Here is a 70720-nt window from a genome sequence, read left to right as displayed (position 1 = left end):
GTGATATCACATGTAATGAGTGAGCACGGTCAGAAACCCCTCAACAGCAGCTATTCCACACTTCTGGCAGATTTGACTGACTGGAAGTTAATTCATTGCATTGGCTTTTAAGATTAGTTGGATCGTAAATTACAAGTTGAGCCCTGATCTCTTTTATTGTGATCATTTCAAAACCCTGATTTTTTCAGGTGATGGCTCAGCCTTAGTCATCCAAAAACATTTGAAGATTTCTGGTAGCGTACAAAGAGCAGTAAAAAAAACCTGATCAGTGATATCTTGAAATCAGTTCTAATAACAGTCAGCAGTAAGGGACTTCAGTTATTCAGAGAGATGTGTTCTCCATTAAAACACAGCACCCAGACATACAGAACCTCCATAAGATGAGAAAAAACACCTTAAAATTTTAATGCATCTTATAATTCACTCGATAAATCGTGTTTCTAAAACAACTCTTCTCTGTTGATAGATATTTTCAGGTTGTGTCCATGGTTCTTAATCGTTCCATCCTTTACTTTCCCTCTACTCTTTTTGTAGCTTCTGTATAGAAATTGCAATATAAATTAAGTCTACTACAATGCCTTGTATGGAAAATCTGTGGCTGCTTCATTTTTAACAAGAGACATTTGACATTTGGACTTTCTGCAAATCCCAGTGTGAAACTTTAATCATGCATTGATCATACCCTGTGGGGACTGGTTATATGATTTCTTTGGTTTCCTAAAAGTGGAAAAGAAGAGGGATTCTTGTTTATTGGAACTCTTTGTGTGTTTTGTTGTTGCTTTGAGTCATTGATATATTAGTTGTGAATCTGCATTGTCGAATATTGTTGGATTCATTTTAGTTTTTAACTGTGGATCAATTCACTTTAAGATGATACATTTTGAATGAATCCTGCAGCTATAACAAACAGTTTTATTATTACTGCATCAACACAGAGAGATAAAGATTTAATCATGATGAAACATTTCTTACCTCTGGGAAATGTTTAATCACACAATTCTGTTAAATAATTCAGGGTGGTAACATTGTGATTATCATGATGTTATTTTGCAGATGCAAATTGGGAAAACTACTTTCCAAGCCAGCGGCTGTTCCCATTTCTCTTTTGACAACAACCTCACTCTCAGTGGAACCAGTTAAAAGACACTTTAGTGTGGCCTACACTCTCTGCAAAAATATCCCTGTCCAGATTTCATACTGTGTTACACGCACCTGCTTCTCTAAAGCAGCTTCACAGACTAACACTGAACAGCCTGAAGTCTTCTGTGGCCTTCGATAGTTTTCAGCTGTTTTTGGATGTCTGTCTAATCTTTAAGGTTCTGAACGGACTAGCCCCTCCACCATTACAGAATTTTATAAAGAAGAAATCCCTTCAATAAATACACGAGCACTAACTAGAGGTGACTGCGAAATACAACGCCGCAAGACCAAATTTGGTCAAATGGTGGTGTCCATCAGAGGAACACAGTCCTGGAATATATTACCAACACATGTTAGAGACTGTGCCACTTACACCACCTTTAGAAAAAACAGTGGTTAGTAGCAAGCCAGACCTGCTCTCATATGTAACCTTTGGTCATTCTAATTTTTTAACATGGACTCTTGATATGGGGACCTATTTTGTGTGTAAAAGTGTTTTTTAATCTATTTTGTATACTGGTATGTTGTTTTTATGTTCTTGACTTGCCTTAGGACAACGGATGAAAATTAGCAATTAAGCTAACTCCGGCATATTTATATTGATGCTCTGGCTGACATATTGATTAATGTGCACTGTCCTAATCAAATAAATAAAATAATAATAATAGTATGTGAAAACGCAAATGTCCACGTTCCTGACATTCTTGAGGGAAATGTTTTCAGCAATGAAAGCTCTAAAACGCTTCTAACTAGAAGTTGGTGGAGAGCAAAAAGAGTAACTATATTTTTTGATTCAGATAAGTCAGGTGGTCGGAGAAATAACTCAAAATGAATGATTATGATACTCCATATTAGCTGAATATCTAAATAGGCAGCTACCTCAATGACAATTACAACACAGTTGCATTTATTTTGAAGTTTGCTGGTCAAAGCCAAGTACGACAACAAGCTGTTTGAGAATTTAACTTTTCATTAATAAAGAGGAATCTGAGATGACTAAAGCCTACACAGCGTGTGAGTCTTACTTGGTTCTGAATCAAATTTAATATGCTTTGATAATATTTCTTGAATACTAAAATACTATATTTTCCTGAAATGGATCTGCGGTGCTGATATTTTCAGGCCGGGACCCTTTCAAAATAATTTACTTGTGTATTATACATTTGTATTATAATATACTGTATACTGTTTTAAGACTATTCAGCTCCAGCAGGGGTTGACACAGTGTGTGAAATAAAAATAATTTATATTCTTCAGGTATTAAGGGATTTCATCATTATTCTGTGTGTGTAGCTTGTTGAGCATCCCCCAGCTGCTGCTGCAGAAAACTATTTCTGCAGGTCATAGAGAGATAATGATCAGTCAGTATTTTATGAACACGTCATCTGATGTTTTTAAGCACTTTCATGTTCCCTCTGTAGTGCTTTGTTCCCGTGTGTTTTCATGTGTTTCCCTCTGCTCTGTTTTCAGTCCGGTTCACTGGCTGACGCTGAAACGTCCGGTTAGTTAAGAGGTGTTTCTTATTTTTGTTTTCATCACAGTTTGGCGGTCTCAGTGAGCAAGCTTATCCCTGACAACGGCAGATAGGGCGGTGGGGGATGATGAATGGGCCTGTTAGAGAATGCTGCTCATTCCAGCCACACACGCTCCGTCTGTCTCGCGGCAGGAGAACAGGAGAAAGGCACTAAAGCGGAGTTAACTGAGTTTCACACTCTCACTATTCCTGAGAATAATTGAATCGTCCGTCTAATAACTCATCAGAGACGGGCCAATTTAAGTTGGATTACCCTCAGAAGAACCTGCACTGCTGCTCCCAGTTGAGCCAGTTATCTTTGTTCAATACATCTCAAGGTTGGAAACAGTGAATGTGTGTTCTGGGTCCGAGCGACGCTCCAGGGAGAGAGACCTTCATCCAAAACAGAGATCAAACTGGACAGAGGCCTCTGTTATCTCACATTCAAATGGTCAACATTAAACCAAATTTTAGCAACAAACACTGTGTGATCCCGTGTTTTACACCACACTACACTCCCCTCCGTTTTCCAGTGACAACTGCAAAAAGATGAGACTCTGATGTTGCAGATGCTTCTCCATCCATCCATCGTCACGGGGGGAGCAGGAGCCAATCCCAGTTTACAGTGGGCAAGAAGCGGGGTACACACTAGCCAGGTCATCAGCATGTAACTGGGCTGAAACGCAGAGGCTGTGTCTCAATTCAGGGGCCGCATCCTTTGGAGGACCTGGTCTTCATCCCAAACCGAATTGAGATGGTCTGCTCATCCTATTGCGCAGCCGTAGCCTAGCAACAGAGCTATTGACCAAAATGTTCCTCAGTTGATTAAAATTGCTGAAACGATGTTTGTTTTTTCAACATGTTTAACAATGGCTATTTGGTTGATTACTTAGGTTTGAAAATATATGTTTTCACCTCACTTGCCACCGCCATTACCTCTTTGAATGAGATTCATTGTCACAGAGGTGCAATGAATCATGGGATATTTTGGGCTGGAAAGGATCACCAGGTGGGTGGAGCCTCCATTGCTGAGGGATCAAACTGAGACACCAAACAACGAACCTGTGTACAGATAAAGTCTCCGATTAACTAACCCAAATCTGCATGTTTTTGGACTGTGAGAGTACCTGCAGAAAACCCATATGAACACAGGGAGAACATGCAAACTCCGAACAGAAAGAAAGAACCGGGACTCGAACCGCCAACCTCCTTGCTGAGAGGCGACAGTACTCAGTTCCACAGTACTGATTCTTCTCCATCTAATCCAATTTTCAAAACTTTCACATCTTTACAAATGAAAATAATTCATCCCCATACCGATGCACGATGAAAAAAGAGGCTGCTCCGAAAGGGTGTTTTTTATTAAACAAGAGAGTGTTCAAGAGCTGAGGGCCGGCAGGGAAAGCCGAGTGAATGAGGTGCCAGTTAATGCCTTGTGAAATGTGTAGCTGGCCCGCAGGCCTCTTATCATCAGCCCGGACAGTTCGTGAATTCATTCTGCCATAGTTACCCAGAACTCAAAACAGGGGGAATATCTCTCCACCTGGGGGCTGTCACACTGAGGAAGCAAGGCCTTACGTATTCACCACTGATCACATATACCTTTACCTGCATGCAAACAAACAAACATGAGGGCATGAGCATCCACATTTGCACAAAAACACTAAACACACAGGCTCACAGACTGCGACCCAGACTCTCTCTGTCCAGTTGAGTTTGCAGTTCTAGTGGCAGAACGTAATGAGGTTTTCACACTGAGACACTTCAGTTAGAGAGTGGTGGGGGAGGACTGTGTGTGTGTGAAGATGTGTGTGTGGTTTTTTTTTGGGGGGGGGGGGGGGGTTGTGTGTTAGGTCCCCACTACAAATTAATTTTATAGTGGGGATCTAAATCTGTTTACACAATCAAATTATGTGGACTGGTTGTCATGGGGCCATAAACATCCCCATACCTTACATAATTGGATTTTAAGGTGAACACATGTTTAAGGTGAGGTTAAGGTTGTCTTTAAGCTAAGGTAAAGGTTAGAGTAAGGGTCTGGGCGCACATGCAAAAATCACAGGTCAAATTCATCAAAGCTGAAATCCATGTGAAGCCATACTGCAAATTGACAAGTCATAGGAGGTGAAGGTTTTTTTGGCCTTCTCTCTCACTCAGATTGGAAAGGAACCGGGAGGCGAAGGTTTGCCACTGATACATTTGCGTATATGTGACTAGGGCCGAAGTCTCCAGGAAATCAATGTAAGTCAATGTAATTTCCTCTGAAGTCACGGAGACACAAGTGTGTGTGTGTGTGTGTGTGTGTGTGTGTGTTCGGGGCTCATGGGAAGTGACACAGAGAAAGAAGGGGAAAGAATGAGGAAAGGCACTCAATGATAATATATGAGCTGTCTGCAGTGCTCCATGGTGGAGGGAAAGAGTGCAGTGGTGCATTTAAAAAGAAGATTATCATGTCAAGATACAGTAATACCTCGCTGATCACTGATTTTCATTGGGTGTTGATTCTGGGCTCGGTCTGTCTGGAGCAGGAGTATAAGCAGGAGAGGAGGGAGTGTGGGTCCGGGACGTGCCGGCTCCATAGGTCGTCTTATAAAGTCACAGAGCTGAGTTAAAACCAGACACAACCAGTGATCGTTTTCCTCTGTGGCTCAGGCAGCTACACTGGCTCTTCATGATTATCAATGAGCTTTGTAAAAACAGTGAGACGATATGAGGAGTGTCACTCATACTGAGAATCCGTGTTTCATGTTTTCTTTAATATTTTGACGATTCCTGAGTCGATTTTTCTGTGACTTTCCAGACACCAAAAAATGTCATTAAAAATGATTCATGTGATTGAAAAATAATGCAGGTGGTGCTACTAATTCACTAGATCTGGATATATATCTGGACCAAATTTCTAACATTCTTGAATATCAGTCCCCTTAAACATTACAGACTTCCTTAATACAGATCCACAAATTATTCTCTGAGACAGTGGCGATCTAGAATCCCCAACAAAATCAAGTTGGTTCTCTTTCTGGCCTATATCACATCCTAGTTTAATGGTATCAGTACAGCAGCTACTGCTGAATCCTACCAACAAACAGAGGGGCAAGTAAACCAATAAACATAGAAGAAAACATGAACCTTTTGGCAAAGGTAACGGAAATATACAGAAACAGAACAGCAGGACCTGATGAATGTCTCAAAGTGAAAGTAGATTTCTATTTTAAAAGCAGGCCTGTGCTAATGTCCACAGCTCTATTTGGTTTACTGTGCTTTTGTGTTATCAATATGTGCTGTATATAACTCGATTTTAGAGGCAACTTCTGTAATGCATCTCAACACTGCAAAGACATTGGCTTGTGTTTTTTTACTCATGCAGCTGAACATTTCTGATGCCATATTTTCCAGGGAGCAGAAGAAATTAATAAAAAACTGTCTACATTTGATAAAAAAAAAAAGCCTGGTCAATTATAAATGTTGCAAAATGCAACAAGAACTTTCTTTTTAATTTCCAAGGTCTAATTTAATTGAGTTCTGATCCCAGCGTGACCCCTATTACATTATATCAGCTCTTTGTTGTTTGTTGTTAATAGTAGTAGTACTTTTACCACATTGGAAACTTGAAAATCAATACTAAAGAGCTAATGGAGAATTCAGTCATGACCCGACTTTAAATTACTGCAGGAGTAGTTAGTGGTTTCATTATAAATAAGAAAAAAAAAGACATATGGTTTAAGAGTCTAGTACGGATTTCTCAAGGTCCTGTTTTTCTGTGTTGATGTTTCTGTACAGAAAAAAAGAACCAACATTTTCGGAGGGCCCATGTGCCGAAATGATGTTTTTGTTTTTAGTCATTAGAAGCTGACTGCTGAACCTCAGCAGGACTGGCTGCCTCCCTGTGAGGGTTCATCAACAGTAAAACAGCCCAGAGCCCAATGGCCTTTGAAATGTGGTCAATTTGTCAGTTGGCTAATCACAGCTTGAGGACGGTTGCTGAAACAAACCTTTTTCTGCAGCTTTACAGCCGAGGATATTACAATAAATGGCTTTATTTCAAGTTTACTTGGAAAAAAAAACAATTAGAGCCAACGGCAACAAGTAGCTATGACTCTAGGGAAATAAGGGATGCCACAAATATATTCCTTTATTTTTGTAGCACCTTCAACCTGAATGGGTTTTCATCTATTTACATGCATGCTGATAAGGTCAGAGCCTGCTTTATATAACATATAAGCTCAAGGTTTTTTCTCAAGCCCACAAGAGTTTTTCTTTTTTCATATTCCTCATTATTCCCCCTGTTCCCTGTACTTTTAAACTCATTAGAGCCATTTTCTGAGACTGCAGGCTAATTTCCTCTCTCTTTATGCTTCCACCCTCCCCCTCAGCCCTCTCTGTTTTGGTGAGTCAGTCCACTGGGCTGCATCAAGCCGAGTTCTGCTCCACCACCTCCTTCCCTCCCTACTGTCCCTGTACCAACATCCCAGCCCCCTCACCTCTCAGCTGTTTGAACTCCTCCGAAAGAACCAAATGCACCTATCTGAAAGTACATCATGAACTCAGAGCCATTAACAACTGAAACCTTACATCGACAGTAGGGAAGGTTATAAATAGTGAGTGTGTTTAGTAAGTTTCCTGTTTTCCCACACATATGTTATGTAGAGAACTACTCCTTGTTTACTCTTTGCGTCACAGAACCTCCAGGAATGAGACAGGGCGGGTTTATAAAAAATATTCACGGTCCAATCAATGGTTCATGTGATGCCTACAGGACAATCCATCCATTACCAAAACCACTTATCATTTGTGTGTCGCAGAGGGAGCTGGAACCAATCAGAGCTGACATTGGGCTGGGGGAAGAACATACAAACTAGACACACAAAAGCTGGGAATCAACCTGGGATCCTTCTTGCTGGTGACAGTGCCAACCACTGGTCCCCTGCTCCACTCAGGCTTTGCCTCTCGCATAGTACATAGCTTCATTTTTAGTTTTTCTGCTTTTAGGCTTCCAAATTATTCTTTGGTAGATTTTTCTACTATGCATATACACTGAAATGACACACATGCCAAAAGTTGCATTTATGGATTTTGTCACTGCTGCCATTCAAGGTTTTTCAATGTGTTCTACAGTGGCTGCATGAGAGAAATCTTTTCTGGATCACAGGGTATCTTTCTGAGGCTCCATTGATTGATTGATTGATTATTTATTTAAGCCTCGGAAAACACATTGAGGAATATAACCCTCATTTACAATGGTGCCGAGGGTACAATAAAGACTGAAACATTGAGAAATAATATAAATAAGAATAAAATAAATAAATATGCATATATACATACAGCAATACAAAGTAAAAAAGGTCACAAATCAACCCTGACGATTCAATAAATACTATAAAATACTATGGTTAAGCTTAACCCAACTAACAGTTACAATCACTGCAGGAGAAGCCAGCCCTACATGAAACAAGACCCAAGACCTCCTTTAATGAAATAAATGAGGCCAATTTTAACATTTTTGGACCTCATTCCAGATGTAGGGTGCCTTATAGCAGAAAGCTGTCTTCCCCAAGTTAGTGTTAACCCGAGGCAGATATAATGAGAGCCAGCTCTGGGAGCGGGTATTGAGGTTATTAGAATTCCAGGTGATGAGAGAGGAGAGATATAATGGCAGTAGCCATTATATCTCTCCATACATCCATACATCTCACTCTTCTAATCATTCAGTGGTGCGCACGAGGTGATGAACTGTAACAGGAAGGGACAGGACAGCATCAGATTGTATCCAGCTCTCACGGCAGAGCAAGGGTGGGCTTCTCTGACACCACTTCAATCATTAGCATTTATTTTAGTAAAATCATTTATTTTTATGAAGAATTTTAGCTGTTCCAACATTTTTGACTGGTAAATTGAAAATATTCACTGATATGTTTCCTAAAATTCAGAGATCAAGTTGTTTTTTACTTGTTTTATTATTATCACTGACAAAAGCTTTAGCTCGAGGGGGAGCGTTGAGTCACAAACTTTTGAGTATGAGGGGAACACCAATTATATAATATTGTATGCAATATGTAATAAAATAATGTTAAATATTATAATGGATTATTATCTATGCCATGTTTTGATTGTGCTAATACAACTTCATGTTCATCTTGGTTCAAATATTTTCACTTATGACTCACTGATGTATTAGTTTAGTTGACATGTAAACATGCAAAAAAAACTACTGCTGACTACACTTGTTTACATCAGCATTAAAACAATAAAGTTCTTAATATGTCAATCAGAAAAATTATTCTCACATATATATTCTCTGAGTCTGAGCTATTGTAATTTATAGGCTGATGGCCCAGGGCTAATTTAGCGCCTTGTCACACCACTCAGATCACAGTTGCCCAAGGGTTAACAGCTTAATAAGGCACTTGTGCCTGGGTTAAGGGTGGTGTAAAAAGAGGTAATAATCATTTTGGAGTTGGCTAAGATTAAACCTTGGCTTGCAGCCAGACCTACCCTGTGTTGGTTGTTAAAGAAGCTAATTAAACCCACATGAAAGCTTCTCCTCAGGAGCCAGAGAGATTAAACCCCCTCAGGTGTATTCTCTACTCAAACACCGCACAACAAAACTGCAACGATTAGACAGCACGCTCACTTTACAATTCCTAAAAAGTGACTCTGCTGTGTGTGTTTGCCGGGGCTGTATCAAATGTTATTATGATCAAAGTGATGGGAATGATGTGGTGACATGTGATCAAAATGATATTACTGTATATTCAGTTTTTCTTCAAGTTTGTTTACATGTAGCTCACTTATCTATAGTTCAGGATCAGTGCAGAGATTAAATCACTGTTTGTCTGAGCAATTTGTAATTACCTATTAATTTATCAAATATACTTTCTCCACATGCCATTAATCCCTTTGTTGACTGTGTTATATAATCACACTGGTGAGAAGACACTTCTTTCTTCACCCTGTGTGTATGTGTGTGTCTGACTTTGGAGTCCAGTTGATGTATCTGTTGCCTGATAATACCAACCGATATTACCAATGAGTGTTGGTGTTTATGTTGGCTGATATAAGATTTTCATTCATATTTACACTATATATTAAAATAAATACATTAATTTTCTGAAGTCAGGATATATGTTTTTGGTTGTTTTTATGACTACAGTGTTTAATAACTAAATCTTGTGGATAATTGCCAATTTTTTGGGCAAATATATGTGAATTCTTTACTCATTTATATCAATATCAAAATCAACCCCCCTCCCCCCCTAACTAGTTGGATCTTAAACTGGGTATAGAGACCAAAGTGAAGCCGTATCGACCAAGCTGGCAGATGCAACAAAAAAATAAGTACACGTTAAATGATGTGTTTGCTGTCAATTTAGGTTGTTCTTATCAAACTAATGTGTTTCCTCTTTTAAAATGTTCCAATAGGTTTGGTTTGAAGTTGTAATTTGATGCTATAAAATATAAAAACAGAACATTCACGATTGCCTTGGCTCTAAATGCGCAAGATGGTGGCCTTCGTATCCGTGACATTTGGCTTCATTTCTAGACAGTGAGAGGGAGTGGTGAGGCGTCATCCATCTTTATGTACTGTCTGTAGTTGGGCTTTTATGTTCTTACTGTGTATATTCTTCCCTTACTGCCTATATTTAATAGTATTCAATATTCAATTAATGACCCCCCCTCATCCTCCTTGTTAATGGGTGTTTATCATTTTGTTTGGCCTGCATGGTGTCCATGAAATGTGACTCAAGGTTTCTCCTCTTTTGATAAGTACATTAAGATACACACGCGCACGCGCACGCACACGCACACACACACACACACACACACACACACACACACACACACACACACACACATACTGGCAGCCTCCTCGTCGCCTGGCTGGAATGTGGGAGCCCTGAGCTGCAGCCAGGCTCCTGTTGCTGAGGGGAAACCAGCTGCACACTCATCCAATCCTCCTGCCAGCACCTCCTGCTAATGGAACAGCCCGCCGTCCACCCCTGCTACAGGAGCACACTTGGTATATCCCATTAGTGCTCCTGTGGCTGGTTTGTCCCTGACTCAATAGGATCGCATCAGTCCGTCAGTTGAGCAGCAGCCCGAACACACACAGACAAACACAGACACACACTGCACAGAGAGGACGTTAAAGGGAGACAGTTGCCAGAGAGAAGAGAAGACATCCAGCCTCTCTTCGCCCAGTCTGCTGGTTGGTCGGCTTCCCTGATATGACCCTGTTCAGCCCCAGATGTGAGTATACCAGGGTTTATCATTGTCTGTGTGTGTGCGTGTGTGCAGATGTTTGCATGCAGCCCAATGTTTCTGAGAGACAATCATTTCCAGTGTGTTTGTGTTGCTCTTCCCCTTCATCTTCATCTTCTCACATTCTGTGCTCCTCTCTGGACTTCAACCCCAGCTTCCTTTTCACTTTTGCCTCATGGCAGTTTCCTGTGGGTTTCTCTTGATGCAGCCCTGAGTGGACAGTCTGTGGAAATACAATTAAGGACTTTATTATTTAAACCCTATAATTCGTGCACAACTTCTTGACTGTGAGGTTCATGTGATGAAAGCTCGTCCTGTCTTGTCACTTTGGCAAGGTCAGCACCCTCTCTGCGGGTGTAAAGGCTTGTCAGACAGAAACAACCACTGGCTTAATTATGTTATTATCCTACTCTGCGTCGACGGAGTGAAGATACACGGTTCATATTCCTGCAGATTAAATATTCACAAAAATTAAACCAGACGTGTACTTGTCACAACTTTGATACGCAAAATAGCTTTAGAAATAGCTCTCTCCACACAAAGCTGCAGGATTGTTAAGGCAAAGTCTACAGAGACTGGACAGTTAAAGTGTTTCTCTATCTATTAGTTGTATAATTGTATTGTGGGATCTTTTAGCCTCTATATGAGACCATACATATATCACTTTATATAGTGATAGTACTACTGAATTCCCAACTGTGATGCAAGAGAGATCTTTCGTTTGCATCTTTTTCCACAGCTGCCGTGTAAAGATCACACAAGCATCACTCTGAAAGTGCCATCCATTTATGTAATCGCTCTCTTTATCCTTTGGGATTATAATCCATGTTTAACGATGACAGAGATGCCTGTTATTTTAGCCCTGAGAGTGTAAATGAATGCTTCACTGTCACCGCTTGGCTCTAATTCTGACCTGAGGTCAGTTGAGGTGCAGGAAACGGAGAGGATGCAGCATGACAGAGAGCAAAGGGGAGGCATGCATACACTAGCTTTACTTCCACATTTGACAAATCACATTCTCTTTTAAGTGAACAAAAATACAATCTGTGGCAAGTGAGGACTAAAAGGTTGTGTGCACATTAATATGGAAACCCAAGTGTTGAAGTACATGATGGAACGCAAACAGAAAGCGACAAAAGAGCATAGAGTACAGAGTACAACAAACTCATTATTTTAAGGTTAAATACATGTGAAAAATAAACAGGTTTAGAAATCCATCTTGCACCATTAACTAAACATTTAACATATTCATTATAATGTGTTTTAATTGTGGGTAAGTTTAAATTTTTCTATCAGCCATAGTTTTTTAGTCATGGGAATGTATTCTCAGTGTTGATGCATAACGAACATGATTTAACCATAGAGTTTTGTATTTATACGTAATAGATCATTTAATTTAAATTGTTTATGATGAAAATTATACAGTAAGCTTTGGCGCTGTGTCTGTTATTTAATGAGCACTGTCCTTATCAAATAAAATTAAAAAAAGAAACTAAAGACAATTGTATGTTTTAGAATTAAAAAATTAAAAATAAGGGGGGGAAAGAAAAGCTCAGAAAAATATCTAACTGAAGCCTAGTATTTCAACAATTTTGGATTTGTTTCTACAGCATTGAAATCAGATTTACAACCTCAGCTGATCTAGTTTGAATTATTCGCAGTCATTCAGACATTTTTGTGTTTTTGGATGGAACATTTCAAAAAAAGAAAGATGTCAGAGGAGGTTCACAAAACCTCATTTTTTTCCTTAGATTTAAAAAGCACAAAACTATTTTGTTGCGAGTCATCAGCCTACACATTATGTTCTGTTCTGAAAAGAGTTTTGTGATTTAAAAGTAAAATGAAAGAAAATTATGGTTTACTACCGTTATGCACAATATTTTTGAAGTCTTTATTTCTCTCTTTCCATCTTTCTTTCTTTCTTTCCTACCTCTCTGTGAAGTTTTATTGATAAGCTGTTATTAAAAAAACTGAAAATACAAACATTAAATTATATATATTAATATAATAATAACAAACCTGAAATATCTAGCTGAAGGAAAGTATACTAAACTTATGAGACAGTTCAGACAGAGCAGTGTTCCTGGAGCTGGTAAAGTTCACATGGACACATCATCAGCAGGGTGGATGCGGGGCTGCAGCGCCCTGTAGAGCTTCTCCACATTGTTACTGTGATTTTGTTTCCAGGTAGTATGGAGTACTTTGGCGTCTGTCTGGCACTCAGCCTGACAAGCATTGATAAGAAGCACGGTGACAGACTGTAAACTGTGCCTGGGACTTTAGAGCTCATTACAACTGATCGTGTATGACCTTGATGTGTCCTCTCGTGCTCTTTGCTCCTATTTTAAAACCATGCCTGACAATTGTTTGATCCATGTGTCATTTTATAGCTGGGCTTGTATCTGTTGTTCTACAATGAGAATCACACCAACGTAGATGAACATTGTTAATAAAAAAGTTTTTTTTAAAGCTTTTTACATAAACTAAACTAATTTGCCAGCAACGCCCCTATTTAAGGTTTGGATGATATATCTCAACTTCCTCCAACTATCCAGAAATGGAGCTTAAATATGTTGTATATGAACGCTGCCATCTTGCACATTGGGCCAGAATCCACAGTGAGGTTCCTTAGATACATGCGCTTGACTAATCATGAGTCAGTCTCCACTGTCAATCATGAGCTTTCACTCCTTCTTTTAATCATAATTAACTAAATAAAGCAAAACTTATCGGATAAAGATGCACTTGAAGATGCATCCGTTGGGACTACCTTTAATGAGATTAAACATCTATTTGATGTGTATTTCCACTTTTCGTTTGGTCCATGTCCCATCCAGTAACATGGAGGAGGTGGGGTTTATGACCTATAATTTTGACAAATACTGCACATCAAAAAAATCGATGCTATTATGTGTGTGTACTACTACTAAATAGTGTTTTATATAGCTTTCATAATTGTTTGTATAGTGATTATAATAGGGTAGGTTAATCTAGTTTTTCTGATATGATTAATCACAGAAGCCATGCCTTAAAAGGATTTGTGTGTGTGTTCAGATACATTTTTTATCTGTTTTTGTGTCTGTGTGTCTGTGTGAAGCTAGAGAAGATTTTGTTTACAGAATAGCAGTCTGATACCTCCTGATATTTGGCTCCTGTAGCCTGAGACTCAGCAGTGTCTTTTCCTCTCTCTGTGTCATCAGGCATCAGACGTCTTGATGCTCATTACAATACCTAATACTCAGTTTTGTGTTTTCCTGTCACACCAAGTCTGCGGACAGGAAAGAGTCCAGGATGCGTTTAACGAGTTGTTTGGGATGCACCTCATTCTATTGCTATACAATAGTTATTTCTGGGAGTCCAGATGTGCATACATTCTAGGGATGTCACGATATGACATATTGATATCACGATTATTGTCAGGGGAAATATCATGGTTTCCACGATTATCGGAAAAAGGCACACAACAAGCAATATATGGCTAATAATATAGCTAATGAACTAAAAAATGAAATATTATCAAAAACTATATCCAGTTAGTTATTTTATTGTGTAACGTTTGGGTATTCCAAAATCTTTTAGGGAAGCTGTTTTATTTAGTTGCCTTATTGTGGAAGGTTTGTCAGTGAATTCGTGTTTCCTGTCATCATAGGCATACTTTTATTCTGAAGGGTCACCAACGGAAGTAGTTCTGTATAGTGTTGATTAGTTGTGTCCTGCTTCAAGCACATTCTTCGTGTCCTTATTATACTGCTTCCTCTCAGTATAGGTGAAGTAAACTCTTGACTACATTATAATGGTTAATAGGAAGACAGAGTGTGTGCGTGTGTGTGTGTGCGTGTGGGTGTACGTGCGTAGGCGGGTCCTTCTGACCAGAAACCGAAAGTAAACAACATTGCTCCTCTCGCTGTGAACTCCTCCGATGGAGTTTTTAGTCCAGAGATGGTGGAAATAAGTCTGTTGCCTCAGTTTCCTCCTCTCAACTAACGTGTCAGTTCAGTGTTCTCACACACACACACACACACAAACACACACACAGACACACAGCGTGACTCACCATAGTTTGATGGCGCAGTTTTTTAAAATTATGACGGTATCCCGACATTCCTTAAACATTCACACACACAGCTCAAGTATAAGCTCTGTTGGCTGCAGAGACGCCATCGAGGAGTTTGACTGTAACCTGCCAGAAAGTGATCTCTGCTGTGGGAGGTACAGGTACATACACGTGTCCCAACCTCTTTTCACACATTCAGATCCATACTTAATTAATTGTAGTTTCCAGCCATTTGACAACCACGCTGTGTGAGTGCACGTGCAGCTGGCCCAGTCACGCTCCATTCACCCCCCATCTGTCCATGTCAGTCTGGCCTCCTCTCTTCTCCTCTCCTCTCCTCTCCTCTCCACTCCTCTTCACTCCTCTCCTTTCCTCTCCTCTCTTCTCCTCTCCTCTCCTCTCCACTCCTCTTCACTCCTCTCCTTTCCTCTCCTCTCATCTCCTCTCCTCTCCTCTCCTGAACAAATCCTGAATCCTTGTTTATTGTCCCACATGCATGGAGGTATTGATGGAGAATCATAAGCTGCTTTCTGACATGCACTGGACGTCATGCTGAGGCAATCCGGATATTTTTCTGGAACTTCTCCTGCCATTCCCTGAGTAAACTGTCTGGAAAATGTCTGAGTGAACCCATGTGAGAAGAATGCAGCAGGATAATTCACAGCGAGACAGTGGGATAATGATCCCAATAGAAAAAACAAACATCTCCGGATGAGAGTCATACTCGTAGAAGACACTAAGGAAGACGTCCAATCGGAACAATGAGGACAACAAGAGCTTTTATAGCACAAGGGTTAAAAGAGTGTTTGACATTTCCCGGATAATCTCCCCCTACATTCTTCATATGTAAAAGGAGAACTCCCGACCAATGTCTGAACGCAATTATCCAGATATTTTCTAGAATCCATGTCTGAAAATAGCTTAATTGTCACAGTCCATAGCTTCTGTCTATAAGGGCAGACGTCTCTGCCCATGTGCTGTAAATGAAATATGAGATTTCCCCCAACATTGTCCATTACTTGTAAACACATTTACAAACGTTGAATTTCAGCAAAATGTCCAGATAATTGGGTCTGGATATCTTCCAGAGTTCAAGGCTGTGTCTGAAATCACTCATCCACTTTTCCCTGCTTCACTAAATGGTGAGCTCATCGGGAAAATAAAAAAAATGCTTTCATACAATTGTCTGGAGCACAATGCATGATGGTAGATGCTCGGTTAGTGACCATCGATTGTATTCTACCTTTCACAATGCATTGTGGGCAACAATGAGTGCACTATAAAGGTAATACAATCTTCACGAAACATTCACACACCACTTTAAAATTGCGAACTCACTATTTAGTCCACGATATAATGATTAGTGAGTGATTTCGGACACAGCCTGAAAACAGCTATACAAAGAGAAGAAATACAAAATACAGGGAAATAAGGTTTGTCTTTGTCTCTAAAGCTGCACCAGGTTTTGTAGGCGTGCACACTGGAGACAAAAAAACGTAAGCAGCTGGTCCGGAGTGGCAGAAGCAATCAGTGGAGAGTGATCGAGGATAGACAAGAAAAACAGCCACTGTCAGTGTCAGCCAGCCTTCCACTCATTATCATGTCAAATGATGACTACAGCTCAACCAGATTAGGTTAATTTTGTTGACGTAAAGAGAGGAAGTGAGAGGAGGCTGAACGCGAGCAGACAGTGCAAAGCTTAGTTCATCATCTGAACCAGCTTCTGCGAGCCTGGGCTTTGTAGCCCTGCCGTGATGCTCTTTCCTGTATCACCACAAAGTTAATTGGTCGCTCTTCTGTGCAGACACGAGCATGAGTGGAGAGCTGAAGTCCGGCCGCTCCAGGGCGGGGAGCAAGAGAGCCAGCAACACCACTTACGGGTGAGTAGGAAACACAGACACAGTTCCACCCCTGCACACTCAGAGATAATCATGCACTCTGTTATTTGCTGGAGCCCCTTTATCTGTAACTCAATAGCTGCACCTTAGTGTTGTAATCAGTGCGGCATTATTCGTTATTAGCCTCACACGAGCTGTGAATGTAAGCTGGTATCGATTTTAGCCAGAGGGGCTGTCTCCATCACTCAATGTTTTAATCCATCTGTTAATGCAGCACACACGTATGATTGGGGTTGATGACTCTGTATTGCTGGTGGAGAGAGACAGGGTAACAGTGTGTGGACTTGTTTGAATTCATCCGTGTCTTCATTACTCTTCCCCCCACCCCCCCACCCCACCCCAACTCTCTCCTTGAAGTGTACTGCACCCTGTGCCCCAGCTGCAGCTCTGTAGGCTTGAGCTACGCTAATGAACATAAAGCACAGAAAAATACTCTGCGTCTGTATGGAGGTTTGATTCCCATTTCTCCGCTCTTGTCTGCCATACTGTACACAACACAGAAACAAAAAGAAAATGCTCTTAGGAAGCATCGCTAAATGAATAGAGGTATGCAAAAGGATGAATATAAATTGGGTTTGTGAAAACATAGATTAAAGACGCCAAAAAAATGATAATGAAAATGTCTGTGAATGGCTGCATCCATACAGGCACAATGCTTTTTGCTGACAATGAGAGGAGAGATGCTCACATAAAAGCAGCCTCGGTAAACATAATAAATTATTTTGGAATAGTTTGCAGGACATCTGCCTGAGGACACCAAAATGCAGAGTGGGGTTAGGAATATGAACAAGAGCAGAAAATAAATATGAACAGATTGTCACGAGCATAATCAGCAATGTGATTATTATTATTATGCGCTTCTGCGTAACTGGGACTCCACATATGTTTTCCAGCATAACTGACAGTTCAATTTCCTGTCCCTCTGTTGGGTTCATCGAATCCTGCAGTTGTATATAGATATACAGTTGTATACAGTTGTATACATATTTCAGTGTACGGTTTTATTTATATCATGTCCCCAGTGTGTCCTTCAGAACAGTTAATGTGGCTTTCCGCCTGTGCTCCCTCTGACCATGTCTGCCTAACCTTAAGCCCCCAAACATTATTTGCCCATTCAGCCATGTAGTTATTCAACCGTGTGCAAGCATGCATTAATGAGCTTTAGTCATACACCATGCACATGCACACACACACACACACACACACTGGCACACCAAATGACTAACCATAAATGGAGCCCACCTGAGGTATCGCCCTTGGCATAGCTTGGGCCCGTTATATTTCTCAGATGTGACACGCAGGCTCTCTTGGTTCAGTCTAATCAACTCTTATTGAGCTATTTTCGGCAACAGGCAGCTGTTTGCAGCAAAAAGGCATTAAAATGAATTAAATAATGTCTGCTCAGCACCAAAGGACGACCTAGCTGTTGGACACAGCGAAGCGTTTCGCGGCTACAAAGACGGCTCTTTCTCTCTGACACAAACAATCAGGATAAATTCCTAGAGACAGAAACTACAATATAGCGCATGTCACAAATGTAAATTGTGACAGCCACCAAAAATCTCTCTGTCCAGACTCCAATAATCCTGTTGTGTGCTGCTGCCAGCGCTGTGCCCCATCTCCTCCCTCCTCCCACTGTTCTCACCGAGCTTGCAAGCTAAACGCCGCCTGTGGCCTAGATTACTTTCTGAAAAACTTTCTAACCCATGCCGAAGAAAGTCGTGTAATCTACTGATCCAATACCATTCACGTTGCCGGCAGTTGAACTGTTATTCTTGCTTTTAAAAAAAAGATTATCAAGCAAAAAAACAACATCAATTTCAACTTCTATCTGCAGTTAAACCCAATAACAGCTTTTATGTTAAATGTATGTTCATGTATTCCCAGAAATATCTTGTCTCACGCAGGCAGGCATGTATCCATCCCCAGCTGCTCGTCCCACTGGCTCTCTCTCTCATGTGTGTTCCCCTGGCTATTTGCTTAACATCGACCCCAGACAACATGAGGGTTTTGTCATCATTTATCGTTCACGCTTCCTGACTGTCACACTTCCCCTCTAGCTTGGCGAGCCCCAGCTGTGGTAGGAGGGTTTGGGTGAAGGGAGCGGCGTTCGTTTCACAGCCCAGATGCTGCTGCAGCCACGGCCTTTACGCACTCCAGTGCACTACTACAAAAGTTCACTGTGGTGTGTGGCCTGTATAGTCAGGCTCAGGTGCTAGATGAAGAGTCCTATGTGTGTGCACAGATATCTTTGTGAGGACCAACAACCACGGCGTGAGGACAATTTGGGACCGTGGGGACATTTTGGCCTTTCAATAAGCTGTCTAAGGGTTTTATGGGTTTTTAGTGGTGAGGGTTAAGATAAGTTGAAAGGGCCAAGGGAATGCATTTTGCCAGTGAGTGCACTGCCTAAGATAGAGGGACTAGAATGTGTTTGTGTGAGTGTGTGTCTTGGTATACTTTTGTTTGCTCCCTCTTTCTGACCTTTTCCACTTTATACACTGGACCATGTCGGGACCAGTAGATCTCACAAGGACCAAAGCTTGGTCCTAATGAGACAAAACTGGAATTCTGGGGTCGAGGGGAATGTAAGGGGTAAGATGTTAAATGTGGATTGGTAAAAGTCTGGGTTAGGCTGTGCACAATGAATGGAAGTCATTCCAATGAGCCAGGAAGGATAACAGGGGCAACCCTGTGTCTGTACAAATATCGTCCCAGACATTAGATCTGAGCTACTCAAAGTCATAGCTTTCCTCAGTTTAAATGCTCAGCCCGTGTCTGGGTTATTACAGCGCTCATTTTAATAACTGCTCCACTTTGCATCTCGGCGGAGAAGAGCAGGAACAAGGCAGAGAGAGAGGGCGGAGATGGTACTGGCCTGATCACTCAGGATGTAAAGTGAGCATCTGGTCTCTGTTATTTCCGTCTGATTTCTCCATGCACTTGCTTCTTTTAATATTCTCTCATCGGTTTTAATTGTCAGTGGGGCCGGTCAGAGTCTAGTTTGAGTTAGGACATAAACATTGCAGTAGAACCATCTGTCAAATGGGCTCAGAGAGGCGGATGGGAGCAGCAGAGGTGGAGGCATCATGGTGCGAGTTGTCAGGAGCAGTGGGTGATTTGTCCTATGTGAGACACAGTGGGACACAACTTGAAGGCTAATCTGATGATGAGAGATATACAAGGATGATAGGAGGGTAATAGGAAATGGGTCACATGCGTTCATGCTAGGGCGATTAATTAAAGATAACTCCAGTTTATTATACTGTGGATCTTATTGTCTTGCTTTTGGCCGTTATTTCCATTGCTTTTAATAACTTTGTACTAATTAAGGGAATTGCTGAGATCTAGGAATGTGTCAGCATCACCACAAAGATGTGCGATGAGAGAAGAGGAATAGTAGATGATCATTCTGGGTTAGAGAATGAATTCAAATCTATTTGGAAGACTGTGATGGGCCTTAAAACTGACACCCATCACAGTTTACAGACTAACATCCTGTTTCTACTTTCTTGTCGTAGTTGTTTGCATGTTTTTTATCGGGAACTTTCATCTGAATGCGAATTTCTTACTCCATCCTGCTTTGTCTAGGTGATTTGGCCATGTGCCTCTTGCCTGCTGCACACTGGAGGATTATCAAATCTTAAATGATTTCACAAACATGATATAAAGACCACATTAAATGGTGAGAACACAATTGTGAGAAGATCCAGTCCAGAAACAGAACCACAGTTGGTGACGGAACAAAAGATTTCTGAGCGGCACTTCCTTGAAAACTCAGAGTAACTTGTGTGATCAAACGTGATTTCAGAATAAAAGTAAACATTGAGGCGGGCTGCCGGCATTTTCAGCTTTTTGCTCATGTTTGTGTAAAGTTTTTCAAATCAGACACGCCTCCGCAATTATCAAGAACTCCCTGAAATCTGCCCCATTTTCCTCTTGTCCACATCGGCATATATCTCATCTAGTTCCAAACTATCAAAAATAAATTGATAAACCAGAATGGTCCTCTTTAACAGACAATGTTCTCGCATTGTGAATAGAAAAGGTATGCTGTATATTTTCAGTCACATGTTTCTTCATCTAAATTGTTTTCCGGTGTCTCTTGCTCTGAGAGGGTATATGTGTGTGTCGCCTGAGGAATGGCCAGCTCACATCTGGGAACACCACAGGCAGTGAGAGGGCAAACAGAGGCAATCTGCTCCAAAGACAACAACATATATTTCTGGACATATTTCGCTAACATCATTCTGATCGTCTCTACACAGCTGTCTGCCTGCCAGCTGCTATGATACCCACCCACAGCTAATTCTACACACACATCATGGACTTTTTTATACAAGCTATAACCATTTTTTAAATATATGAGGTGTATGTTAAACAGGGCCATATACTGCCAGGTGCATTTAATCATTCAAGACAGTATGATTACATTCATATTCATTTATTGCTAATGTGACAACTAGTACAACACTTTCTTGCTTAGAAAAACCTAGATCTGGATTTTATTTGGATCTGCACCAAATTCCACACACTCATAAATATTAGTTTCCTAACATTTTTTTCAGGATCAATGATTTATTCGCTGGCAAATTTGTTGAAATGTAAAAGAAAACCACTTTATCTCAAATTTGGTGGATTCTTTCTTGGCCTATGTTCCATCCATTCACCAAGTTTTTTGGAAATCTGCTCAGCAGCTTTTATTTTATCCTACTGAACAACTTACTAATAAACCTATATCCCATATGAATCTATATTTAACTATTTTTTGGGGGATCTGCAACAAATGACACACTCTCATAAATATTAGTCCCATCAATATGCCCGATTTTTATCAGTAAGATCCATGAATGTTCTGTGAGAAATCCAGGAAAATGTTGAAAAAGCTTGCAATGGTGATGAAGATGGAAAAAAATCCTGTATCCGCACCAGAATAGACCGGTTCATCCTTGGGCGATGCTCCTGCATGATCCTTCACACAAACAAACACAGACAAAAACATAACTTCCTTGACAAAGATAATAACCATAATATACAGAGACGACATAGTGCTCGTTACCCTCTTTCCTGTGTGGCTGTCAGTTGATGATGTGAAGTGGTTCCTCATGATTCATGCAGGAGTGTGATGTGAGCTCATGACTGGTGCTGTGTGATTCTGTGAATGGTATAAAAAACATCCTGCAGGCCACCACTTTCAGTCATTGTAGGACATACTTGATATTTGATTGTTCTTATACATGAATCCATGAAAAAGTCAATAATAAAATAAGAAAAACCCATACAGGAGAAAAATCACCCACTGCAGCGGGATGGTGGTTTTCCTTGTTCATTGTTGTACATTGAAAAGCACTTGAGAGTACACTGCAGCTCACAGTGATGAATTTCTTGCCATTTAGTTTTTCACAAATAGCAAGAGCATTCTGCTTATGTCAGCACATTTGTAAAATGAAGTTAAATGAAGTGTGGAGAGAGTTCTGGGCCTGTGTGAATAATGTATCAGTGTTTGCCTTGGGAGCAGCAGTGTTGGTCTGGCCATGTCAGACACAACGTGACCAATCAGCTCTTATGACAAACTGTGTAACAAGACTGAAACGTTCTCTTTCCCAACACAACGAGATTTGAGTGTGACATGAAATAAATGGAGGTGTTATTGTGAGTCCTTTCCAAAGATAAGATTGTACAGATATGGAGTTTGTGATCCTGTTCAAATAAATGTATCAAGTTTGTTATTGGCCAAAATAGATTTGATTATGAGAAAGAAATAAAGATGATAGTTACACATACACCTATTTAATTATATTAAATAGTGATTTTTACTCCTGTGTGCCAGTGACAGGATTCTGTTTTCAGGTGGTCCGTCCGATCTCTTCAATATCTTAAAGGGGACATATTATGAAAATTCCACTTTTGTAGTGCTTCTACACATTAATTTGGGTATCTGGCTTGTCTACCGTCCCAAAACTCTGGAGAAAAACAACTCCCTTGATTTGTTGTGGTTCCTCTATGTCAGAAACGATACGCTAGAGTGCGTCGAATGGGATTACGAAATAAACGTCATAGTCACACCATGCCACTGTAGGGAGTCTCATTACATGGCCTTCGACAAGCGAGGTAACCGGGCCAGTGGAGCCCGGCTAGCGTAAGCTCGCGAGCTAATGCTAGCGTTAGCTCGCTGCTGCTACCCGTCAGACATTTAAGTGGCCCCATAAACAAGGGACCCCCCCGACACCTCTAAACGTTGACTCAACAGTGTGGAAGGAGGCTGCTGCAGCGCCAGCTCAAGCTACAACTGCGGGGCTGCGCTGGGGAGCTGGGGCTCTCGCAGCCAGGCTCACTGGGGCTGAGGGGGGGGGCACTCAAAACAGGTCAATCTGAGGAGGACTTTTTTAGACAGGGTAAAAAGGTGCTGTTTTAAATGATCCTTGTAGTATTTTGACCTAAAGATGCTACAGACATTTCATTAAGACCCCAAGGAACCATATCAACTGTGGTAAAAACGGCATAATATGTCCCCTTTAAGATCATCTTGAGGGAATTTCTTTAAATTCGATACAAACATTCACTTGGACATTCGAAGGTTCACAGTTATTTCATGATTCATCAGGAACATCCATCTGATACAAACTTTCATATAGAGTCAACGATGACCTGATCAGAATTTAGTGGTCGAAGCTTAAGGTCACTGTGACCTAAAAAACCTGAATTTGGCTTCTTGAACATGATAACTGAAGTTGGACTCTACGGAATTTCTTCAGATTTTGACCAGTTGTCTTTTGGAACGAAATATTAACTAAATCGATTTCAATGGTCAAAGGTCACAGTGACCTCATATGAATTTAGAAAAAATGCAGAGCAACTAAGCTGTAATGATTGTTGGTGGCATAGAAACTCGGAGCAGTAATTGAAGCTATGCAGCTCCTGTGAATAGTCGACTCTCCATGATGACAGGGTTTTCAACTTGTCTTAGAGTGTGGCAGTGTAGAACAGCTACAGTACAAACATTTGCCTTTAAATTAGTTCTGATGACACTTTGTGCGCAAGGTTTCGTTTGAAGCTCGCAGCCTCGACAGCGTCCTCACACACTATCCCTTTGTGGGTGAGCCAGGGACTCTGAATGGCAAGCATATCAATTGGGTGGCAGTTTTTGCTTGTGCCATGGCCATAAACAGCCCACTAACTATTCACCAAAGCCTGATGTACCTTCCCCTTTCACTCCAGCAGCAATTCCAGGGTGTAACTGCTGCTTTCGTTTTTTGCTGTTTTCATTTTCCTTCTGTCATTTGTCGGATTTCTCTCTGCATGGATGCACAGATGATTTGCTGTCCACGGTCCGTTCCTGTGGGAGACAACATGAGGGGCAGTACTATAGGTAAAGGTCAGTGCAGTCAGAGGTGGACATACTGCTGGGGAAAAGGTCAGGGAGGAGAGTGCACCTGCTGGTGTCGGGGGCCACAGCCAAAGCCTCCGAGACGGCAGAGAACAACTGAAGATAGGAGACGTGTGGATGGAGAGAGGGGAGGTATGAGGAGAGGGAGGGAGGTGGTGGAAATCATGTTCTGTGGAGATAAGGTCATGACCAGGTGGTGGTGACACCAGTAGCTCTGAGCATTGATGGCAACAGTGACCAAGATCACGTAACATGAGAAAATAAAAAAGAAGTGTTTCTATGTGTCCCTGTGTGTGTGCATGTGTGCATGGTAGTTTATATCCATATATTCTGTGGCTGTGTGCAAAGCAAGTCACATGAGCCATCTCCCCTGTCCTGCAGACTTATCACTCTGCAGGAGTTGGTCCCTCTGCTAATGAAGTCATCTCTATCCCTACACTGACTACTCGACTCTGGGAGGAGAAAAGTAAGGGAAGCAGCTGGGAGAGGGAGAAATGGAGGCATGGGTGAGGATTGATGCAAATGTGCAGGGTGAGACACAGAGTTAATGATATCACAGAGGACAAGTGTGAAACAATTGAAAGAGAGAGGAGTAGATAGCGGAGAAAAAATGCAGAGGGAGAAAGGAGTAACAGTGAGGGGTGAGGAAAGCAAAGGAGGCAGAGCAAGTGAGCACTGCACTGCGTGTCATTGGCCCCCTGGCGGGAACAATCCATCTCAAATTGATCTTCCAGCTCGGCCCAGCAGGGCATTCTGAATCAATCTCAAATTGATCTCTGTGCCAGAGGTCGGGAAAACTAGCAGTGGAGCTTATCAGAAATATAGTGGTGCTGGGAGGATCTGACAGGGAAACTTATCACACTGCACAACAGGAAATGGGCTCTGAGCCCCCGGGGCAGCAAGAGGACGAGCCTGCTCCCTGTATACACACATACTCTCACACACAGGCAATTGCATGCAAGCACACACACACACACACACACACACACACACTATGTCCCTGCGTGTACCCAACACAACCCCCACACAACACATGCTCCCCAGTGTTCAGCACTGTACAGATACTGTGTATAGACACAGTCACATAAACAAAATGGCTCACACAAGCTCTCACACACTCTGCTCCTGCATCAGCACACCCATCCCGAGGCTACCTTTAAAAAATAAAAAGTTTGTGCGAGCACAAAGTGTCAATATATTTTAAGTTAGACAGGTAAGATTTGAGGCCTCGAGCTCTTAATGACTTATAACACATTTAATGTGTCCTCAGCAGGGCTGTTTGAGAGGCCGGAGGAAAGACGATCAATATAGCGTCTTGCATTTAGGGCGTCTGTCAGCTTAGGGGAGCAGCCTGCCTCTCCAGGCCCAGTAAAAATAAAACCATATAAACAATCATTCAAAAGAATCTCTGGAAGCACGTGGAAAGTCCAGCACAGGAGTGTAGCGACTCCTGCCACAGCTGCCGGTGACTGTGTGTAGTACTCTAATGAAAAGTCAAGTACCTGCTACTTAAGGTAATTTTTAATTAAGTGTGTTTCTAAAGCTGCATTCAGAGATAAATGGTAAATGGTCTGTATTTATATAGCACTTTTCTTGTCTTGATGACCACACAAAGCGCTTTATAGTACAGTTTGCCATTCACCCATTCATACCCATATTCATACAGTGCAAATATTAGCAGCATTTTTTTTTCTATGAGGGGCAATTCGGGGTTCAGGATCTTGCCAAAGGACACTTTGGCATGCAGATGGGGAAGTCTGGGATCGAACTGCCGACCTTCTGGTTGGAGGACGACCGCTCTCGAATCTAATCTCGCGTTTAGCCACAGCCGAGATTCACTGAAGACTGCAATTTTCCTACAATTTTCCAGAGGTTCTGTATATGAGGACAAGTTATTCTCCCAGCCCCCCCTCTCCCAGAGAAAAATGACCGGGTAATGTTGAGGATGTTTTTAACATCCAATTGATGCATCAGGGTGAAAGAGAGGTGTGATCCAGCTGCTTTTAGCAGTTGGATCACCAAATAGTGCTCCAAATAGTGCACATCTGACCTGAACAATCTCTTGCTGCGTTCTTTAGATGTGAGAGGCAAGTCAGGAAAATATCCAGACATTTCCCAGACATTTTCCAGAGATCATATCTTTAAATGGCTAAAATGTTCAAGTTTGCCTCTGTAACAGAAAGTTTATTCGCTAATTATTTATTTCCTCTTGTCAACACTGTGATCACTGTGAAACCTCCGTCAGAAAACTCAAAAAAAAACAGTGAGCTACACAGACACCACCCCTCGCCTCAATGTTCCAGAAAAGTGTTTGTGGACTTTGCTTGTGCTTTCTCTCACTTTTTGTCGCTGTGTGGGTCACCAGAACCTGAAGCTGGCAGCAACTTAACAGAGCGAGGGCCAGCGACCTGAACGCAGAGAAAACTCCAAGTTCATTTTGACGTCAGAGAGAGCTGCAGTGTGACACAGAAAATGGGGTGAGGGGAGCGATACGGGCAGTGCAGAGGGAAAAGAGTGAGGGCTGAGCATCAGGGTGTTTGAGCAAGTCAGCATTTGGGAGGCAGCATGAGAGACCTTTCTCTGTGGCCTGGACTGGAAAAGCTCTCTGTCAGCACTGAGGGGTAATGGGGGTTAGAAGGGGGAATAGAGGGAGAGAAGATGAGTGTGTAAGTTTATAAAAAAAAGTGTGAGTGTGTGGGTTAAAGTAGCTGCGTTTCCCAAAGAATACTACAATAATACCAGTGATTATCAGCGCTACAATGAGCTGACTGGCCAAGCGCTCATGAATCCAAATAAATTTCCTCCTTTAAAAACTGGAGCATTCAGTGAATTTCAGGTAAAGCGTTTTTAGCGGAACATATTTTATAATTTCATTGGGGATCGAAAGCAGCAGCTCCCATGTATAAGCTGCCGTGATACCAAGACAGATGCAAATTTAGAGACGGATCATTAACAGGACACCTTGGTGTGGTTTAGCTGTCCTCTTGCCTCGGCGCCAAGCGCATAAACTCTCTGATGACCAGCTTATGTTAATTAATGCTTCTGCAAAGACAGGCCAGAGATGCTCTTCCACATTTGGCATCCACGCACACACCCACACACACACACACACCCACACACACACACTTAACAACCGACCCCCAGTTTCACACTTAATTTATTCTTGCAGTCTAACCTGCGATACCAACCAATGAATGCCCTTCAAATATCACACCCGCCTCCATCCTGCTGTCTAGATGACCTAGATGACCTTCCGTTCACGGAGATCATTATCCTATGACCAAAGCCTATAACTACCACATGTCAAATGTCAGCCTTTACCGTTACTTAAATATAATTTTATTGGGAACCCTAAACCATTGTCGAGCTGAAACTGAACTGTTCGGATATTTGCCCCAAACGCCAAGCGCACTTACTGCACACATGTTGTCTGTGCTGTAGCTTGCAACAGACACCTGTGTAGAAGTCTTCCTTGTTTTTGTCAAAATACCCACACAAAAATATTTACATTATATGGATTATTTTTAGATTAGTAAAGCTGTATATTCACATGGTTAGGTTTTTGTTATATCTCAGTCATTTTGGAAGTGGGCACATGTGTACCTATGGCCAGTGACACATGCATGTTTTTTGTGCTTTGGTACATCTACAAAGTCTTTCTATTTCTCTCCATTCTGTCTTTTTCCTCGTTTTTTTGAATGTGTATGAAGGAGATTTGTAAAGTCCCAGGAAAAGATCAAGATGAAAAACTTGCATGGTTCCATCTTCACTCCAAGTTGCTCTGCCCCGGTCAAATCGACTGCGCTGCCTTTTTCTGTCTAAACGCACCATAAGAGCTCCGTTCAGCGTTTGGCTGTATAAAAAAACAAAACAGTGTGTAAAATTGTATCACAAATTCAATATTATATTAAATATAAAATAATATTATTTCTAGAAAAAACTAACAAAAGTATTTGGTCTATAAACTCAGTACTGTGTTCAGTCAGCCCTGAACATTCAGAAAAAAACGTTTCTTACAGAGCCATACTAAAGCCACATGTGTTAAAGCTGTATCAGAAGGTTTGTTAGGATGGCATAGCTGCTCTTGAAAAATCTTCTATCTTCATACCTTTTCTAATACTGTGGACTCTCTGTTTTGAGTGTTTTGTTCTGCTGCAGGTTTCTTGGATCTCAAAATTCTACTAATGGCCTCTTCACTTTACTGCCCGACTGTTGTTCTCTGAGCTGCATTATCAATCTAAGTGCACGGTCTACAGCGCACAACCAGACCATCCCTGTGTGTATGCACATATTGCAACCCACCTGCGTAAGTGCATATTACTATTTAAAACATGTTCCCTTAAAATAACAGTTAAATACCCTACCACTGCAGATTTTGTTGATTGAAAGCACCACGATATTGCAGCAACAACAACACACCCATGAGTGTTCAGACGTTGGCCACATGTGCATTTGCTTTTTAAACAACATGTGCACTGGTCCCTCCTTTACCATTGCCAGTGGACTTCTCAGTTTTTTTCCCCCCTTGCTTCATGGTTGACTTCACAAACTGAGAAGGTTGCTCAACTTGCTGTCTTGCCAAAACAGAGCGTTCCCCCGGGTGTCACATTTCCAATCACTGATGATCGGAGCTGATAAATATACTGCAGAGTCATTTGCCGATTGTATCCTTTCCCATTGTAGACGGAAGCCAGATGTTAGTGGGTTTGGTGACCAGTGGAAAAAGGGCTCAAGACTGAAACTAACACAGACCCTTGGATCGCCATCGGCAGCCACGTCTCTCTTCTTTCCTTTTGCCACATCTCTCTGCCTTCACTCCCTCCGCCTCTTTCCTTCTCCATCATTAACGAGAATGAGGCAAACACAGGGAGGTTGTTGACAGAGCACGGCCGCTGTTGGCTGAGGTTAAACTTTTGCCCAGTGAGGATCGCAGACTGCAGTGTGAGGTTGACCTAGCAAATGTCAGTCCTGTCGATCACAGTTAAAAACACAGACAGCTCTCAGGAGAGCCTTTCTGAATGGCAGCTTATTATTTGCTCTAGATATCCCCTAAATGTTCTGATCCTCTGTCGCTGTCCGATAGAAGAAGAGGATTTGTTCTGCAGGATGACAAAGTCAAACCAGACTCAGAGACACACAGACACACACGCACACACGCACACTCCAAAACCGAAAAGGTCTTTGTACTTTTAGTTGGAAGCAGAGAAGTTCATTTTAGCGCGTGCTGCGTTGCCCTTCGTGCGATTGAGCCTAGAGGACTTTTAGCTTTTAATTCTTCAATGACTTCAGGACAACAGCACAGTTCAGGACATGGAGACGACGCAGGAGCTCAACAGAGATGAAAAGGCTGGAAGGATTAATTACTCCGGGCAGCCTTGGGTAACCTTTTTAACTTTGCGCTGTATTAGCCGGTTTTGACGGAGATAGTCACCCCTGTTAGAGGAAGCGCCTTGATATCCATGCTCCTCGTGCTCTTTACGGAGAAAGGGGTGCGGGGGGAGGGGCCTCTGGATGTCACCCGTCACCTTACCGCTGTGTAATGCAGCTAATTAGCCCTAAGTGTCCTGAACTCTGAAATTTCCAATTACTGCTCCTAGCGAGACCCGGCACTTTTGATGAATGGCAACGAGCTCAAGCGGTTGGCCCTCCTGCAGAGAGGCCACATACATACATGTATGATGAGGTATTTACTTGCATGGCGTAAATAATAGGAAGATGACATGTTAACCGGCTCACTTTTCCCACTGAGCTCTAACTACAAGCTGAAATATGGAAGACCTCGTCTAAGTTGGTATAAAGAAGCGTCATTGGCTCAGTTTGTTTTGTGCGTCTGCAGATGGTCTTAAGTCACACAGAAGAAACTGACTTATCCCATTCCAAACACTCTGCCTCCAGGAGGATTAGGACACATCATCAACACTACTGAGGGGATTCTGCAGTGCACATACACACAGAGTTAAACCCACAATTTTGCACATATTTATGGTGTGAAGAAATACATACGCCCACATACTGTACACGCTATAGAATTCACTGTAGCACACACAAAAATGTAGGCTATACTGTCTTCCAGTGATTTAAATACTTTTTTTTCCAGCGTCAAACAGAGGTCAGCTGCATCTGATCAGATTGGTTTATACATTATTACATTATGAATGGATTTTTTTTTATCTGCGACAACAGAATACGGGCAGCTTTAATCATTTATTTACACCCTGTCCTGCAAGATCGCTAAATTAGCAATTAATATAAAAGCTAATTTGGGCTTTTAATCAAAGCAGACACCACAGTGTCTGATTTGAAAGGCAGATTATGTTAATCTTTTGTTTCGACAGTCCACGGCAATTAACCGCCTCCTCTCCTCAGCTCCTTCCATCTCATCTTGTCTCGTCTCCTCAGCTCCTTCCATCTCATCTTGTCTCCTCTCCTTCCTCTCGTCTTCTCTCCTTTCTCTTCTCTCCTCTCCTCAGCTCCTTCCATCTCATCTCGTCTCCTCTCCTCAGCTCCTTCCATCTTATCTTGTTTCCTCTCCTTCCTCTCGTCTCCTCTCCTTTCTCTTCTCTCCTCTCCTCAGCTCCTTCCATCTCATCTCGTCTCCTCTCCTCAGCTCCTTCCATCTTATCTTGTCTCCTCTCCTTCCTCTCGTCTTCTCTCCTTTCTCTTCTCTCCTCTCCTCAGCTCCTTCCATCTCATCGCGTCTCCTGTCCTTCCTCTTACAGACAAGATTGAGACTTTTTTCTAAGTGTGAACCCAAATGCATGCTGGGCCATATAGGAAGGAAGTGAGATTCGATCCAAAGTGGTCACAGGAGACACATTCAGGATGGTTTTTAATACCTGGTGTGAACAGATGTACTTAACACTGTCCACTTTTGATTGAGTCTCTCAGGACTCATGTTAATACCAGGTGGATTGGGCAACTGTCTTCTGTCCTATATGGGGAAGCATTTGAATACACTCTCCATTATGACTCAGTTGTGTTGAACTGATGTATTTCAGTTTCCCATCAGTCGTAGCGGCTCACATTAAATCGCAGGCTGTTCCATGAGACTTGCACATTGTTTCTAACTCATTCTTTAGCTGTTGGCAAATCAAACGATGACAGTGGAATTGCCACACCTCGTGCCTGCCGCGGCTGATCCTACGAGCCCGCTGCATCAGTCAGGAATGTCCACACCCTGACAGCTGTGGGAGAATCTGACTCATTTCTCTGTCTGTCCCCATCCGCCTTGTCTCTTCCCCAAACTCTCCGTTTGCTCATTGGTCGGGTCCTTTCCTCTCCACTTTATCCACTCATGTCGGTGGCGATGTTGCAATACCATTTTTCCTTCCTCGTTACTGATACCCTGGACTTTGCGCATCAGCTGATGTTAACGATCAAGTACCAGTGCATTTAAAAAGCTTACAACTAATATAACGTATTTCAACTGTTGTATGCTTCTAACACTTTATGGAAGTGATGGTTGCTGTCATAGGTGTATGACCTGGCTCAGGTTAGAGCTTCTTTTATTTTCTAGTTTGACAATCATAACTGAAAAAACACTTCAATTACTACCTTTAAATCAGGTATCAGGTTGGCACATAGATTTGGGTACTCACGGATGCCCGACCCGGCATTTTGGAAGTATCCGATTTCTGCAATCGGAACATCTCTACCTTTTAAAGAGCTCTTGCACCGCTATGAGGCTACCTTAAGGATTTATTCTGATCAAAGAGGAAAATGTCTTTCCTCTGTGGATCACTCTCCAGTTCCCTGTTGCCTGACGCACACATCGGAGGCGGAAGCGTCGGGAAGCGCCACAAAATGCTATCCGCTTCCTTTTGGCGCCCATGTTAATCGATTGGGCTGTTCACACCGGCAGGGAAGTGCCACAGCTGGATTACAAAGTAGCAGAAGAAGCAGAATCGCGGGCTGAGCAGCGCAGAGAAATGCGCTTCCGGTGTGAACAGCCAGGCGGCTGCTCGCATGTGAGTTGGCGCTCCGCCACCGGTGTGTCCCTGGCGTGATACGTGTTGCTTTTGAGGCTGCAGCTCTGCTCCCATGATGCAGCAGGTCTACCCCAGCTGCACTATCTTAGCCCACTGCTCTCAAGCTCCTCTTCCTGATGGTGTGACTGCAATCAAATCTAAAGAGCCGTCAGCCATTCAGAGACACTTAAACCAAAGTGAAGAACGATGAGTGCAATCTGACACATAAACCTCCATATATTTTCAGACTGAATGAATTGCTCTCAGGCCATTATTTAACCTTGATGCACGTAAGGATATAAATTTATGAGCTCCACGAGTTTCCATTACTCCACTGCCTCTCGTGCTACGGCCTGTAGCTGTATATCAATGCCCCGTGGCACATGCAGTATATCCGAATGAAGCAAACCAGCGGGCCAAGCAGTAATGGATGTCAAGGAGCAGATTACATGGTGATGTGTTATTGATCGGCTACTTTCCTTCAGGCCATTGATTAAAGCAGCAGAGTGTGTGATCGCTGCATGTTTAAGTGGGTAATCAGGAAATAATAAAGATGCTCCTTGTCAAATGTAAAGTCTCCCTCAGGATGAAATGTGAGAGCTACCACACGTGTGAAAGTTATTGACTGTATATGCCACAAACAACAGACAATTATTTATAGATGATACAACCATGCAGTTGTCAATAATGGAGATATTTCATTACAAAAAAAAAGTGTTCTTATATTGTCTGCAACCAGGGGGATTAAAAGGATAATGTCCTTTCATTTGTGTAAAAAAACTCTTTCAGTTGACATATTCAGTAGAGCTGCATGATATGGGCAAAAATTATATAATGATAAAAAATGTTGCATCAGTCTATATATCGATAATTATCACAATGAATGTCATATTATTAAGTTTGAAGACAGATTTTGCTCCTCCTTGATGGTTTTGAGTGTGGTGGAACTTTTAGTTAACAAAAAAGGTGTTGAGACAAGATGTCTTTGTAGATGTATTTGTAAAAGCTTTCTGCAGAAAGGATCACGCAGGCAAGGTGGAGGTTGCAAGTGAGATACAATTTGAAGTTTGTGTGCTCATATTTAAGTGTCTCTGTGTGGGTTACCTCCTGACCCCCAAAACACAAAGAGAGGGCTGTGTGAATGTATTGTTCTGTGTCTGGAACTCATCGTCTGATAAGATGGTGACTGATGGGCTGCATCCGAAATGTGTTGGAGAGGAAATGATATCATGTGTTGCTCGGGTGTTGTGTCACTCAGCTGAGTTCTTCAAACAAAGGACAAACACAGTTAAACCAGAGTAGAGCAAAAGGTCACATGATAAAGTGATATCAGGATCAACTTGAAGAGACAATGGGCTCCCATACTAGACAGTGGGTGCACCATAAAGTCTGTGTTGAGCTGTACCCAGGATTGAAATGTCTGCTGTGAGCATACACCAAGAAGTTATTAAGTAAATTTCTATTACGTGAGTCGAGCTTCACTGAACTTTGAATAAACAGGTGAGCAGCTCTTTATGCAGCAGCAGTGGCGCAGCTTCGTGGTCTCGTGGACTGAGTCCTGCAGTTGGTCTCTTCTCTCTGTGACTCAGTAACTGCTGGTCACTTTTACTGGTTCAGAAAGTAATCTGCAACCAGCATCACCACAGGCCAAACAAACAGGCAGGTTTCGAACAGACTCTGCACCAGTGTGAAATAGTTGATGATGCGTTGTGATACCACTAACATAAATGATATGGATCCGTATGACCTATAACATACCATACAGTTTTGTTATTAATTGTGACCATGTGCACATTTAGTGTATTTAATGCAGAGGGGCGTAAACGGAGAATCACTCGTGGCTTTAAAAAACAAAAGAGACAGAGGAATGTATTTTGAATGTGATTGAAATGAAGAGAATAGGAGCGACAGTGATTAAATGAAAGGCTAAGGGGGAGTAGATTAGCTCAGATTTTGTCCTTAGAGAGCGTTTGAGAGGGAGAACAAGCTGCCAGCATCCCCTTCATCTTCCCTTCGTCCCCCATCAAAGCTGCTACGCTTTCATCTTCATCATACTCACCCCCAACATCCCGTGGTGTCTCTGCTCTGTCTCCCTCTGTCTCTCCTCTAACAGTCAGTCCGTGAACACAAACGATATTTTCAGATTTTATGGCTGGGCAACAAGAAAAATCCCATTCTCATACAATTTAGAAATAAACTAAGATACATCGCCTTGTGGTTCAACTTGACAGGTGATCACCACAATTTTTGACGTATCCACACTAGATGATGGAGTTAGGCCAATGCAGAGTAATGTTCTTCCTGTGCTTTGTCGTAGTTAGTTTGAACAATAGACTGTATTTAAAGATGGACCCCAAAATGCTCCCCAAAGCATCTTGATCTCTGCCTGGTGGGTGGCTGGAGTATAGGTCTCCTCCATGTTAGTGGATGGGAGATGGATCAAACTAAAAAGTGAAAGTACACGTGGAATAGTTTTTTCTCAAAGAGGATTTCTGACATTTTAAGTAGTTCTTACTTAAAATGTAAGTAGTAGTTTAAATATAAGAACTACATTTACTTTTCGAGCAATTTTTGTATTAATCATTTCATGCTTTAAAAACGGGGTGAAACGTAGTGACTGACAGCTGAGATTGGCTCGTGATTGGTCAAGCATGTGTGTTGTCTGGACCTCAATACCTCGACTGCTATACTTGCAGCGTGTGCCCGGGATATTTTGACATTTCTGGAGCTAGGGAGGGAGTAGAGACGTGTCATTCATATTTATATACAGTCTCTGGTCTGAACCAGCTGAAAGAAAACTGTGACTCATCTGCTCAGTTTGTGGATAAATATCTCAACACTCTGAAGGAGCGAATATCTCGTCATCAAACTACTTCTTAACAGGCTTAGACACGGCTCAATGAAAGAGGAGAAGTTTTCGGAGTTTTACTGTTTTACTGCATATTTTTGGAACCTGTCCTGTTTATTACATTGTTCACTTTTAGAGACCACGACGTGAGCTTTAGATTCATTGGTATCAACAGACATTAGGAGCGCGACAGACTCCTCTTTGTAATCACACCGTGGGAACACGACCAACTGACACAACATCATTCCCAGTCTGTCTACATTTGTTCATGTAACTAATAATGTAACAACAGGTGTGGGTACAGTGGATAATGGAACACAATGGGAAGCCTATAAACACTAATAAAAAACGCCAACACACGTATGACAGGAGACTTGCGATCATAAATCTGTTTCCACATTGCTCGATGGATTTTTTTCCCAACACAACAATGTGTTTCTATATTAATAGATTGGGGGCAGCCACGTGATACAGTATAACGTAGTGTTTTCTTTACAGCAAGAAGGGTTTTGGTTTGAATCCCATGCAGTGTGGCCTGGGTCTGGGTTTTCCTGCATAGATTCAATATATTCTCCTCTTAACGGCTCATTACTAGCGATGAATGCAATATTCACACCTGCTTTTTATATGATCTGGAAATCTATCATACTTCACCTGCCGCTTCCGACCTGATTTAGGGAAAAACTTATGTTAAAATAAATCTGAATTCTCAGTGGAGCACAGTCGTTAAACCCGTCTGTCCTTCACCGCATGCAAATGTAAATGAATGGCCATCACATTTTCATGGAAGAGAGCGAGCGAGAGAGAAAAAGAGTGAGAGAGGGAGAGAGAGAAAGGGGAAGAACATAATAGGTGTTGAAATGAAGTAACTGGAACTAATTCCTTCTTCGTGCTTTGTACTATGACGAATGACACCAAATTTCATTAATTCTGGGAGGTTTTAGTGTAACGCTGCACTTTGCTTCATGAATTGTATGAGTAATATATCTGACAGTAGGTGTGTGTATCGGTGCACATCTAATTTCACAAAGTCACTGGTGTGCGGGAAGCATGATGTGCATGTACACGGGATGTGTAAAGAAAGATTACGTTGTCATTAGCTGCTTCGATGAGAAACATGGGACAAGCTCCAACTCAAACTCCAAGATTTACCTTCAAATACACTCAAGGCAGAGAGGCTTGATGAAGATGTGGCTCTTCACTTGGGTGAGATTTAGCTATTTTTAAATGACATCTACTTAGCAAGACGTTCAGATGGAACCTAAACTTAGCTGCTGCTTTTAAGATGTTTTTCTAAATCCAGCAGCAGGTCTACAGTTGTGGCACTTCTGATGTAATGGAACAAAACACACAGAAACCTTTGTCTGCTTTTGGCCATCTCTGTAAATGCTGTAACTTCCATCAACAGATGCATTTCTGCTGTGGCTCACTGTCATTTGTAAATATACAGTTTAACTTTCATATTAATTTAACTGTCCAGTCTGATTACTAAGAGCTGGTAGTGATTGTAAGAAATTATGATTTGATGTCACCACAATCAAGAAAACAAGAATCCCACATTAAGTGTCACTTTGATTTATTGTCAGTGAGATTAAATTGCATCTGTCAAGGCTCTAAGCCAATTGAACTACATCTATAATATTTCATCTCACACAGTTTATCTCACACACACACACACACACACACACCTTAAAGGTTTTTCTGATGGGTTTCTGCCTTTGGTGGTTGTTCCGTGTGCACAATGGAGGAAATCTTTGTTCACAAAAAGCAACTTGTCTGTGCCTAATGCACAAACACACTCACACAAACACACTCTCACACACACACACATGCACATACACACAGGCATGCTGAGGCTGAAATGATTTATGGCCAGCCATGACTAATGGATTGCTTTGGCTCTTGAGAAATTATGAAAAAGAAATTAATTAGCCTTTAGTGACCCTGCTGTCCATCTACCTCTCTCTCTCCCTCTCTCTCTCTCTTCCTCCCTCCCGCTCTCTCTCTCTCACTCACACACACACACACACACGTTGCTATGCTCAGGATACACACTGACCCTGGCACTTGGCTGCTCAGTGTAGATGTAAATACAGTCTAAATGGAGGCTAAGCTTACCTGACACAGATGTATCTACAATGAATCACATTTAACTATCTGTTAATTACAAATATTTACGGCACCACAGTGACATTTCCAATGACCCAGCTATCATTACAAATTAATAACCTACTATGTTATTTAACAATTGACAGTTATTTAACATTTATTGCTAATAATTGATGTAAAGAGTGAAGTAGAAGTGAAATCCTGCAAAGTCTAATCTATTCAGCCTAATTAAAATAACAAATACAGGGATAAAAAAAGAATAAAAGCTTCACATTACAAAATGTATTTACTGCGAACACCGATGATTTATTCTGTCTGCTTCTAAGCCCAGAAGACTCCACTGTGATGAAGGTAAACGTTTGAGTGCCACTGGGACAGAAACAGGCAGAGAGTGAACAGCAGCTTAGTTCTCCCTCAGAGAGGATTTCGGAGAATAGCTGTTATTCTCTCTCTCTCTCTCTCTCTCTCTCTCTCTCTCTCTCTCTCTCTCTCTCTCTCTCTCTCTCTCTCTCTCTTTCTTCAGGCAGACTTCACTTCGAGAACAGAAAGCTCGGCTCAGCTGAGGAGCTGTGGAGTTACTGCTGCTCTCCTCCTCTTTTCTCGGGCCTCTCTGTGTTTTCTTAACTGGTGAAAAAGAAGAATTTACCTGAAATACACACGTCTTTATTTTATGTCCTGGAATGCACTATGAATCAATATGTTTCAGCTGGTTTGACAAAATGAGCTCAAACAACACATTTCACTATTTCAAGAACTTAAATTGGATCCTTGGCACATGTGTAGCTCAGGCATGAGCACTTGTTATAAATAATTTGGCAGTTTCCTGTCTCCTGACCTCTGAAAACCAGCTGGTGTGAGACAGAGAAGTGTCCCTGAGAGTAACACTGGAGGAGCAATGATTACAGTCCACTCCAAAATAGGTCCACACTTCAGATCCACACAAACACACAGAGGTTGAGAGGTTTGTTCTTCTCATAACGCTGACATATTTGTCTTTGTATATTTGTACAAGGGTGTACTTCTGTCTGTGCCATTCGGTTTTAGTCCCTTGATGTTTGTCTCATGGTGGAGATGAGCATCAGGGGACTGCAGCCACAAACTCTCGCTCTTTGACAGATATATGTCAAGGACGGTGGGTGTGTTATGTAACTCTCCCGGAATAAGTCACCTGAACAGTCGTGTTGTTTTCATGTCAATATTTTGTGGAATACGAGCTGTTACTTGAATATCTCTAAAAATAGCTCTAAAATGTGTCTCATCTCAAATAGTTTTCACTTTGTTGTCTTATTTAATTTTTCATATTTGCTGACATTTAACTATAAACAATATTTTTATTAACAGTTAATCACATGACTTGTATGTCCAAGGTTTCACCAATATGGTGACAAACCAACAAACATCATTGGATGCTGCACTTCCTCTCTGTTTTGCATCTTACAACTTACTGTCATGGTTTTCTAAGCTCTAGTTTTGTGTCACATTTACAATGCATGAAATCCTTATCTTGCAGGTTAAACAATTGAGACAAACTGAATTGATTTGAATGTAATTCAAGGGAAGTGAATTGAAGACTGGTTGAGGGAGAAATGGATGGAGTGAGGTCAGTTTGAACGAAGGGAAAGCATGACAGTAAGGTGAAAGAAGGACAAAGACAGATAGAGGGAGTGAGTCAGAGAGGGAGACAAAGAGAGAGACACGGGGAGGGAGAGCAACATGGAGGGATTATTAGCGACTCTGCGCTGGGATTAGGGAGGAATGCTGAGGTCTGACACACCAGAATGTTCACCCTGGCTTAGTGTCACTTTTCTCTCCTCCACTTCCTCCGGTTCTTTCCGCAGGTACACACCAGCTACCACCCCACATAAGTTCAGCCCTGTCACATCACTCACCTGCCACCGATTCTCCCATAAACACACACACATGCCTCACAGCTTGCCTCACTAAGCTGATACGTGCACAGAGGTGTTTAGTGGGTGGTACAGTTGGACCATGAGACCATTTTTATGGATTTTCCAGCTTTGATGTTGCAGCAGAACAAATCCAATGTCTTTTTCCAGCTGGCTGGAGATCATGAACACTGTATTCTTTCCAGATGAAGTGATAGCACCATATTACCCTGCTGCAGCTCAAACACACACACACACACACACACACACACACACACACACACACACACACACACTTTTAAACACTGACACACCAAACAAGCTTGCTGTGTGTTAAGAGCGGTCTGTGAAAGCTGAGCAAACGTGTATCATGCACCTTCAACAAATACTTTTTCTAACCACCTCCTCCTTCTTTGTCTCCCTCTCCACCTCTCCTGCAGATCTGAGTTCGACCTGGACTACGACAGCTATCATGAGGACTACTATGACAGGTACTGTCAGAGAGCTATGCATGGCAGCTCACACACCTCATTGCTTGTCTGTGTGTCACAGGAGGCTAAAGAGGATGAGGCTGAAGCACATTCTTCATCCCTGCTGTCTTCAGTCCTTTCTGATTCCCATCGCGGTCTGCTGCGCAACTGTCAATCATCCGCTCCCTGCTTACGCTGTTGCCTGTAACTGCTTAAACAGCCAGCAGCTCACTCATCACATCACCCACATGTGGACATGGAAATATGCAGACATACACAAAATATATTTATGTCTTCAGGCTGTGACAGTCGCACACATGTCATGAGATGTTGGACATAGACTTCTGGCTGGGCCATTAACCAAAAATGTATCAAGACTGACATTTATAACCTCTAACTGACTTAATCTTGCTCATGTAAGTTAATTTCGTTAATGCTTCCCCAATGTGTGCATTCATGAACTGTCGGGTTTTCTGCTACGTTCATTTTTTGCAATTGCGCGATAACAGTTAATTAATCGTTATTGAGGTTTAAGTTTGTAATAATGGTGATATTGATTCAAAGTAATATTGCCCAGCCCTATACTTATAAAAATATGGACAAATTGTCTCCACTTCATCCCACCAGATTCGAACACTGCGTACTTGTGTCGATGACGCAGTAGTGAACGAGGGATGGAACCACTATATCTAATTCCTGCTGATGCACGCTGTCGACAAGTCAGTCTCAGCTGTCAAGCACGGTGCTTTTATCGCATCAATAACTAAACTTAACTGAGCAGAAAAATGTATACTTATACATAAATCGACGTAAGAAGAACTACCTAAAATGAATCAACAACTGATTTTCCATTCTGTGCCTTACCACAAAGGTGAAGTCATGAGGCAGTCCTGGGGATAAGTTTCACTAAAAGACCTTTTCACTCTCCATTTATTTAAAATAAGCAAGCTTGAGACTACTAAAGCAGATGTTTTTTCAGACAGTCTTAAGGTAGATTGAAAATGAATGCCAAACTTCACGGCCTGTGTTGAGAAATGTCACAGGTTATAAGCCACTGTCACTTCAGGTTAAGTTCTTCGTAGAAATGCAGTTAAAGCAACACAAAACAGACATTAGGGTTATGTGCTGCTCCATGTAGACACTGAAAGTTAGCATATTATCTGGGACTCACTGTGCATTCACAGGCTCCTGGGATGGTCCATTTCCCCAAGTTGTGAAGGTATTCTTCTGTGGACGCTGTAAACAAAACGTGTTGTATTTATTGGTTTAGAGCATTTAAACAACACCTTACTGATATTTGAATAATAATGAAGGGCAAATAAAAGGATCAGGTGCGACAGGAAGATAAATAATTTCAAACATATGAAAGTTTATCATAAATGCTACCATTCAGAGCTGATTGTAAAATGTAATTTATCGGTTTATAAGTGATGACGTCCGCAACTGGTGTATCAACATTTTCATAGACTTTCCGGGTTGTGGTTCTGACCTGAGGTGGTTTTCCAGTGATTTTTCCCAGTCGTAAACAAACTTCTTCTGATTATTTCAGTCACAACATCAGTTGGTTTACAATCTGTGAGAATGAGCAGAATAGATTCATGTGCAGAGTAGAGTAAAGTGCAGTGGTTCCATGGCTGAAGTATTTAGACCGAGCTCTGTGTTATTGGTCCTTGACTGAAATTGCTCAGGGACCCTCCTGCATCCCTCAGGCTTCACTCATAAACACTCCACTCAGCAGATCTGAATAAAACTTACACACACACACATACACACACACAAACAACACAATTCAAGATACACTTCATTCCACTGCCTCTTTCTCGAACATATCGATGCTCTGATGCTCTAAGTATTAACCGTCATCTTTTTCCATTTGCTTCTCTTTGCTCTGCATTTTTCTGCCTTCGCTCCGGGGGGAACACTCGCCTTGGAATTTTTAATTTCTTTTTAACACAGTGCATGATTATTTCCCATTCTGTTAGCTAGCACCTCTGACAGCTGTGTGTGGATATTTATGTGTGTGTGTGTGTACGCACATGTGTTTGCCTCCGGGTGAGGTGGAGGCAGTGTGTGTGGGGAGGAGAGAAATGACTGTTTTTGTCTGCTGTCCTCTTGAGCAAACAATGGAGGAAAGTGTCTTTCAGCACACAGATAACAGTCCGAGTTTACAAAGCGGCTTTTGGTGTGGGGTCTAATCCATAGAGACAAACTCTCCCACACACACACACTCGCAGACTTTTCTGTAATCCTCGCTCGTCTACAGTCTCTCATTGTCTGAGCCGCCATTCTCTGAGATGACACTTCAAAGTCGGTGTAACAGCACATTGTCTATCTGCCCCTGCAAACTGCTCTAAAGTACTTTAAACTCCCATAAGTATTTGGTCTCTGCTCAAAGCCTCTAATCTTACACACTTCTGGTGGTCTAACACACTTCATCCTTATGTGACACTGCCATACCTGTGTGTCTGTGTGTGTATTAGAGCCCGACTGATATGGAGATTGAACATAGAGATGAACAACGCATCTCTCTCACTATCCAGAATATCTCACATATCAGACACTTCGGGAGTATTTGTACAGTGGTTATTATAAAGAGCCAGGGTTATTGCACAGTGCCACGGTGGAATTGGCTGTTCAGGAGTGAGACGGCGTGGGGGAAGAAACTGTTTTTGTGTCTGGAGGTTTTGGGTGAACAGAAATCTGTAGCGCCTCCCGGAGGGGAGGAGAAGGGAGGAGTAGCAAGGTGCTATCGATACACGCACAGGTCACTCTCTCACCTGTCAATCCTGACGTTTTGACACCATTTTTATTTTGATAGCATGAAACAACTAGTTTGACTGTTTAGTTTGATCCATATCCCATTCACTAACATGGATGACCTTTACGGCAACAAGCCACCAGGTGGCGATCAAGATGATTCAAATTAATTTTTTTGGAGTAGCCAGTTTGACCATCTTTATCTACGGTCTGTGGTATTAGGGAGTAAAGCGTTTGCGATGCCGACATATCAGCCAATGATTTTACTGTATTTAAAACATTTGGTGTATGTTGTTATCAATTTAACTACAAAGAAATGTAATTGAAGCTTAATATTATACAGCTTAACCATGAATTTTATTGTTAATAACTGTAATTACAAAAATACAATTAAATATATAGAACCTGAATTAAAACATTTTATGTAAAATAAAATGTAAATATACATACCCATCTTTTCGTGATATCATTTTTATATTATAGATATCATTTTTTATCAGTGCATATTATCAAACATAAACTACAATACTGATATGACATTGAAATTCTAATCTCGGACGATATTATTGGCTGACAGATCCGTGAACAGATCGTTTGCAGAAATCTCTGTATCAGGTAGAGCGGCTTCAGAGAATATAACAGAGGAGAAAACAACGGAGAAAAGCTTCCAGTGACTGACTGGCTAACAGCTCAATCAGTAAATCTACATTACTGTCCAACTCAAAGTCCTTGCAGCTGACAGCTTGCCTCCCTGTCGCTGGCGTCTGATATACAGCAGAGGAGTCCTTCCCTCTCCTGGCTCTGCAGAAACCAGGCTGGGCTCAGTCTGTCCCTCAACCAGATTGATCCAGATTGAGACTGTAACCGGTTGGATTGCCGTTACCACAGGGAGTTACAACGTTCTGGACATGACCTTAGACTTTGTAGCTCATTTGACAATTTTTTTTATTTTGTATTAAATAATTCACTCAATCTGTTGCTCGGTTGCTGCTGCTGCTACAAATCCACAGAAACCTGGGTAAAATGTTAGATTCTGTTTGCCCCGGACCCTACGCTCTCTGCAGCTTTGCCCCACAGTCATTGGTCCATTAGGACCTTGGACCTGGGTTTCACCTGGTCAGTGGGTCAGTGAATCACAACATCATCTCTATTTCTATTGAAACACAAACACACAAAGGCACAAACACAGTTTCATTTCTGTTACCACTATAGCGTTTGACTGTGATACACCTCCTGTCGCCCGTGCTGTTAGCATGGCGGGGAGCTATTGATTGGCCCTGACAGAACCAATTACATTCAGTGACAGATAGAAACATGGAGCTGTCCACAGGGACGAGGCAATGGCAGAGCACAGGAGAGCGAGAGAGAGACAAAGGTAGAAAGTAAAAGACAAATGAATGTAGAATATAAAGGCGCACCTTTATATATGAGATACTCGAACAGCTGCTTTTTTGCACACACATACATCTATATACATTCTTTCATGTCAGCTACTAGCCTGTATCACTCCCTTGTTTGAGATATGCCTTTTAATAGTTGTCATAGTTAATGTATTCCCCTATCTTTAATCGGGGAATACATTAATGTCAAACTGATTAAAAAATGAATCAGGTCACAAACAAAAAAAAGAAATACTCTAAACTTAACACGAATGATTCTATTTTGAAGATGCTCTCAAACACTATAGGCCAGGAGGATGAAGTGTGTGTAGCATGCTGTGTATTGATCTGGAAGAAGAGTGAGGTTGGCTTGTGAGTAAATGCTTGCCACCTGTTGAAGGCTTTAAAAGCTTTGTCCTGGCTGTCGACAGCTCCCGCAGCCTGCAGAACAATTACTATCTCCACTGTCCGTCACATGCTTACTTTAGTTTTCTGAGTGTATTGTTGTTGTATCTGTGTGAGGACTGGGCAGCTCAACACTTTTGTATTTCCAGGGTGTATGACTACCAGCGTGTGCCGGCATCCCTGTCTCCTCTGCCCCTGGGACCCAGTGTGGCCAAGCGACCCCGCTCCTCCTCCCACTCCTCCGGCCACAGACGCAGTCGAGACAGAGCCCACTCCAAAAGCTCCAGAGCCCACTCCACCAGTTCAAGCACAGCCAAGTGTGAGTAATGTGTCTGAACTAAGGCTCGAAGCCGTATTCAGTCGAGGTCATGACGACAGGCTGCGTCAGATGATTCCCGTTTGCCTGAAGCTCTTGGAGGCAATGGTCAGCCTCTGCATTTAGATTCAAACCTTTATTACAGCCAAAGATTCTGATAAAAAGCAGCAACACACTGTCTCGTAAACAGGAAGTCAGGCTCATTGTATCGATCACATTCCAAATATTCCGTGTGTACTCGATACACACCAATTCTAGGTCAGTGGTTCACAAGCATTTTTCTGGTCCCCCCCAAACCCACATATGTTATCAATTATTCAAAACGATGGTGAAGCAACAAATAAAAACAGGATCCAAGTTGAATTTGAGGGAAATAAAGATCAGCACGTTAGCAGAGCTTTGTTTTTTCTACATAAATGAATCTAGCTCAATTTTACCCAAGTCAACCATTTCCCCCCCACAGCAATCTCCAAGCCCATCGGCTATTGTCTGATTACAAATCAGCCTCAGGGAGCAGCAGCCAGTATTTTGAGGCCTGCGATGTAGACAGCTGATATCTGGACCAAGACTCATTACAGTCCAACTAGTTTCTTTTATAACTCAAGTCAAATGTTTCTCCATATAAAACACAAACAGTGATACTTTTTTGTTCTAGATTTTTTATAAATTAAAACGCCTTTAACTGAAGCAATTGACTCAATGGGTTCCTCCTCTTTCTCTCTCCACATTGACTGTTTACCTGCGGGCAACCAAAGCCTGCTCAAACCTGATAAAACAAAAGAAACGGAAACCAGAAAACTTCCTGCCCCAAAAATCATGTTCCCCGCCTACAGGTTCTGCATATTCACAAGCAGAGTCTGTTAATAGAGATTACGCCTGCAGTGGTTCTTTCTTTACCCCCAGGGGGCGGCATCCTCATTTTCAGTAATTTTTTAGACACTAACACTTACTCACTGAGGAATTGAGACGGTTGATGCCCCTGTCTGGAGCCAGGAGACAGTTTCTTAAGGCTTAACATCGGTGACATCCCAGTGTCTCAGGGTGACCAGAGGACTTCAGGCCTGAGATTGAAAAAGTCTGTCTTGCTCAGGACGGCTCCTAACTGATTGAAATGGCCCAGACGTATTTGATAAGAGCCTGGTCGAATTCTCTAAATGCTTTGGAAAGATGTTACAATTGTTCGCCTCTTATCTCCTTTAGCACAGCACTGACCAAGGCGTCTGTCTTCCTCTTATGTCCTTATGAATACTACTTCACATCTTTTCTTGACCTCAAGATGTTTAAGTCTTTATACCAAGCTAAGCTAATCAGCTGCTCGCTTCAGCCATATGCAGCTCTAAACTGTAAAGCGTTCAGATATGGTAATAATGTTCTGAAATGTGTTGAACAGGAATGAGATATTTTTCTCTCGGGTTGTGTAATGTCCCAGTGTCCCTCACGTTCTCTGTGTCTCTGTGTCCCTGCAGTGGGCATGGAGGAGTTGCAGGTGATTAAAAAGGAGCTGACTCTGATAAAGACACAGATCGATGGGCTGCTCGACAGCCTTGAAAGGATGGACACACAGAGGAGTGACCACAAAGGTGAGACGCTCATTCAGGCAGACGGCGGAGGCGGGTCGGTCTGAAACTGGATGATGGATAATCCATTCGCGCATCAAAAACATTTTAAGGCGGACTCCGGTGGTACGCCAATTTCAGATTTCTGCTTGATTTGCTCCACCAGTCACAGAATGATTCAGGGCCTGTGCCGCAGGGAGCCTGCTGGCTGGGGAACACACTGTGCCAGCGGAGTCGCTCCTGTTATGCCTGACAAATCAATTAATTTTCGTCCTGTCAGGGATTTCGAAATGTTTTGAATCAATGGCTAAATCAGCTGGAGCAGGGACGTCAAGATGGAACATGCTGAACAAAGGGTTTGGTTAAAGTAACTGATGGATGAAGCTTCAGGATAAAAACAAATATCAGAGTGACAGCAGCTCAGTGCAGGTAAGAGCTGCTGCTGCCCTCATGTGGACGTTAAAACCCAACACAGTAACTTCCAGCGCGGAGGAAGAAGGAATCAAAGCTTTGTTATCCCTCGTAAGGAAATTGCTTTTTACTGCAATCTTAATTAAAATAATCACAAATCGTAAAATAGAATTTACAAACACTCATGTGGTTCAGTCCACCTTCTGCTAAGCACAACGTCCTCAGTTGCCACCACACTTAAAACGCTGTATTTATTTTTTAAACAATGACAGTTCTTTAACCTTGATTCTAAAGGTCATCATCAAAACGTTGTGCTGAATTTATTACAAAACAATTGACTAAAAAGACAAAGTGACAGCTGCGGCTGCAGGTGAGCAGCTGGGTGTGTGTGTGTGTGTGTGTGTATGTGTGTGTGTGTGTGTGTGTGTCTGTGTCTGTGTGTGTGTGCTGCAGAAAAGTGTGTGTACGTGTGTGTGTGTGTTCTCCCCTCTGCTTTCAATGACCTTGTACGATTGATAGCTCTCATCTTCATATTAATTTATCTCCGGCTCCACTTGATTCCCCTGTCTCTCACTATCTAGCCTGCTGTCTCTCGCCCCCCCCCCCCCCCCTCCCCCTCCCCCTGCTTCCTCCTCATCTGTCCTTCAACCTGTCACTCCCACCCTTGTTTTCTGTCATCTGGTCCAACGTCAGTGCGCAGACACTTTGTGAGCCGCAGTAAACATGTTTCTTCACACGCGTGTTTCAAGATATGGATAAGGTCCAAACCAAATTGCTTTTCCCCTAATTCCCATGTGTTGGTTCCTGTGTGGTAGGGTCTCCCCTGAGAGAGGACAGTCCGGCCTGCTCCCCATATGCTCTGTCCGCCAGCAGCCGGGAGCACTCCCCCTCCTCCCTCTCCCCACCCAGCTCCCGCCATCGGATCCACAGGGAGAGCGCTGGCCTGAGGGAGCCCGATGATGACCGCCACACGGTAAAAGCACACCTGCACATTCTTCAGGAGTTCATACCAAATGTATCAGCGGGGGGGTGGGGGCGGCAGCGCTCTTATGCAGCATGACACACATTTCCTGCTGTTATCATTGAGATTCATGACAAAGGTCAAAAATGGAGCAGCAGTTTTGTGGATGAAGACATATTAATTTGCCCGATTTTTATTTGGATCTGCACAAAACTGCTCACACTCATAAATATGAACCAAAATATGCTTTTTGATAAATTAACAAACATTTTGAAAACCCAATTGATTCTTCCCTGACCCAGACTGAATCCTTCCACCTGGTGGTAATCTGCCCAGTAGTTTTTGCTAATCTTTCTTACAAACAAACCAACAGACACAGACACGGTTGAAAACATAACCTCCTTACCAGAGATAATTAGAAAACTTGAATATGGCCAAATTTAATCTTTTATTAATTAGTTTAGTTTTCTTTTTTAGAGCACTGTCGTTTAGACAGACAAAACATCTAGACGTCTCAGTCTTGTGACGCATGTGCACATGTGCGTATCTCCTGTGAAATCAGATTATTCATGCACAATGAAATTTTACTTAGTCATTCCGAGCTTGCAGTTTAAATAAAAAGTCTCTTTGTTTGTCCTTCTCTCTTCTGTCTCATTGTTTGTCTGTCACAGATGAGCAACCCCAGCTCTGAACCAGAGGAGGAAATATGAGGGAGCAAACTCGGACGAAACGTAGGAGATGTGGATTAAGTGCCAAACACTGAGGAAGAGAACGACCACCGCCGAGCCAACGCTCATACCAGAGGCTTCATTCCCCAACTGGGTGTACATATCAGATAACACAGTACTTTTCATTGTATTGCAGCAGCTTGGTATGCGTGACTATACTTTAACGCGAAATGGCTGACACGGGGGAACTATACACACACAGACACACAGATGTGGATGTGATTGACAGGAATTAATGTTGGCCTGAGAGAATGAGGCGGGATCTTATCTAGAAAGTAATTATAAAGTCGAGCTGGAAGCAGGCTCATTTAACGTTCTCTTCTGTGTGAGGGGCTTTGCACCAACACCAATATTCCAGTATTAATCCAAATGTGACAATACAGCTTTCCTGATTAAACCTTATGTAACCTGCTTAACGGTTTATCCTTTCAATTTTTCTTCATATAAAAAGACAGAATGAGACTAAACAGTAATACACCGTAATCATTTAAAATAATAATAATAATAAAATGTGTATTTATGGCACAAGAATCTTTCTGCTGCTTCAACGGTGTATACCAGAAAAAGAAAGATCTAAAAAAAAATGTCTCTAAGAAAACTTTAAGCTTTTTACTCATTTTAATTAATTGTGCAGAAAACTATTCAAAAACTGAATATATGAATTAATCATGTATCCACTTTAATAGCATTGTCAATTCCAGAATAAGGGTCAAACTGGAATATTGTGTGCAATAGTAGTAAATGAAAAATATACATCTGTGTGTCTCAAAGTATTTCCGACTTGTAAAAGCAAAAGGATAAGATCTTTGATAGCAGCCTTTTGTTGACAGTCAACTTATTCTTGCTCTTGCTTGTACATGCTGATCATTCAGGAGAGAAAATGAGTTTGATGTTTTTTTGCTTGTAAGTTTTAGGTAGGCTACACCTGAGTGCTACTCTCTGAAAGTACTATACAGACAACCTTATAATGTTTAGAAATACTAGTAGTTTGTCTACTTTAAATGTGTGAGAGGAATGTTGCAGCTCTCTTTCCCTCTGTATTTGGCACTTAAAAGGCCCCGATCAGTGTGTAATATTGTGTATTATTGTAAAACTTTAATGTAACTGTTCTGCTGTCTGATTTTAGTCTTGCTTTGGGACTTCTTGTGTGTTTTTTTTAAAGACGACGATGTTATTATAATTCTTATAGTGTTACATGTTTTTGTTTGCAATCTTAAGATAAGCCAAGTGGAAATACTCATTGTCACAGTAGTAAAGGTATTTTCATATTGACTATAAACGCAGTTCATGCTGGTGTGTTTTATTCTGACAGAAACAGAGGAAATTATAAGAAACAAACATTTGGAAAATTATGTGAAAACAATGAAATATTAAATTGCTCATGTTACCAAACCAGACCACATACCCAACAATCTGAGGGGTGCAAATAATATAAGGAGAAAATATATATTTATTAACGGGGAGGTTTGATAAGGGTAAATATTACATTGAGACAGAGTGGATCATTACAGCCACTGATCACATAGTGACATATCTTATTGAACCTACTGCTCACATGGTTTCAGCAGAGGTCTGACCCACAGGAGACTGTGTGCGATATCAGTAACATGAACCAGCCCAAACTGCATCATTTTCCATCCAGACAATGTTTCCCATGAAAAAAATCAAATCTAAAGCTCAGTCGGAGTCACAATTCAGCAACATGTCGCACAGTTCAGAAACAGGTCCAATAATGAAATGAGTGAATTAGTTCTGTGAGATTAGTTCAGTCTGTCAAGGGCTCGGAAACAAAATCAGAGGAGCTCTTCAACACCTGCTTTCACTCTAGAAATTCAACTTACATATCTGAGACAGAGAAGAACTGATTTATAAAGCTAAGATGCTACGGCCACACAGAAAGGAAATAGCTGTAAAGATATTTATTTGTAACTGTTGAGTTGAAAGAAGCAATAGCACATACAATAAAGCTTTTGAAGTATTAACTAACAGGAAGAGTATTTAATAATTTAAAGAATACACAATGTGTGGTGCAGCCATATGTGAGCTTCGGTGCTATTTATATTTCCATTATATATTTTTTTCTTATGATGAAGTCATGAGGTACAATATTTTTTTATTTCGAATCATTCACATGAGGAAATACAGTTTTAACCAATTCAAATTAATATTGTGATTAATTTATTTATCTACTATTGGATTCAGTTCAGTTCACAGTTGAAGGCAAATTAGATATTGAATTATAACATTTACCCCAAAGCCGTCTTGTGGTTGATGTGTGTAGGTTCAAACTCTCTGACCAGATCATTTTCTGACATTCTCAAAGTTTTACCATATCGTTTATTAAACACTGATAAACACACAGTGGACTTGATGACTCTTCTGATGTGCTGAGTACAACAGTTTGGTATATGAAAATCAGAAAAACAAGAGGAGTAGTTCAAAGTCACCATTACAAAACATGATACAGGTAATTGCTTGTTTTCAACTTTTAGCACCAAATTATCCCTTAAAGGGATCTATTGACAGGAATTTTAAATGAAAAAATTCTAGTGATGTTTTCACGAGTGGGTTTCATCTAGATTATACAAATTGTGGTTTTATATTGAAATGCTTCATATTTACATCGGGGGGGGGGGGGGGGGGGGGGGTCCTCTCTCTGGAGGCTGCCATGTTTGTTGTAGTAGCCCTAACAGGACAAACTAAACACCCTTTGAGTTGTTATGAAAACTGAAGGTTACCACAGTTTCTCTTTCATGTTCTGAAGAGGAGGATGAGGTGAGGGGTGTTCAGCTGCAACATGCAACTTCACCACTTCATGTCCCTACATTCGACACACTGCAACTTTAAATTTGAGAATATTAAGCTAAACGCTTGGATGTGAATTACATTGGAATGTGAAGTTGAGGGTGTGTGGGGGGAGGAGACAGAGCACATGTCCTGTCAGTGAGAAATTCAAGCAGGAAGCTTCAGGTGAGGATTAGTAGCGAGGTAAGAAAATAAAAGAATGTTTCTTTAACTACAATTCACTACAATTGTGCCACTTTAAATGAGCCCCTGCCTCAATGCAGTCGAATGTGATCATTCATTTCCACTGAGTTCAAAGTGCTGGAGGCAGAGTGCGACTAAAGGGGAACTTGCAAAACTGGTCTTCTGTTGACAAAGAGATAAGCACATGTCTACTGAACAGGCCACAAGTTATGCTACTGAAGTCTGATGCTGTTAAATAAACCGTAACATTGCATTCCTCAGTTAAAACGGCTGACCCAGTTTCATTCCCTCATTATATTCTTCAGCACACATGAGTGTGTCCAGGCTGCAGAAACTGAAGGGTCATATTTTGTCTGAAAATAAGGTAAGCACAAAACTCTTACTAAACTAACTCTATCAAATAGAAGATTTTTGACTTAACATGACGAATGTTAAGCTACACAGCATTTTACATTGAAACTGATTACAGTATTATAGGGCAACTACATGAACTCTGTGGCTGTGGAGACATTTGGGTTAAATGACTCATGGAATTCAGAGACAGATCTTACATAATATTATATCCAGGGTATTTATTAACATTTACATTTACATTTTACAGTCATTATGATTAACAACTACCTGGTATTGTGGTTTTTAAGTCATGATGGGAAATCTTCCTCCCATAAAGGTCCATTGTAGTTGTTATAACACTTTTGTTCTGATTTTAACTATTGTTTATGATTTTACCTTGACTATTTTTAATAGTGCATCTGTACTGACATAAAGCACCATGATTTTGTGTTTGTGAAAGGAGCCATACAAGTATAATCTGATTGACTTACTATGACACTCTGATCTCTAATGTCCTGTTGTTCAATCATCCTGAGGATATTGTGTAATAAATGTTCATGTTCACATCTTTGTTTTCTATATAAGATTAGTTGATGACGGATAAACTACAAATCTGCATTTAAAATAATTATTGTTATATTGTCTGTTGTGATCTAATGCTTTTCTCTGATGAAAGACACAGAATCAATAAAAAAGTTCTTATAAACATCAGGATGCTCCCACCAACTCTTAGAAATTGTCAATTTGGAATAACCTGGCCAAGATAATTAAAACTTACCTGAATTCAGTGTATGTTTGAGAAAACTCGGCCTGTCTGAATGTAATTGTGTAACTTGTCAAGTATATGTGATAACTATTTGAGATGTGAGCTCATTCATTTAAAGTCTTACTCCCTTGGTCTTTAGAGCACAGCAATGGCAGGCTCACCAAGTCCGCTCACCACTCACGTGCTGAATACAGCCTTGGGCATCCCTGCTTCGAACGTGGCCCTCAGCCTCTCTCGACAAGTCCCCTCCACCAATGACTGGACACTGATAACCAACGGGTAAAAACCTTTTTTTCTCATTTCAGAGACTCAAACATTACTCTTGCAAACTTCATCACATATCTTACATCTCATGTCTCAACAGGACCACTAATGACGATGGACGATGCCCAGGGCTCATCACAAAAGAACTGTTCACCCCTGGTGTGTACAGACTGCATTTTGACACTGCTCAATACTGGGCGAGTATTGGCGACACCAGTTTTTACCCCTATGTTGAGGTGTGTAAACGTTTTTGTGTTGACATCGTATGTGTACCCTCTTTTAACCCGTAGTGTGAAGATAATAACAGTCCTTCCAGTCAGTGTGATCGTGTTGGTTGTTTGTTGCAGATTGTCTTCACTATAAATGACCCTGGACTGAAGTACCACGTCCCCTTGCTGCTGAGTCGTTTCTCTTACAGTACCTACAGAGGGAGCTAGAGCTCAGATGGGATGAGGTCCTGAGACTGCCTCCATCTATCAGGCACACACTGGCAGTGACAATGTCACACAAGGAAGAAACACAATCCTCCATGTAAATTATGAATGCATTTGAATATTGATGTCATACTCAATATGACTATTTTGCAGTTAAATAAATAATGTTCTGATATAATCTGCACGTAGGCTCACTCGTCATTTTTAAAATCGATTTCACAGTCACTATGACGTACAATATTTGTAATTACCAGTAGAATAAAGTGTTTCAGCTTTGTTTTTATTTTGTAAAAATATAAGTGATTCTTCCTCTTTCTATGTTTTTAAGAGGCAGAATTGGCCAAGTTTAGTGAAATAAAGATGTCACAAGAATATTAATTTCATACATACACACAAATTCATAATTATCTGTGCAGTAGCGATGGTGCATTTTTGTTGTATTCAGAAGTAAAAAAAACTATAAACAAACTACACCCATTAAAAGAGCACGACTACACCACAGTCAAGTCATTTCAACATCACCTCCACTGACTTTGTATATGGCCCACATTAAAATTAATTTAGGCCTCAGGTCAGATATGTTATATATATATATATCACTTTATTTATATATTTGTGAGGACCTTTGGAGGGTTAAGACTTGGTTTTAGGGTTATGGGTAGAATTAGGTTTAGGTCAGGGTGGGGTTGAGGGTTAAGTATTTAGTTGTGATAGTTAGGGTAAGGGTAAGTGGCTAGGGAATGTGTAAGGACTAGGGTTAGGGTTATGTAGAAGACTGTCCTCACTAAGATAGAAGTACAAACATGTGTGTGTGTGTGTGTGTGTGTGTGTGTGTGTGTGTGTGTGTGTGTGTGTGTGTGTGTGTGTGTGTGTGTGTACATGTGTGATTGGTTTTCTTGATTTCATATTATTGACTATATTTATGTTTACTTTGTTGACACGGTTGTGGTCTCTGTGAGTTTGTTGCATGTATGTTGTGTATTCAATACAGAAAATACAATACAATAAAAAATACAATATTAAAACAATCTATAGTAGAAGGCGATTTTCATTTAAATGTAAAGAGTTTAATTTGAATGAACCTTCGTCCTCATGAATAAAACCAAAACCAGGAAAATCTTTTTTCTACGGCTGGTGAACTACTCTGTGTTCGATTGCTCCCCCCTGCCCTGTCGCATGGATCAGTCTCATCCAAATCGACTCCACTTCCTGCAGCTGAGAAGGGCCTTGGCTCCGATGGGAGAATAGTGTGATTTCTTTAGCTCAAAACATTCTCTCATCTTCTCGGACTTAGCTCCATTTTCCCTTTTGTGAAAACATGGCGGACGAAGAGTTAGAGGCGATCCGGCGGCAGAGGATGTCGGAACTACAGGCAAAACACGGGGTGAGGCACTCTACACCAGCCGAGGAGCGTGTTAGCAGCCGCCCATATAAGGGATGACTGGGTTCATGCTGCTGCTAGCTAGTGGAGCTAAATCAGTCACCTCACCAACACAAAGCGGTCCCACAGGGAACACACCGTACATGCTGACTTACTAAAGCATAGATGAACGTGTGTAAACCGTTCAAAACCAGCTGTGATGAACAGAAACCACAGTAATCACCAGCCTCGCCTCCCTACTAGCTGTGAATCTATTGTGACCCAGCGAACTGACAACGTGAAGCCTCATTGGAGCTAAACGAGTAATAAACCAGACAAACTGTTTTATCCATGAGACAATAACCTGACTGACATGGCTCAGGTGGATATTTCATTCATTAACGAGATTATCTATTGTTCTGCTAATGACCTGCTAACCCAGAAGGCTTAATTTTGTTTATTTCATTATAAACTTATTAAAGAATACAGGGAAATATACTAACTACTACGTTGTAAGACAGTATTTTACATATATTTAATGTGGTATCCTTTATAATGTAATATCATGAAGGGCTGAGCCATAAAGCACTGTCAATTATTATGGGAATTTACTTTTCATCAATAGCAGTGAAATCAAATTCAAATATATATGTTGACATAATCCTTATGTGTTGTGTAAAACACTGTGAGAATGTACAACACAATTGAATTGTTCTTTCCATCACTCAGTAGCTAAAATCAGTATTTGAATTTAAAAGAAATAATGAGACATTTATTGTGATAATTATCAATATCGACAAATATGAGTATTTTATCCTGACATCATTTTTTCGACCAGCACTAATTTCAAGCAAATCAGTGCATTCATTTAACACAAAGTTTGTTGTTAGATTATTGAACCTTAGTTTTACAGTAAAATGTCACCGCTTAAATGTCAACGACTGCAATGATTACTTGTTAAATAAAGTTAATAATAGAATAATCAACTGCTGTGATAAAAAAAAAAATTCATTTAAAGCGAAGAATGAAAAAACATTTGCTGGTTCCAGCTCTACCAGTGGGAGGATTTGGCATTTTCTTTGTCCCACACGATACTAAACTGAGGGTTTGGAAGTGATTGACAGACAAAACGAGACGTGCATTCAAGCCTTCATCTGATGAAAATAATAGCTGGCATTTTTCTATATGATCTGCTACTTATAGAGAAAACAAATTCAGTTGCAAAAAAAAAACTGAAAAAATGCAGGATAATACATAATGAAAACAATTATCACAGACATTGTTTTGAATTAGAAACTGGCACCATTACAACAGTCTGTTCTCCAGTGAGCACTGAGAGGTTAAAGTAGTGTCCAACTGAGTTTATACATAGTTAATGCCCTGATACATACAGTATATTGTACATATCATTAGTGTACTCTCCCTCTAACCCATTGTTATTATCGTGTTGCTGTCTTGCATGTTCTTCCAGGATGCTTCAAATAATCAGCAAGGAGAGGAGGCCAAACAAAGGTGAAATGGGCTCAATACTTATAGCAATTCTAGTTTATTTATATACTCTACCTTAACTTCTCTGCAGATCTTGAAACTTCTTTATTACCTTTAAATTGAATATCAACTTTTCCAGGATCACAGTTTGTTTAAAAAACAATGAGAATTTAAATCTGTGGAATTAAACTGATTCTCTACCCGATGTATGTCTTTGTTTTATTTTTACTTTGTCTTGTATCCAAACACTATTTTATAGATGCTAATGTGGGATTTATAATAACTTTATATTAACAGAGAGGGTGACATGAGGAACTCTATATTGGCCCAAGTTCTTGACCAGTCTGCCCGTGCCAGATGTAAGTCTGCTCTCAAATCCATATTTGAGCCTTTTGAAATATCCGTTTGGAAATGAATCCTGTTTACTCTTTTTCTTCAGTAAGCAATCTTGCTTTGGTGAAACCAGAGAAGGCCAAGGCAGTTGAAAATTATCTCATTCAGATGGCTCGCTATGGGAAGTTGGGAGGAAAGGTAAGAGACTGTCTTCTGTAGCTTGAAGTGCTGTGTATGTGGCTGTATGCGTATATTCTCTCACATGGAAACAGTGCAATGACCAGATTCTCTCTTGTCAGATTTCTGAGTCAGGCCTGATCGAAATCCTCGAAAAGGTCAGCCAGCAAACAGAGAAAAAAACCACTGTCAAAGTAAGTGCCTCTGAAATGTTGCAAATGTTTGGTGCATTTATTTTTCTCTAGTGCAGCTGATAATTTTTTCTACATCTTCTCACAGTTCAACAGACAGCGGGTGATGGACTCAGACGATGACGATGATTTCTAACTCTCAATTGGAGCCCTGGAACGAGCCAAGAAATCGGGAGAAGAAATGCTTTATTTGGACTCGGATAGCATCTCGAATCAGCGAATTCCAGTTAGCTAAATCCTGGGATGCTGTGGGTCTCTGGAAAACACACCAAGACATGAGGTTGACATTGTGGCATCAGTGGTGGGGGGTAAAATACACAGGGTGTCAAAAAGGCAATCTTTTGTGACCCTATTCTGTCAAGTTGTAACAAATTTGCACTGCATATGTTGTACCCCTGACAACTCACAGCACTGTGTGACTCCTCTTGTTCTTCGTGTTAGTTACTCTTTTTATTTCTCCACGATCGATTTTCTGTTCTTCATATGTATAATGTTAGACAAAATGCAAAACTCTGCTGATGCATTTTATCTAGAGTGATCATTTAATACAAAAAATTGTTTGTGTTCAGGGCCAGTTTCCTGTCACACCTGGATGTTGCACTTGGATATTTTCTTTTGCAGACATGTATCTTGAAGGTTTACATACAAATAAAAAAGAAGCCTTAAATTCACGTTTTGCTTATTTCTAAGGGAACCATTTCTGTTTTTTAGCCGCTTAAGAGGTTAACATCTTGGGTTTTAACACAAACTCTGTTCCAGTGGGTTGGACAATTTTTCAGACAGTTTTCAGTTCAGAATCAAGATTTTTTTTTTTTTATAAACCACATTGCTGAAACCTGACAATCTGTTATGGGTAAGATACTTTGTGTCATTCAATTAAAGTTTTGGAATCCTTTAATTTAAAAAACAATTATGACAAGTTATGATCCTACATTGATTTTTTTCTTAACTTAAATGCATGTAAACATATCCTTTTCATTCCTATTAAACATTAAAGAACAGTATTAGTAAACGTTATGCAGACGGGTGCCTCTGCCATTGTTAAACTCTTTTCATCATTGTTTCTTATGCATTTAGCCACATATAAATGTAATTGGTCAAGGTGGAAAGTGTAGTCATTTATTAGTTTAATGTCTATTCAATGAGATATTCATGCTCTTTACATTTTGTGTAAGTATAGTTATAAAATATTTCTAATTGAATGTGTGATAGGAGTAGTACAGAGTATAAATACTTGAGTATTTTAGCTAAACTTCACATGTACTTACTAATGTATATTCATGCTTCCTGTATATGTGTGTTTATATAAATATATGTATATTAGAATGACAGTATTGTACATGTGTAATAGTTGACAGCAGACAGTGTGTGTAAGGGGGACGGTCTCTATCCTTGCCTCATTTTCGCACGACCGTGGTCAGATGATTTCTCATTGGCTATTACGGCTCCTCCATCAAAACGGCTCGTCTCTGATTGGCGGACACCTGAGCCACATGTTCAACACAAGCCAATGAGGCGACAGCTTAACGCTCCAGTTGATGACAGGGAAGCTGCAGAACACGAGAGGATCAGCGACAGTGAATGTTGAACCGCACCAGTACCGGTACACTTCAAACTGCTGGTTTCACTGGTTGTGTCTGGAGAGAAACATGGAGAAGCCGAACACAGTGACCTGCTGCGCTCCTGTGAACATCGCTGTCATCAAATACTGTGAGTATGTCCTCCGGTGCTGTGGGTCAAACCCGGTTTAAACGATCAGACGTGGGTTTCCTGAGTGTGACCCGGGGGTCAGGTGTTAGTAAACACTGGTCACTTGTGTTGTTTCACACATTTTCACTGTTTTACACCGACGCTCGGTCATTTACTGTGTGTTCAACTCGTGTGCTTTTCAGGGGGGAAGAGAGCTGAAGAACTAATCCTCCCCATTAACTCGTCCCTGAGTGTCACACTGCACCAAGACCAGGTATTTAAGTCCAAAACCGTTTGAGCAACACTGTGTGTGTGTGTGTGTGCGTGTGTGTGTGTGTGTGTGTGTGCGCGCGCGTGCGTGCGTGCGTGGGTTTGAGAACAGTAGGTTTTTCAGATGTCTTCTTTTGCTCCTGCCCAGGGCTGCAACAGTGAATGAGTGTGTTTTCCTGCTTTCATATCAATCAATCAAACTTTATTTGTAAAGCATCTTTCATACAGTTTAGTGCAGCTCAAAGTACTACACAACCGACTGATGCTTGCTGTGAAATACCATAAAAAAGAAACGTTATGAAGCTATAATAACAACACAAAAGGATGAAATAGATGAGATAAATATGTAAAAAGTCAAAGGGGGATGAAAATAGATAATCTTTTTAAGATAATGGTGCTGTAAAAAGCTTACTTACCAAATAACTCAGCATAAATACATGATCCCAATTAAAAAAAATGGACATTGCCTCTGAATTGTGCTTGCATAATGCAATGTGCAAATATCTTGAGGCTAAAGTTTTTCAATCTGACATCATACCAGTGATACGACGTCTCCTACGTGTGGTCAAAGATTTGGTTTCTTCTGTTTAGCTGAAAACAACAACAACCGTTGCAACGAGCAGATCATTCCAGGAGGATCGAATATGGCTCAACGGCAAAGAGGAGGACATAACCCATCCAAGAATACAGTCCTGTCTCAGAGAGAGTGAGTCCTGTCTGTTTTGTCTCACCCTCTGTCAGTCCCAGAGAGTGTAGTTTAATGTCCTTCTTCTGTGTTCTGTACGCAGTTCGAAGATTGGCACGGAAGAGACGTAACGATGGAGACCCTGGTTCGAATTTGACCGGTTTGTCCCACAAAGTCCACATCTGCTCAGTTAATAACTTCCCCACTGCTGCAGGACTCGCCTCCTCCGCTGCTGGATTCGCCTGCCTAGGTAATTAATGGAATAGAATCACACTAATAACAATTCCCAACAGTTCCCTTTAAACTACATTGTGTTGCCTCTGTCCGTTCTTCGAAGTGAATAGTTGCACAAACTTAAAGGAATGGTTCATCCAAAAAATAAAATTCGCTCATCATCCACTCACCCCCCTATGACAAGGGAGGGTGGGTATTTTTGAGAGAGTCCACAAAACACTTCTGGAATTTCAGGGGTAAACTTTGTTAGAGCAGAATCCAATACAATTGAAGTCAATGGTGAGTCCTTCTTCAGACGCAGTAAAACAACAGACAAACTAATACATGCCTCCATACTGATCCTGTGGTTTCGTCCAAGTGTCTGGAAGACCCGACATTCATTTTCAACTCCATCGAGGTCATTGTCACCTTGTTTTGATAGCTTCCTATGAGGTGCATTCAGGGACCGTCGGAAATGCTATAGTCCACTAGCTTAGCCAATTCTGTTGAACTTTAAAGCTTAATACAAGATGGAAAGGACCTTGTTTCCAGTAGAATGTGAATGTCGGGGCTTCAAGACATTTGTATGACACCAAACAAGCAGTATGGAGGCATGTGAAGTTTTTTCTGTGGTTTTATTACGTCTGAAGATAGGTCACTAATCAACTACACCGTTTACTCCTGAAACTCAAAAGGTGTTTTGTGGACTAAAACACTTTGCTCCTCCACTGAACTATCCCTTTAAGTATCATTTAACCTCATGGAGAAATTTAGTTTTGACAAACTACTAAGACCCCTGTGTCTCTGTTGCAGTTTACACTCTGGCTCAGGTGTTTGGCGTTGAGGGGGAGTTGTCTGGCATCGCTCGGCAAGGCTCAGGCAGCGCCTGCAGGAGTATGTATGGGGGTTTTGTGCAGTGGATCATGGGGGAAAAAGATGATGGCAAGGACAGTCTCGCGCAGCAGGTGGAGCCAGAGACTCACTGGCCTGAGCTCAGAATCCTCGTTCTTGTGGTAAGTGTGATTATGTGTGTGTGGGAGAATGAAAGAATAAACGTGTGCCTGTGTTAGCACATACGTTCTCTACGTTGAAAAGCACTTGCCTGTTGTTTGTACTTGTATAAATAAGAATAGTAACATAAACTTGTACTTCACGTCCTCACTGTAAATGAGATTAGTACAAAGTTACAGCGGCTGTAATTTGATGTGTTTTGCTCACAGGCCAGTGCTGAGCGTAAACAAGTGGGCAGCAGCTCTGGGATGCAAACCAGTGTACAAACTAGCTGTCTATTAAAGGTAATGTGTTCACCCTCCAACACGCATGAATAAATATACTAACATCACAGTCAGTATGCTGCATTTAGACCAAGTTGACTGATACTCACAAGAGGGTGTATTTCCATTCTTTTCTCTGTGTGCAGCATCGGGCTGAGTCTGTTGTCCCCGGCCGAATGGTGGAGATGATCGAAGCGGTGCAGAAAAAGGACTTCACTGCGTTTGCTGAGCTGACCATGAAGGACAGTAACCAGTTCCACGCCACCTGCCTCGACACGTACCCTCCCATCTTCTACCTCAATAATGTGTCTCGACAGGTCATCAACTTGGTGCATCGATATAACAGGCACTACGGGGAGACCAGGGTGAGTGATCTCACAGCTCTGAGACACAGCTCCTAGAAGACAGAAAACTTTGAGGCAGGAACATGTTTGTTAATCTAGTGTTACATTCGTCCATCTGGATCACCGTCTGTGTACCTTTTTCCATACAATTATCACTGCATATAAACACATTGTTTAATGGTAAATGGTTTTTTATTTTTATAGAGCTTTTCTAGTCTTCATGACCACTCAAAGCGCTTTACAGTACAGTTTTACATTCACCCATTCACACACACATTCACACAGTGCCTCTATTCGCAGCACTTTCTTATTGTATGGGGGGCATTTCAGGGTTCAGCATCTTGCCCAAGGACACTTCGGCATGCAGATGGGTCAGACTGGGGATAGAACTGCCGACCTTAAGGTTGGAGGATGACCACTCTACCCCTCAGCCGAAGCCGCCCACAGCCGCAATTAAAAACTGTAATCACTTTATTATAATTTTCTAATTGATTAAGAGTGATTCAGTCCACTGCAAAAAAGAAACATCGCATTATACAACTTCAGAGCAAACAATGCAAACTACAAACATCATTTGTATGTGATGGTGTCTATGTTTTGTAATAATATATTTCACAAAGTGTGGGTAACTGTTGCCCCCTCAGCTCTATATTACTACCACAGAGAGTCTGTTCTCACAGCTGAGTTTCAGAGCTGTTGTAATAAATATGTGAAACTTATATCGTAGTCTTCTGACTTGGAAACAGAGAAACTCTATATCTTTATATGACAGTCCCCATCGGTTTGTTTCCTTCTAGGTGGCCTACACTTTCGACGCAGGGCCAAACGCAGTGATCTTCACGCTACAGCAGCACGTTCCTGAGTTCGTCCAGGTGGTCCAACATTTCTTTCCCCCAGAAACCAACGGAGGAGAGTGAGTTAACAGTTCCGGGACTTTACCTCTTAGTTCTCTGATAGGTACCTTTCTGTACTATTGTAAATATTAAGGTGTGTTTTTCTTTCAGCCCTCTCAGTTTAATTCTTTTTCTACAGGTTTATTAAGGGTCTTCCAGGTCACTGTGCTTCACTCTCTGAGGATCTAAAGCAGGCGATTGGTCTAGAGCCCATGCCGAAGGGAATAAGCTACATTATTAGTACCAAGGTACACATACACACACTCGCACACACAAGTTTAGATTCATGTCTGCATTTCCTTATAAACAACGCTTATGTAACACTGTGTTGCATTACTTTGGTTGAGTATTGTAGCACATAGTGTGTTGTACATCAGCTCTTCTGCTTTACACACACAACAGTAGAGAATCAGTCCAGTATTTGATGTTTGTTATTTAGGTTTAGATGTAATTCATGCTTTTAACTCTGATGTATTTTAGACATTAACACTCAGACACTTCAAGAGGTTTCTCTGGTTAAAGTCAGATCTTGTTTTGTTTTTTGGAGGCTGGACCAGGCCCGTGTGTTGTGGGGGATTCCACTGAGCATCTACTTGGATCTGATGGTCTGCCTAAGAAGACGGCATGACGCCCTGCAGACCTGAAGAAGCAAAGTTCCCCAGAGCAATAAAGAAGCCAATTATGGTCCTAAATAACTTTCTTTACAAACACCAGGCATCTCTTTTACAACTATTGGTGCTTATATTTCTCCCTTCATGTCTCAAATTGAACTGGTGTCCCTCAGTCTTTACACTACACTGTATTCTTAGAATATGTTTGCAATATTTCTAAGAGACAGTTATTACCTTCGCCAAGGATGGTGATGATTCCATGCTGTGTTTGATTATTATAGTTATTTGACAATAAATGGATACTTGTAAACATACAGAACCTATTTCAGTGATGTTCATCTTATTCTGTAAAATAGAATAAAATGTATTTTAGGCAGTAAAATGTGGTTCCTTCTTGTTTTTGCATTGTAATTTATATTGTCATAACATTACCAGATTAGAGTTAGCTTGTTCTTTAAGGAACTAACTTGGAATTACACTCTGTAGGCAAGTTTAAAGCTCTTTTAATATAATGTTTCATAAAACAATGTAATTTTCCATAATTCATGTTCACCACTGACTCCAAAATGTCTCTGTTTGGGGGCTTCAGTTTATTTGCTGTGTCTTACATATGTTGTTTATTAACTGTCCCCACTTGAATTTGTAAATGCCTCGATGATCACACAAAGCAAACACAGGACCAGGACTCCTTAGCAGAAGAGATATGGGAGCTTCCTGGATAAATACATTAATAAAACAGATGACAACATCTTTTTACATACATTGCCAAACTGCTTACTTCTAGTTTTCAATGTTTGACTGAGAAAACTCACTCATTCCTCCATTGATGGACAAATCTTTTAAAAGTGTTTAGACTTAACCCATCAATATTTAAAAGTGACTCCAATTCCACCTGTTCTATTGTTAGATTACCTGTCTGGTTTGTCTCACTCCTTTGGGAAATGACGTCAAATGGGGCGTGGTGGTCTGTCGAAGCCCCTCCCCCCGCTCACACATGCACACACCTCACATCTCGGAAAATACATCTTCTTCCTTGTAGAGTCGATCAAAGCTGCGAGTCAGTGAGGGAACTTTCAGAGTGTTTCAGAGCACTGAGACTGAGGAGGTGAACACTATGGGTAAGATAGAATGGGCGATGTGGGCCAATGAGCAGGCTCTGGCTTCAGGACTCAGTGAGTATTTCTTTTTTTTTTCCACATTCCAACCGGGGTTGTTATTATTCTGCTTCAGCATTTTAACATTAGATATTTACATGCTTCTGTAACTTTATTTCTATTTTAGTGAAAACTTAAAACTGCAGCCTTAAAGTAAATGTTTACTTCATCACAAGCTTGTATCTTTGTTGAGAGTAAAGTAAAGTGTGTGTGTTTTGACACTTATATTTGTTGTATTCTCACTTTTATTTCATCTTCCTGTTTGCTCCTTTCAGTTCTGCTCACTGGAGGTATTGTGGGGGTGGCCGGACAGTTCAGGGGCTGGCAGTTTGCGGCCTACGCTGTGTATCCTTCATATACTTTTCATAATTCATAACGACTCAGTTTAATATCTTCATATACTTGTCTTATTGAAAAGATAACTCTTTGAACGTATTGCGCGTATTAGCTGTAAGTGGTTTTGGATAAAAACAAATACCACGTTTATGTTGCTACATTGTGAAACTTATGTACAATGTACATTAATACCATGCTGTGTAAGAATTCATACATCACAAGCATAAATGCACAAATGAGATTTAGATTTAGGCTGAAATATAGGGTGGAAAATAAATTGATGCCACAACCTAACAAGATCATGTATATTTATAGTATTTTATACTTGACACATGGAAACAGCATCGATAGGAGCTGAAATGCAAAGTTAACATTTTAACCTGGCCTCATGTTCTATGGATTTAAGGCTTAAACTAATATATAATAAGTCTCAAATGTGCCTACCTCTATCGAGATACAAGAGTTCTGATTTATTTTACACTGGTTAAAGGAGAACATGACAGTAGGAATTGTACTCTCTGAATTCTCACTGTATTGCAAATGTTCCTTTCTGTCAGAAACAATAAGTAAATTCATCAGGTCCACTAATGTTTATTTAAACTCGCTCGGATTTGCTGTCAGTCATATGGTTATTGTGACCTGTTGAACCATGTGACATGAATCAGCCTTGACAGAAAACTAGTGCTGCCGGAGTGTTTGTGTGTCTTCTGGAGTATCCCAGGAGCAAGAGGTCCAAGGGCACGAGCATGGAGAGAACGTGAGTGATGTTTTAACATTTTAGATGTTTGTAACATAATCATCTGTAGTTATATATTGCAATGCTCATTCTTCACTTCGGATTCTTGTTCTGCGTCAGGGGTCAGCACTGCTTCACTGTGGTTGTAAAAGCATTCGGGCCATTGACAAGGAACTACTACGTCAGAGCATTTCTGCATGCAGCGTGAGTGAACTTTAAAAGGCTCTCTCCTCTGCTGAACAGCATTCCTCTCATTGACATTCAATCTGTCCAACGAAAGATGAATTCCTTGTCATCTGGTCTTTTGTTCTGAAAGTCTCTTTGTGTCCTTTGGTCTTTTTTTTTTTCAGAATCTGTGTTCCTGGAGGTTTCATGCTCGCCACAGTCCTCGGTTGCGTCTGCCTCGGCATCGCCAGCCTCATCTACCTGTCGGTGAGTTGGATGTAGTCACTGTGTTATTCTCCACTCAGGCAGGTTAAATATTGTCTACCTTGATAAAGTTGTGAGCTGAAGGAAGGAAGTGGCCGGTTGACGGTAACAAGGAAGAGATTGTTTTATTACAGTTTCCTCTATTGAGACACAGCCCTGTGGTTATGAAAGCTGACAGTCAGGGGTGTGACTGAATTCTTCAACAGGTCAAAATTTGGCAATTAACCCTAAGTTTGAATCATGTTTAACTGGATTTACAATACACACAACCATTACTGACTGGCATTCTTTATCATGTTCTCGCTTTTATAGGCAGCTATCCATGGCGAGCACTGGGAGCCCATTCTGCCACGGAAGGAGGTTCGAAAGCCAGCGGAGAGCATGAAGAACCCTCCTCAGAATCCACCTCCGAGACCTCCTCCAGAGACGCACAGGAAACGGGTGGACGACCTGGAAGGAGCCGCCTATGACAACCCTTTCTCTGTTACTGACAATGAGTAACTGGCCCAGTGCCCCGTCCTCTGTGTGTCATCCAGTATCTGCACTGAGAGCTTGGAAATGTTAAAAACCAGTCACAGCGGGACATCACCAGGTTCTGTGAGTCTGGTGACTGAACAACACCCGTTATACCTGCAAAGAAATATGTCAATACGTAAAAAAATATTTTACTGTTGAAAAAAAAAACAGAGGAGATACACTTAAATGATGTAGCTGCTGAGTGTCAACCACATGTATTTTTACTGCTTTGGTTAAGGTGTAAACCAATATATGTTTCTGAACAAACCACCATGTATTTTAAGCTGTGTTGCGTATATTGTTGTCTTGCATAGTTTCACATTATATTGTATAATGTATATAGTGTATTACTGTGTGTTCTTATCCCTTTTTTATTTCTGTATTTCTAAGTCAACTAATCAATATACTGAAAGGCTGTCATTGACCATACATCATTTTTTTTCTCTACTTTTAATGTCTCGCAAATAAACCTGTTGAATCTCATCATGTCTTCGGTTGGTACTTTCATGCATCTGATTTTACAATCTTCCCTCTTAGAATTATTTTCGGTGATGACATTTGCAACTTCCCCCTTTCGCAAACAAGGGCTTTCAATATACCAGAATTTCCTGCTCTCGTCTCAACTGTTTCTTTTCTGACATTCTTGTCACATTGCAATCTATTGTTTGCTCTTGAAAGAAAAATTAATTTGGCTTAACTTCTAGTTGTCAAACATGTTTCACCTTGGTGTCATGTCTCGTCTCTTGTTACATGATTTTTCTTTTTGTCAGTCACAGCTGACCTGTGAAGCAGCTGGAGGAGGTAAGATGTTACTTCCTCATTTTAATTTGTGGGGCTGTAACACATTAGACACACCAACAATGTACAATGCTGAATGGAGTTTTTATACATTAATGTCTCCAATGAATGCTTTTTAACTTAAAGTCCTATAGTCCCATGTACATGGATTATAATAAAGAGTGATTTAAAACTTGTTCAGGCACTTTTACTCACGTTTCCACCTCTTTCTGCTTGAGAGATCATCACACTGAGAACCCTGAGCAGTTAACATTTTGCATAAGATAATTCATACAATCCAATAAGAATAATATATAGTTTGAAATTATGAAATGAGTTTCACAGATAATTTAATGTTCTGCAGTTATGCTTCACCTTCTGTGTGGTTGGGGGAAAAAACTCTGAATGTGTAAAATCGTCAATTGTAGAAATTCTCACAATTTCAGGCCTGAAGCTGAAACAAAGTTTTGCAGCTGCAGACATATTTTGTGTGCATGTAGTCACATTTTTAACTGTGAGGTTTCACATAGTCTGTCACAGATATACAAATCCCCCATTTGTGCATGTGACACACAAGTTACATGCTTCAAATAGGTACAAATTAAAAAAATATATATATAAAAGAAAATTCAAAAATAGTTGAATATAATGTTTTTAAATTAACTAATATTAATTAACTATTATTATTTTTTTAGCTAATAAATTAAATTAAATTAAATTAAATTAAATTAATCCTGCAAAGTTCATTTCTGCGCAGGAGGTGGTGCAGGGTTCACTTCTGCGCAGGAGATGCGCAGTCCACTTATGCGCAGGGGATTCGCAATCACCTTCTGCGCAGGAGATAAATAAAAAAATGTACGGGAATGCCTGAAATACTGAAACATGAAACTCATTCACTTCAATTAAATATTAAGTAAAAACTAAGCCAGCTCATTTTAGACCCAGCTTTATGTTACATTCATGGATCATGATGGGAAAAAATCTAACATGTTAACGGGAATGATATTTATATTCAATTTAAATGTGGTTTCATAAGGGAACTGTGGGTGGAAGTACACGCTTCACTTGGTGCTCTGTCTCACTGTAGAACTTGTTTGACTCACACTCCTTTCCAGGCGGTGGCGGTAATGCACCGGTAAGTTGTTTGTCAACCGCTGTTAAACATCATGATCATCATCAGTAAAGGAAGAAGAAGATGCAGAAGACGGCGAAGAAGAAGATGAAGATCTAGTGGTCAACACAGTGGCTGACAAGTCACTCAAACTAATTCAATCACAAACATCACACGTCTCTCCGTGGTTAGCGGACCATGTCGACCCGGGCTCTGCGGAGGCTCCGGGGCAAAAAGAGGGGTCAGGAGGCCCTGGACCTCGGGGAGCTAACTTTGAGCGAGGAGCAGCAGCAGCAGGCTGAGGCTGCGGACGAGCAGCTGGACGTGGCTAATGTCGCTCAGCAGCCTGTAAGGAAAGACAGCAACCAGAAGGCGAAGAAGAACAACGCTCAGAAGAACTTCAGCAACATTTATGAAGTGGTAAGTTGACGACGTGTTGCTAGCTACTGCGTCAGTTTAGCTAGCTCTCTGTTGAGAAGCCTGTTTGAAACGGAGCCGTGGTGTGTGTTAGCTCAGCTCCTTTAAAGCTGCTGTTAGCTCAAATGATTTATGGAATTGTTTTGCCAACGAGGTGCGTATCGCTGCTTGTTGTCCAGTTTGGACAAAAAGCTAAAAACGTCCCCAGGATCCAACCTGTCCCCCCAGGTACACTTTACCTGAATAACCTGTTATTGTTATGTAGAGACTATTAATAAAGATCAATAAAGTTTAGGACAGTTCTCATGGACATGGGTTGTGGATTCCTTCATACCTTTGTTAAAGATGGTATCAGAAATTGAATACTTGAAACGAAGTGTGTGGAAAGGCTTGTTGTGATTAAATGTTTACATTTGAATCGACCCTGTCTTAAAAAAACATGGGCTTTGTTTTATGAAGCCAGCGATCAAAGTTAACCAAGACTGGTAATACATCACCATCCCATTATTCTGTCATGCTCAGATTCACAGTTTTTTTTAAATAACTTTGTGATCTAAAGGGAAACTGAGACCCCTTTTCCAAACCAGGATTTGAAATTAATTCTTTCAGTTGTACAGGACAGGATGAATTTAAATTATATATTAGATGAGATGTGATTCATAAATTTACACTCAATGATGATGCTTGCGTTTTATTCATGCCACCCACAAGCCATGGCTCACAACAGGGAGTTTGTGTATCTGTAACTTTGACATCTAGAATTCACAGATGTTTTACTGGATTTGTTGTAACCATGACATAATTTCTGGGAAAGATGTTGTTGTCTTTATGCTGGGTAAAGCTTTTTTTAAATCAGTGACTCATCCAGCTATGGATATTCTAACCACATCTAGAACTTCCTTGCCAGGACGACTTAATGCCAATTTCACATTTTATTAGATATGTGATGTTGACAATGACGCCGAGAAGGTCTCACCAGATGAAGAGGCAGAGAAACCAGATGGAAATAAAAGCAATGAAAATGGAAACACTGACAAATCAAAGGAGACATCTACAAAGGTAAAGTTTGAGGGAAGGTAGTTGGGGCCTCATTCATCTTCTATGATCTTCTGTTTTGACTTAAATATTCTACCGATCTAAATATGTATCTTTGCATGTTTCAAACTGTTATCTCTCTTTTCTTTAATAGTCTGTGTCTGGAGACAGAGTTAAAAAGAAGAAGAAAAAGAAGAAGACAAAAGTGACGTCAGAGGATCTACAGGTACGTTAAGAAGTTGTCATATCTGCTCTAACTGAAATGATAACCCACCCTGTAATTGATCACTTTAGTAATATATTTTTTTGCATTTTTTCATTTATAAAGAAAACAATTTTATTGACAATATGAATACAAACTAAGAATCATTTTTGAAAGACAAAGAAAGGAAGCCCACACTATTCAAAACTGTAGCACATTTTTGCCATTCAAAAATTACATGTTGTCACACTTACTTCACTATGTGTTTAAAACAATCTCTCTGTGGGGTTTTAAAAGGCTGCCCCGGAGGATGACATGGATTCATTTCTGGAGGACATTGAGTGGATCAATGGCCTGAGTTTGCAGAATGCAGATTGCGGCGGCTCTGAGAGACGATTGGTGTTACATGTCGAGCACAGGTGAGGAGACAAACACCCCATGTGGACACAATAAATACATCCAGACACGATTTTTTTGTTGTTGTATTTGTTAGTCTTTATTCAATGCTACACAGCTTATATGATCATTCTCAATATTAGTGTGACGCCTTACTGCCACCACGTGGTGGAGCTTGACACCACACAAATAGTGTCTCCAAACAGTTTGGACCCTATTAATCTTTGGTGATGTTCTACAGTGAATTAGCAGAGAGTCATGATAGGTTAGAAATTGTTGAAATATTTTGCGCACCAAATAGTAAGCAGGCAATTTCCATAACCAGTCATATCATCTGTGTTCAAAGCAAAACAAACCTATCTTATAAACTTAATTTGACGTTCTAATTCACTGACATAAGATAAGGTCAAACATGTTTTGTGAGTGTTTGAACACTGGCCTTCCTAAACTATCATGGATGGGATAGCTTATTGTAGTAGAAAAATTAACTAAACATGGTTGACAAACTATTATGTATTTAGATGGTAAGCATTTGAAGCCTTGACAAGAGACTTTTATGACTTGAGCTGTTTTATGGTCAGCACTGTTAGTATTGAAATATGGTGAGACCATTTGTTACTTAATTACCCAGCAAAGAAAGTAGTGGTATGTCTTCTTATCACCTAAAGAAATACATGTGAATCAGCTGCTAATGTTTAGATTCCTCTCCTTCCCCCACCCATGTATCCTTCCTGGATTGGTTCAGAAGGACAGCCCTAAATCCTCCTATATAAGATCTGTGTTTTTGACTGTTCTTCATCCTCACTCTGAGACCCTTGTGGTTTCCCTGTGTTGATCCTTTCTGCAGAAAGCCCCTTATTAAATACACGTAGATAACTTTGTTGTTTCCAGCCTCTTGTATCTCCAGATTTCCATCACACTTATTTAATTAGTTTGGCATATGCATACTATATGCTGCCTCTTAATAATCACAAAACTGAAACTGTAATCATATAACCATTGATTAGTCTGTATTTGTGTTATTGATTCCGGACTGACTTGTCTAGAAAAATCAAAACATCTTTTCGTTGGACCTTATTTCCTCAACTGGTTTAAATTGTCTTCTGTCAACCTGCTGTTTTGTGTGTGAATTCATCAGGAATCTCAACTCAGAGACGGAGCTGAAGAGATATTTCGGGGCTCGAGCTGTTCTCGGAGACCAAAGGTAATAAGACCAGGGGATCTTTATGAGTTTGTCTGAAACTTAATAATTCA

The 70720-nt window shown here is 41.0% G+C and overlaps 6 protein-coding genes across 9 annotated transcripts in view; all 6 read left to right on the top strand.

Moving 5' to 3' along the window:
* The first annotated feature begins 10736 nt into the window (after positions 1-10736).
* Positions 10737-49337, top strand: LOC133951959 (heterogeneous nuclear ribonucleoprotein C-like). 3 transcript variants are annotated; one of them, XM_062386217.1, is made up of 7 exons: positions 10737-10900; positions 16771-16846; positions 39502-39552; positions 44222-44391; positions 45855-45968; positions 47171-47328; positions 47988-49337. In XM_062386217.1, the coding sequence occupies exons 1-7, from the start codon at positions 10879-10881 to the stop codon at positions 48024-48026; spliced, it is 630 nt and encodes a 209-aa protein (XP_062242201.1). In that variant the 5' UTR covers positions 10737-10878; the 3' UTR covers positions 48027-49337. The 3 variants fall into 3 exon arrangements, with proteins under 3 accessions (XP_062242201.1, XP_062242216.1, XP_062242210.1); XM_062386232.1 differs by lacking the exon at positions 10737-10900 and adding an exon at positions 14573-14678; XM_062386226.1 differs by lacking the exon at positions 10737-10900 and adding an exon at positions 14784-15127.
* A 1558-nt stretch (positions 49338-50895) lies between these two features.
* Positions 50896-53013, top strand: uraha (urate (5-hydroxyiso-) hydrolase a). Of its 2 annotated transcripts, none has more exons than XM_062386212.1 (5): positions 50896-51014; positions 51338-51396; positions 52271-52410; positions 52496-52631; positions 52743-53013. In XM_062386212.1, the coding sequence occupies exons 2-5, from the start codon at positions 51343-51345 to the stop codon at positions 52830-52832; spliced, it is 420 nt and encodes a 139-aa protein (XP_062242196.1). In that variant the 5' UTR covers positions 50896-51014; positions 51338-51342; the 3' UTR covers positions 52833-53013. The 2 variants fall into 2 exon arrangements, with proteins under 2 accessions (XP_062242196.1, XP_062242192.1); XM_062386208.1 differs by having other exon boundaries at positions 50929-51032.
* Positions 53014-54005: 992 nt separating this feature from the next.
* Positions 54006-57049, top strand: pdcd5 (programmed cell death 5). Its single transcript, XM_062386197.1, has 6 exons — positions 54006-54213; positions 55661-55701; positions 55975-56036; positions 56117-56208; positions 56310-56381; positions 56467-57049. Exons 1-6 carry the CDS (start codon positions 54148-54150, stop codon positions 56512-56514), a joined length of 381 nt encoding a protein of 126 aa, XP_062242181.1. The 5' UTR covers positions 54006-54147; the 3' UTR covers positions 56515-57049.
* Positions 57050-57923: 874 nt separating this feature from the next.
* Positions 57924-62739, top strand: mvda (mevalonate (diphospho) decarboxylase a). Its single transcript, XM_062386186.1, has 10 exons — positions 57924-58088; positions 58271-58341; positions 58929-59043; positions 59126-59272; positions 60049-60248; positions 60456-60530; positions 60656-60874; positions 61651-61766; positions 61886-61994; positions 62294-62739. Exons 1-10 carry the CDS (start codon positions 58028-58030, stop codon positions 62372-62374), a joined length of 1194 nt encoding a protein of 397 aa, XP_062242170.1. The 5' UTR covers positions 57924-58027; the 3' UTR covers positions 62375-62739.
* A 636-nt stretch (positions 62740-63375) lies between these two features.
* On the top strand, positions 63376-66011 carry LOC133951917 (cytochrome b-245 light chain). The gene is made up of 6 exons (XM_062386176.1): positions 63376-63529; positions 63787-63856; positions 64530-64604; positions 64704-64787; positions 64934-65015; positions 65325-66011. Exons 1-6 carry the CDS (start codon positions 63472-63474, stop codon positions 65511-65513), a joined length of 558 nt encoding a protein of 185 aa, XP_062242160.1. The 5' UTR covers positions 63376-63471; the 3' UTR covers positions 65514-66011.
* A 1480-nt stretch (positions 66012-67491) lies between these two features.
* Positions 67492-70720, top strand: part of tcf25 (transcription factor 25 (basic helix-loop-helix)) — a 16729-nt gene continuing 13500 nt past the window's right edge. The window contains exons 1-5 of the mRNA XM_062386164.1: positions 67492-67836; positions 68773-68892; positions 69023-69094; positions 69368-69489; positions 70605-70670. Of these exons, the coding sequence (XP_062242148.1) occupies positions 67615-67836; positions 68773-68892; positions 69023-69094; positions 69368-69489; positions 70605-70670 (602 nt within the window). The 5' untranslated portion in view covers positions 67492-67614. The remainder of the gene's footprint in view (positions 67837-68772; positions 68893-69022; positions 69095-69367; positions 69490-70604; positions 70671-70720) is intronic.

Source organism: Platichthys flesus, chromosome 1 (genome assembly GCF_949316205.1).
Source record: "Platichthys flesus chromosome 1, fPlaFle2.1, whole genome shotgun sequence".
NCBI lineage: Eukaryota > Metazoa > Chordata > Actinopteri > Pleuronectiformes > Pleuronectidae > Platichthys > Platichthys flesus.
This window is presented reverse-complemented; position numbering and strand designations above follow the sequence as displayed.

Coding starts and splice junctions, on each gene's coding strand:
- uraha (XM_062386212.1), top strand. CDS start 51,343: ATGAGTGTGTCCAGGCTGCAGAAACTGAAGGGTCATATTTTGTCTGAA. Junction 51,397..52,270: donor ATATTTTGTCTGAAAATAAG/GTAAGCACAAAA, acceptor CTTGGTCTTTAG/AGCACAGCAATGGCAGGCTC. Junction 52,632..52,742: donor GTTTTTACCCCTATGTTGAG/GTGTGTAAACGT, acceptor TGTTTGTTGCAG/ATTGTCTTCACTATAAATGA.
- LOC133951917 (XM_062386176.1), top strand. CDS start 63,472: ATGGGTAAGATAGAATGGGCGATGTGGGCCAATGAGCAGGCTCTGGCT. Junction 63,530..63,786: donor GGCTCTGGCTTCAGGACTCA/GTGAGTATTTCT, acceptor TGCTCCTTTCAG/TTCTGCTCACTGGAGGTATT. Junction 64,788..64,933: donor AGAGCATTTCTGCATGCAGC/GTGAGTGAACTT, acceptor TTTTTTTTTCAG/AATCTGTGTTCCTGGAGGTT.
- LOC133951959 (XM_062386217.1), top strand. CDS start 10,879: ATGACCCTGTTCAGCCCCAGAT. Junction 16,847..39,501: donor GCCAGCAACACCACTTACGG/GTGAGTAGGAAA, acceptor CCTCTCCTGCAG/ATCTGAGTTCGACCTGGACT. Junction 45,969..47,170: donor ACAGAGGAGTGACCACAAAG/GTGAGACGCTCA, acceptor CCTGTGTGGTAG/GGTCTCCCCTGAGAGAGGAC.
- mvda (XM_062386186.1), top strand. CDS start 58,028: ATGGAGAAGCCGAACACAGTGACCTGCTGCGCTCCTGTGAACATCGCT. Junction 60,875..61,650: donor GGCACTACGGGGAGACCAGG/GTGAGTGATCTC, acceptor GTTTCCTTCTAG/GTGGCCTACACTTTCGACGC. Junction 61,995..62,293: donor GCTACATTATTAGTACCAAG/GTACACATACAC, acceptor TGTTTTTTGGAG/GCTGGACCAGGCCCGTGTGT.
- pdcd5 (XM_062386197.1), top strand. CDS start 54,148: ATGGCGGACGAAGAGTTAGAGGCGATCCGGCGGCAGAGGATGTCGGAA. Junction 55,702..55,974: donor GGAGAGGAGGCCAAACAAAG/GTGAAATGGGCT, acceptor TTATATTAACAG/AGAGGGTGACATGAGGAACT. Junction 56,209..56,309: donor ATGGGAAGTTGGGAGGAAAG/GTAAGAGACTGT, acceptor CTCTCTTGTCAG/ATTTCTGAGTCAGGCCTGAT.